Consider the following 70,591-nt stretch of genomic DNA (forward strand, 5'->3'; position numbering starts at 1 on the left):
TCAGCGGTGGGTGAGGCACGCGGTGGCTCGCCAGACGGCCACCACCCAAGTTGCGGCAATCGAGCCCGACGAATCTCTCTACGGCCTGTTCGATCTGTCGACTGGCTCCGTAGAGACTGCATCCGAGTGCGATAGCAGTGATCCAGCGGCGGAAATCCTGATGGTCGACGGGCCCCGCAGTCCCCCTGGCTTCGCCCGTGATGGTGGGGCAGGCGACGGAGGCGACCCCGCATGAGACCACGAAGAGTACCAGCCCGAGCCACTCGACTCTCTGCAAAGAGAGGAACTTCGCCGCAGGAACGTGGATGTCCTGCGTACTCCCATCGCAGGAGAAACCCCCGAGACTCGCGCCTTGGAGGAGGCTCGTTTAGCCAATTTGGCCGAACGCACTCGACTGGAGAATCTTCAGCGAGCACTCGACGAGCATGTGCGGCAATGAGTTCCCGACACCAGTCGACGTCAACTTTTCCCGCCGACTCAGGTATATCGAACCCCAATCCAGAATTTAGCAGCTGCGACCCGTATAGCAGAGTCCATCCAGCCCTCTCAGTCGGAAGCTGGCAGAGGCTTGATGCAGATCAGGGATCTGCTCCGGGCAGCAGGAGATCAGAATTCGGCCGTGTCGCAGTCGCGCAACAGAATTCACAGTCGATCCGTCGCTGCAAATACGGTTCAGTCGGCTCACAGCCCCAGATCGCCTCCGCGGCGTGAAGGGCGCGAGAATCGGCGAGACCAATATGGTGACCGACTCGACCGAGATGATAGGCGTCGAGTGCCCAATTCCCCTCCGAGGGGTGGGTCTTACGCTCCTCGGCAGCAAGGTGACAGGCGCCAGCTCAGTGCGGGGCGAAGAGTTCCAGTCGACCCCAGAGAACCAGGCTTTGACGCGCGATCCATTATCGTGCAAGGTTTAGTCGACCGGAACAGAGCCCATCGAGGTGGACTCGACAGAGATGCGCCCATAAGCAGTCGAGTGCATGTTTCTGGTCCTGAATGTTTCAGCAGAGCTATCAGAGCCGCAGTTATCCCTCCCAATTTCAGGTTGGCAACAGGAGTCAGCAAGTTCACTGGTGAGTCTAAGCCTGAGACTTGGCTTGAAGACTACCGAGTGGCGGTTCAGATTGGTGGTGGGAACGACGAGGTGGCCATGAAGCATTTGCCCCTCATGCTGGAAGGTTCTGCCAGGGCATGGTTGACTCAATTACCTCCTAGCAGCATTTACACTTGGGAAGATCTGTCCCGAGTGTTCATCAGAACGTTTGAAGGAACTTGCAAGCGACCGGCTGGATTGACGGAGCTGCAAGTCTGCGTGCAGAAGAACAATGAGACTCTCAGGGAGTATATTCAGAGATGGATCACTTTGCACCATACTGTGGAGAATGTGTCTGATCATCAGGCAGTCTGCGCCTTTAAGGATGGTGTCAAGAATAGAGAATTGAGTTTGAAATTTGGTCGAACCGGTGACATGACCTTGAGTCGGATGATGGAGATTGCTACCAAGTACGCCAACGGCGAAGAAGAAGACCGACTCCGAAGCGGCAAGCACAAGCCGAGTCAGTCGGAAAAGGGGAAACACCAGTCGGAAACAGAAGCGGAAGGCTGAACCGGCAGCTCCTGGAGAGGCTCTGGCCGTGACTCAGGGAAAGTTTAAAGGGAAACCAAAAGGATCCTGGAACCCTAAGAAGGTAAAGGATAAGGAAGGGAATGACGTGATGGATATGCCGTGTCACATCCACACGAAGAAAGACGAAGAAGGGAATATCATCTACCCGAAGCATACCACTCGCCAATGTCGACTCCTGATCCAGCAGTTTCAGGGAAAACAGTCTAAGGACAAGGAGAAGGAGTCGGACAAGCCCGCAGACAAGGAGGACAGTGAGGAAGGATATCCACATATCAACTCCACTCTGATGATCTTTGCAGATGTGGAAAGCAAGAGTCGATTGAAAGTCATTAACCGAGAGGTGAACATGGTCGCCCCAGCAAAAGCAAATTATCTGAGATGGTCCCAAACACCCATCACATTCGACCAATCTGATCACCCGACTCATATTGCCACCCCTGGGAGGCAAGCTTTGGTGGTCGATCCAGTTGTCGAAGGCACTCGACTGACAAAAGTGCTGATGGACGGTGGTAGTGGGCTGAATTTGTTGTATGCAGACACGCTGAAAGGAATGGGCATTCCGATGTCCCGACTGAGCACCAGTAACATGAGCTTTCATGGAGTTATACCAGGGAAGAAAGCCGAGTCACTCGGCCAAATAGCTCTAGACGTGGTGTTTGGTGATTCGAAACATTTTCGCAAAGAGAAGTTGACGTTTGAGGTCGTGGATTTTCAGAGTGCATATCATGCCATTTTGGGGAGACCAGCTTATGCACGGTTCATGGCTCGACCATGTTACGTGTACCTCAAATTGAAGATGCCCGGCCCCAAAGGAGTGATCACTGTCACCGGTGATCGGAAAAAGGCAGAAGAGTGCTTTCAGAAGGGCTCAAAGATTGCCGATTCCCAGGTGACAGCGGTCGAGTTCGAAGAATACAAGCAAAACGCAGATCCGAGTGATTTGCTGCGATCCAAGAAACCCGCCACAGAATCTGCATTTCAGTCGTCCGGTGAGACAAAGCCTGTTCACATTCACCCGACCGACCCCGATGCAGCTCCGACCCACATCTCCACAACACTCGACCCGAAATAGGAAGAAACGCTCATCCAGTTCCTCCGTGAGAACTGGGACATTTTTGCATGGAAGCCCGCTGACATGCCAGGTGTTCCCAGGGGACTGGCTGAGCATCGCCTAAGAGTCGACTCATCTGCAAAACCAGTCAAAGAGCATCTTCGGCGGTCCGCCGTCCAGAAGAGAAAAGCCATTGGTGAGGAAGTGGCTCGACTGTTGGCGGCAGGATTTATCCGAGAGATATACCACTCCGAGTGGCTCGCTAATGTTGTCATGGTTCCTAAGAAGGACAAATCGCTCCGAATGTGCATTGATTTCAAGCACATCAACCGGGCCTGCCCGAAAGATCATTTTCCTCTCCCTCGCATAGATCAAATTGTTGACTCGACCGCGGGATGCGAGAGACTGTCTTTTCTAGACGCCTACTCCGGGTACCACCAGATCCGTCTGTACGGACCCGACGAGGTAAAAACAGCTTTCATCACTCCATTCGGGTGCTTCTGCTATATCACCATGCCATTCGGCCTCAAGAATGCCGGAGCCACATTTATGCGAATGATTCAGAAGTGTCTTCTCACTCAAATCAGTCGGAATGTGGAAGCGTATATGGATGATATCGTCGTCAAGTCACGAAAAGGTTCCGACCTGCTCGCTGACCTCGCCGAAACATTTGCCAACCTCAGAAGGTATGATATCAAGCTCAATCCATCAAAGTGCACATTTGGAGTTCCTGGTGGCAAGTTACTCGGTTTTCTCGTTTCCGAGCGAGGAATCGACGCTAATCCAGAGAAGATCGGCACTATTCTCCGAATGAAACGCCCTGTGCGAGTGCACGATGTCCAGAAGCTTACTGGATGCTTGGCCGCATTAAGTCGATTCATCTCACGACTCGGTGAAAAGGCATTGCCTCTTTACCGACTGATGAAGAAGGCAGACAAGTTCGAGTGGACTCCAGAAGCTGATGCAGCGTTTGCCGAGCTAAAAGCTCTGCTCTCCACCCAGCCGGTGCTTGCTGCTCCAATCAGCAAAGAGCCTCTGTTGCTCTATATCGCAGCCACAGGACAGGTCGTCAGTACTGTGCTTACGGTCGAGCGGGAAGAAGAAGGAAAAGCTCTCAAAGTTCAGCGCCCAGTGTATTATTTGTCTGAAGTCTTGACTCCATCCAAGCAGAGATATCCTCATTATCAGAAGCTTGTGTATGGAATATACATGACCACAAAGAAGGTTGCTCATTATTTCTCTGATCATTCCATCACAGTCGTCAGCGACGCTCCACTATCAGAGATTTTGCACAACAGAGATGCAACTGGTCGAGTGGCTAAATGGGCGATTGAACTTCTTCCCCTTGATATCAAGTTTGAGGCAAAGAAAGCCATTAAGTCCCAGGCAATAGCAGATTTCCTCGCCGAGTGGATTGAACAGCAGCAGCCGACTGAAGTTCACTCGGAGCATTGGACCATGTTCTTTGATGGCTCTAAGATGTTGAATGGTTCCGGTGCTGGGGTTGTCCTGGTTTCCCCCAGAGGAGATAAGCTCAGATATGTGCTCCAGATTCACTTTGATTCCTCCAACAATGAGGCAGAATATGAGGCCCTCTTATACGGATTGCGCATGGCCATTTCACTCGGCGTCCGTCGCCTGATGGTCTATGGCGACTCGGATTTAGTGGTCAACCAAGTGATGAAGGAGTGGGACGTGAGAAGCCCAGCCATGACTGGATACTGCAGTGCAGTGAGGAAGCTGGAAAAGAAGTTCGAGGGGTTGGAGCTCCATCATATACCCCGACTGAAAAATCAAGCAGCTGATGATCTAGCAAAGATAGGTTCCAAGAGAGAAGCCATTCCGAGTGGTGTGTTCTTGGAGCATATACACACTCCGTCAGTCAAAGAAGATCCTTTCACCGAAGAAGCTCCACAGCCCAAGAGTGCCACAGATCCGACTGAGGTTGAAGTCCCAGCAGTGGTCGACTTGGTCATGGAGGTCTTGGTGGTCATTCCCGACTGGACAGTTCCATATATCGCGTATATCCTGAGAAAAGAGCTCCCGGAGGATGAGGAAGAGGCTCGACAGATCGTCCGTCGATCTAAGGCCTTTACCGTAATCAAAGGACAATTATACAGAGAAAGCGCGACTGGAGTTGGTCAGAAGTGCATAACACCAGAAGAAGGTCGAATCATCCTCAATGATATCCACTCGGGAACCTGTGGTCATCATGCGTCCTCTCGGACCATCGTGGCCAAAGCATACCGAGCCGGATTTTACTGGCCAAAGGCGAATGAGATGGCAAAGGAAATAGTGGATAAGTGCGAGGGATGTCAGTTCTACTCGAATATGTCGCACAAGCCTGCATCGGCTCTGAAGACCATCCCACTCGTCTGGCCTTTCGCAGTATGGGGGTTGGACATGGTCGGTCCTTTGAGAACAGGGCGAAGTGGCTTCACGCATGTACTGGTGGCAGTCGACAAATTCACCAAGTGGATTGAGGCTAAACCAATCAAGAGCCTTGACGCCGGTGCTGCTGTTAGCTTCATCAGGGAACTAATATTCAGATATGGAGTCCCGCACAGCATCATTACGGATAATGGGTCGAACTTTGACTCGGAGGAATTCAGAGATTTCTGTAACTCTCAAGGCACGCGAGTCGACTACGCTTCAGTCGCTCATCCGCAGTCGAATGGACAAGCAGAGCGAGCCAATGGCCTGATTCTCAAGGGATTGAAACCCCGACTGATGCGTGATCTCAAGCATGCAGCTGGAGCTTGGGTCGACGAACTTCCCTCGGTGCTTTGGGGACTGCGGACCACACCTAATCGGTCGACCGGAAGAACCCCATTCTTCTTGGTCTACGGAGCTGAAGCAGTCTTGCCGAGTGATCTTCTCCACAATGCTCCTCGAGTTGAAATCTACAACGAAGCAGAAGCTGAACAAGCGCGGCAGGACGCAGTCGACCTTTTAGAGGAAGAAAGGGAGATGGCTCTGATCCGGTCGACCATCTACCAACAAGATTTGCGTCGTTTCCACGCCAGAAATGTGAGGGGTCGAGCCTTCCAGGAAGGAGATTTAGTTCTCCGAGTGGATCAGAAGAAACAACACAAGCTTGCTCCTTCTTGGGAAGGACCCTTCATCGTCACCAAAGTTCTCCACAACGGGGCGTACCGTCTTTACAACGTCGAGCATAATATCGACGAGCCCCGAGCTTGGAACGCGGAACTACTCCGCCCATTTTACACTTAAATTTAATCACTCGGATGAGTTGCGATAAAGTACTTCTGTAGTCCATGGACCTCAAAATAATAGTGTCATAGTTCCTCCATAATTTTTGTCACTTTTTATTTTGTCCAATAAAATTTCCCCTCAGTGGGTGACTTAGCCGCGAATCCGTTTCGCCTAAGTTTGTAAAAATCCTCCGAGTGGTGAGTCAGACTCCCACTCGGAGGCTTAGCTGCGAATCCGTTTCGCCTAAGAGTAAATAAAATCCTACCGAGTGGTGAGTCAGACTCCCACTCGGAGGCTTAGCTGCGAATCCGTTTCGCCTAAGAGTAAATAAAATCCTACTGAGTGGTAAGCCAGACTTCCACTCGGGGGCTTAGCTGCAGCCCAATGCTCGCCTAAGATATAGAAATCCTACCGAGTGAAGAGCAAACCTCTCACTCGGGGGCTTAGCTGCAGCCCAGTGCTCGCCTAAGTTGTTAAAATCCTACCGAGTGAAGAGCAAACCTCTCACTCGGGGGCTTAGCTGTAGCCCAGTGCTCGCCTAAGTTATCAAAAATCCTACCGAGTGAAGAGCAAACCTCTCACTCGGGGGCTTAGCTGCAGCCCAGTGCTCGCCTAAGTTATCAACAATCCTACCGAGTGAAGAGCAAACCTCTCACTCGGGGGCTTAGCTGCAGCCCAGTGCTCGCCTAAGTTATCAAAAATCCTACCGAGTGAAGAGCAAACCTCTCACTCGGGGGCTTAGCTGCAGCCCAGTGCTCGCCTAAGTTGTCAAAAATCCTACCGAGTGAAGAGCAAACCTCTCACTCGGAGGCTTAGCTGCAGTCCAAGTACTCGCCTAAGTTATCAAAATCCTACCGAGTGAAGAGCAAACCTCTCACTCGGGGCTTAGCTGCAGCCCAGTGCTCGCCTAAGTTGTCAAAAATCCTACCGAGTGAAGAGCAAACCTCTCACTCGGGGGCTTAGCTGCAGCCCAGCGCTCGCCTAAGTTATCAGAAATCCTACCGAGTGAAGAGCAAACCTCTCACTCGGGGGCTTAGCTGCAGTCCAAGTACTCGCCTAAGTTATCAAAATTCCTACCGAGTGAAGAGCAAACCTCTCACTCGGGGGCTTAGCTGCAGCCCAGCGCTCGCCTAAGTGGACTAAGGAATAAGTCGATTGCAGTAAGCGCCCCGCTTTGAACCTGCAAAAGACATTTCGAGCCAAAAGCAATCATATTCAAACACCAAATTCAAGTTCGGATCGATACCTAAAGGAACCGAAAGTGCTCAGGCGCTAAGCCCGTTAAGGTTTATCGGTTACAACTCCACTCGGCATACCGAGGCAAATTTAAAGCATCGAGTTTAGAAGAAGTTTTTTACCCCTCCTGTGGAGGGCTGGAAGGTGCAACAAACTCATCAAGATCAATTCCATCTGCGATCCGAGTGGCAGCCGCAAGGAAAGTTTCCATAAAGGACCTGAAGTCGTGTTTCTTGGTGTTGGCCACCCGGAGGGCCGCCAGCTTGTCTTCTCGCGCATCTTTGCAGTGGACTCGGGCCAGACACAGAGCAACATCTGCACCGCACCGAGCCGAGGACTTTTTCCACTCCTGCACTCGACCAGGGATCGTGTTCAAGCGAGCCATCAGCGACTCGAGGTCGTTCTGAAGTGTCTCCCCGGGCCAGAGCGTCGAGTCGATGCGAGATGTGGCGACCTTCAGCCTTGCAAGATAGTCCACGACAGCTGCAACACGGGACTCCAGTCGGAAAACATTCATGGCAACTTCGTCATCCATCGGAGAATTGACGGGGTCAAGGTTTGGTTCCAGCCGGCTAGTTTCTTCTTCAAAGTTTTGACAAAATTCTGCAAGGACGATCACCGAGTCAAGGCGATGGTCGAATGGAAAAACCATGGTTGGAAATGATCGCCGAGCATAGAGATTTACCTTCAAGCATAAGAAACAGCTTCTTGGCAAGACCATTCAGGAAGGCCTCCAGATCTTTTTTCTTCCCAAGAGCAGCTTTCAGATTGGCATTTTCTTGCTCAAGCTTGGCGACTGAAGCTAACTTCTCGTCAACAAGCTTGATCTTCTCAGCTAGTTCAAGGTCCTTCTTCCGTTCGGCCTCCCTCACCTTACCTGCAAGTTACAGCAAGATCAGATTTTGAAACAAATAAAGGGAAAAAGCAGTCGTCAAGGTCTCACCAAACATACCTTCGGTCTCCTCCTTTGCCTTCGTCAGATTCTCCTGAACCAGCTTCAAATTCAGCTCGAGCTGAATGTGCTTGTTTTCCAGCTCAGAGTAGCGAGCCACAAGATCACAGGAGTTCTGCGAAGAACCAATCGACTAAAATGTCAAATATAATTCACTTCCGAGTGAAAAAGGAAAAATCATGCGTTTCTAAGACTACAGCCGAATACGAGCATTCGACCGTAGTCTCGGGGACTACACCCAGTGGGTGCACTCAGCGTGCCCCCACTAATCGACCAGTCGAAGACAGAGTCGACCAGTCGACCGGTTTACGAAATCCAGTCGCCTTAGTCGAATGACGGAAAGACTGAAATTATAAAGCCTAAGGCCGACTGCCCGCAGTCGACCTTAGCCTTGGGGACTACACCCAGTGGGTGCACTCAGCGTGCCCCCACTAATCCTATTTGAAGACAGAGTCGACCAGTCGACCTAAAAAAAAGAGATATCTTCTTTAAGACTGTAATCGACTCCCAGCAGTCGACCACAGTCTCGGGGACTACACCCAGTGGGTGCACTCAGCGTGCCCCCACTAATCGACCAGTCGAAGACAGAGTCGACCAGTCGACCGGTTTGCGAAATCCATTCGACATAGTCGAATGACGGAAAGACTGAAATTATAAAGCCTAAGGCCGACTGCCCGCAGTCGACCTTAGCCTTGGGGACTACACCCAGCGGGTGCACTCAGCGTGCCCCCGCTAACACGGAGTTTAACTCGACACACCCAGTGGGTGACTACTATAAATTCTAGAAAGAAAAGTTTCTGATAGCATATTCTAACAGAACAAATGGTGGTCGACTGACCTGAACATTCCTTTGAAGGGCGGAACTGGCGTCGTAAGCTGCCTGGCTCGCATCCCGGATGGTCTTCAACTGCTCCATCATGATCCCTGCCTGGCGTATCACCTCCTTCGCGGCGCCAGCTTGGTCCTCTGGGACGTGGTGCGTCGTGAAGAGGGAGGGCTGCGGAGCACTCGTCAGCGGATCTGCGAAGGACACAATGTGTCGAGTGGTGTTCTCCTCCTCCGCGACCAGAGTCTCAGGCACCGTCACATCCTGGGGCACCCTGCTGGCAGACGCTTTCCTTCTCATTCTGTGCTTTAGTGGTTCCTCGTCTTCATCATCATCAGGGAGAGTGATAACAACATTGGATGGAGCTACAGAAAAGAATCAGAATTAGAGATCATGAGTCAGTCGACTAGAAACGGTGTTAAGAGTATAATACCAGGTTTTGAGGTTGCCGCGTCCTCCATCGCATGGTCGTCAGCCCGGGCTGAGGTCTCAGAAGTAGCAGCACTGCAACTCCAAAGAGTCAGTCGACTAACTCCAGCGCCAACCGGAGATAAAGTTCACACAAAACAAGAAGGCGTAAGCAATATGATTACCCTGATATGGTGGGGATGGACACCTTCATCTTCGGCAGGTGCTTGGTCGGCTTCGACGGGGCCGCCCTGGGCTGCTTCGGCGCCTTTTCAGTCGACGCCGGAGAGGTGGTCCGGGGGCGCTTGGTCGACTGAGTAACAGTCGCGACCCCCTCGCCGCGTTCAGTCGCAGGGTCATGGACAAGTTTCGACCGCCTTTCCGAGCGCGGTGGTGCGACCTCCTCCTCCTCCTCCTCTTCCCCGTCCTCATCGTCATCATCATCATCGTCATCGTCATCATCATCGGCCTCGGCGGCGTCCGAGTCCCATTCCTCCTCCTGGCTCTCGCCCCCGCTCGCTTCTCCCTCCTCAGTCGGAGCCTGCGCTCCGTTGGGCATCGAGTACAGTTCAGTGAGGGTCTGAGGGACAACAAGACAAAGATCAGTCGACCGATCAGCAGAGAAAGCCGAAATAAAATATGATGAGAATACAACGGGAAGTGGGGCAGACATGCCTTGTTTGGGTCACTGTGGCAGTCGAGTGGAGGAATCCTTCTGGCCCCGCGAGGGTTGTCCTTGTTCCCAGTAACAGCGGCCATCCACCTTTCCAGAGTGGCATCGTCGACTGCTTCTGGATTGACCCGAGTCACATCCCCAGTCCCACAGTACAACCACATGCAGTGGCTCCGGAACTGAAGAGGCTGGATTCGGCGCCTAAGGAAAACTTCCAGGAGATCCATGCCCGTCACTCCCTCCCGAACCAACTGAACTATGCGCTCCATCAACATCTTCACGTCAGCTTTCTCCTCCGGAATCAGCTTCAGAGAGGAGGGCTTGTTCACTCGGTCCATGGTAAATGGAGGGAGTCCACTCGACTGCCCCGGTGTCGACTCATCCTGGCAGTAGAACCAGGTCGACTGCCAGCCTCTGACTGACTCGGGAAATGTCATGGCTGGGAAGGTGCTCTTGTTTCTCACCTGGATCCCCAGACCTCCACACATTTGGACCACTCGGCTTCTTTCGTCGCCTGGACTCGCCTTCTTCACAGTTTGAGAGCGACATGTGAATATGTGCTTGAACAAGCCCCAGTGCGGTCGACAGCCCAGAAAACTCTCGCACATGGACACAAACGCGGCAAGATAGGAATAGAATTCGGGGTGAAGTGGTGGAGCTGCGCTCCAAAAAAGTTCAAGAAACCACGGAAGAAAATGCTCGGCGGCAAAGAGAATCCGCGGTCGACATGGGTAGCCAGAAGCACGCACTCACCCTCTTCCGGCTGGGGCTGCCACTCTTTCCCCGGAAGCCTCGCAGCTCCATGGGGGATCAGGCCCTCGTTGGCCATGTCGAGGAGATCCTTCTCCGTGATGGTCGACTGGATCCAATCTCCCTGGACCCAGCCTTTCGGCAGGCGGGATCTGGACGAAGACCCACCGCGGCTGGTGGATCTCCCCTTCGCCTTCTCCGTCGCCGACGCCTTCTTCGCGCGCTCCAGCGCCGCCGTCTTCTCCTTGACCATGGCTTCCGGCGGGGCGCGTGAGGAGAAGTGGTGCGGAGGCGAGAGCGAGCGCGTTGGGCGGAGACGAAGGGGGCAGAGAGAGAGAATGCTGAGGCACTGTTCAAAAAACCCTCGCCGGACGCATTTATAAGATCCCTTCCGAGTGGATGACAGGTGGACCCGATAGATCTAATCATATCCTGGAACTGTTACGCGGGCGGGATACGTGGCGAAGAAAGCGGCGCGGGGATCGAGGCGTCTATGTCCCGTCCCATCCGAACGCCACGGTCCGCCCCGCTTCGCGCGTTTCCCCAAATTTCGCATCCCGCGGAATCCGCGAACGGCAGATCAGTCTGTCAGGCGCGGGATTTCCTGCGATCCGTCGCTCGGAAATCGATGAAGCACGAAAGATCACTCGACGAAAGAAAAGAATGGATCGAGTCGACTGAAGACAAGTTGCTCACTATCAACAAAGAGATTCTCTGGTTCAGAACAACGCACGACCGGTGTGCAAAGGTTAATCGGAAACAGCATCAACTCCTCCGTCACTCAAAGCCTCAATCCATTCGGGGGCTAATGATGGAGTCATGTACCTAGGGTAGGGTCACAGACCTGATCTAAGTACCCTGCCCAAGGACACCCTTAGAAGAGGTCACCTTCCAGTCGACCAACGAGGGATTCACTCGACTGACTTGAAGGACTCGACCACGAAGACTCACTCGACTACCAGGAGGTCAAAAGGCACTCTGCACTGCAACGGCCTGTAGTTAAGTAGACTTTATGGTAGTTAAGACACTTTATGTGGACGTTACCAGTAACGCCCCGGACTAAATGCACCTTAAACCCTTCATTACGTGGGCTGGCTGGGGTCCTGGCGCACTCTATATAAGCCGCCCCCCTCCACAGGCAGAAGGGTTCGGCATCCTGTAACTCATATACACATAATCCACTCGACCGCCTCCGGGCTCCGAGACGTAGGGCTTTTACTTCCTCCGAGAAGGGCCTGAACTCGTACATCTCTTGTGTTTACAACCTCTCCATAGCTAAGACTTTGCCTCTCCATACCTACCCCCCACTCTACTGTCAGACTTAGAACCACGACAACGACTGAGGTGCCAGTATTTTTGCTCGAGCGGAGCCCAATTTCTCATTGCCCCGAAATGAAGGATTCCCCTTTTTCTTGGGCAGTTTTCGATGTGTCTAATCGGAAATGAAGTGGCCATTTTTTTTTGAAGTAGCTTGTGAGCGATTTTTGAAGTAGCTGCTGTCATGTTCCAAGCACCTCTGTTTTTTTGTAAAGCTGATAAACAGATCTGATTGTTTTCACCAACTGAACCCAGCTCTAACCAAAGTGTGCGCACACACAGAGCAACCTAACTTGTGCATGGAAAATTTTCAACGAGGCTCCTTTTGACAAAAAGAAGAAGCAGGGAACGGAAGGATTTCTCATCTTTTCATGTCTGTTACTTCAGACGTTTTCCATATGAAATTCAGTTAGTCTAGTACTTTTCTGCTTCTTCAGATGTAAAGCCAAGTAATTTGTAGTTCTTTAGTCCGAAGTTCTGCTGGAGATGTACATGAATGCATATTCATTTTTTGTACGCTTCTTTTTAGCAAATAAATTGTATTTGGACACTAAATTTGTTAACAACACATGAACTAGTGATTACAGTATAGGCGGGGTATTGATATCTGACACCATGAACACTACTTGTTTGTTGTGTTTGTGCAAAAAATGCCCTTTTTAGAGAATGAACCAGGCAGGAGAACCGTTGTAGCTGCTTACTCATTGACGCACTAGAAAATCCAGCCGCTCACTCTGGCTGGCTTTGAGGCACTACTAGATTAGAGGGGGATTGGGGTCGTTTTTTGTTTGTATCAAGTGTAAGTTAATAGTTTCAACCATATAATCGCCTCCAGGATTTTTTAGACATCTTTTTCGTGTCATTTTTTTCTTCAAGCACTGGGTATGTAGGGGGGCGCCCTTTTTTTGCGTGTGATTTTTTATCTTCAGATCTTCTGCTGAAACCTTTTTTTGAATCAGTAGGATGCTGATACCATTTTTTCTCTGGGAAAACAAGAGGATGATTATGGAACCTATCATTTAGCTGTAGCATGTTTTCTTTTTTTTTATATTTTTTATTTTTTGTTGAAACCCTATGAATCAGTAGCATGTTTAATATTTTTATTTTTCTCTGGAATCAAATGATAAATGATTTACTGAACTTATCTATTTAGGAGTGGCATGTTTATTTTGTTTTTGTATCAACTTTTTGATTAGTAGTTTCAAGCAGAGAATCGCTCCCAGAGTACTTCTGCGGCACTGATTAGAACTAGTAATAAAGCCTAGTAGCTATAATAGTGATTAGTATCTTTTTTGTTTATATACTAGAAGTAGTACTAGTAGCACCACCATTTTTCTATGTAGGTACATTTTAGTTTCAGAGGTTAAACTCATGACCATCACAGGAGTATTCTCTGATCTGTCGAGTAGCAAAAAATGAAATATCTTAGCCTAGATTAGCATCGTTTTCTGAATTAATTTAGTCACAAAAACGTATTAAAAAGCAAGATTTTTGTCATTTTTGGGGGGCAGTTTTTAATTTCAGGAACCTGAACGGACCCTGTGTGAAGCTATTCGAAACTATTTTTTGTTTGTAATTCCTTTTTTTAGAAGAGTGTAATAGTAACCACATGTACAGCAATACTTTCGTTTCTTCTCTTTTCCCGAAACTTGAACCACTAGTCTTTTTACAGCAGAAGTACCTTTTGTTTTGGTTGTACCATCGGGTAAGCATGGTTTTTGGGCTTTTTCGCAGTCAATAAAGCTATATGAATACATTGTGAATATATATATGTTTCTGAGGTCAAAGAATGACACTGTAAAGTGTTTTTAGTGAGTTATCCATTCTAATTTATTTTTATTTTATTTTTTGCTTTTCTTTTTTTGGATGTGTACAAGGGGTTTGTGGAGTTTGTTTCAACCATTGCAAGTATGAGACTGAGGGAAGCGGTTTCAACATGTTTGCATGGGAGGAGTTCAAGAATGCAGGGGTAACTCACTCCTAACCTTTTATACTAATGTCATCACAATTTTGTCATAACTTTTTGCCTTGACATCACTCCTAACTTTTTTGGTTTTTTTGTTCAAATCAGGTTGTGCCCTGCAATGAAAGGGCCCGTTTCAACAATGTGACAGGAGAGAAGGTGACGTTTGTGGCAAACCAACAGGCATACACTGTAAAGTGTTACAAGGGTCACAGAAAGAGCGCTATGTATGGGAGAGGTTGGAGGAAGTTCTATGAAGACAACAAGCTGGGCAAGGGTCAGATGGTGGTGTTCTTCATGTTCATGGATCAACCTTCGCCTATGGCATCTATTTTGTGGTTCTAAGTGGGCAACGGCTCCGTAGATGAACAACCTATGGAGGAGGGTGATCCCATTGAAGCTTCAGACTCAGATAATGAGGATGGAGGAGGTTCAAGTGATGATGGTGAAGGCATTGTTCGCACTAGGGGGCTTCTGCTTAATGAGAGAGAGGATTTTCAGCTACAAGTGCTGCTACCTTTCAGTGATGATTTCATCGGGTTTGCTTTTGTTCACCGCCTCACAAGGACAAACATTTGCTTGGGCATGATGGTATGTATCTCTTTTTCTTCCTTTTTTCTTTTTTTGTATGGTATGCTACAGGCATATATATGTGAACACATAATGCAAATATGATTCCTTGAAAGAGAAGGGGCAGGGTAATATGGATTCTGAAACCAAAAATTGCATAAGTAAAAAATATAAGATTTTTTTAGGAGTTTTTAGTATCTGCAAGCATGTTTTGAACATGTATTCATGTTCAGTTTTTTTTCTAGTACACTCTTTTCAAAGCAAAAAAAATGTGAATTGTTTTTAGCTGTTTTTTAAATTATTCAAAGACCAAAGAAAGATTTGATTGTTTTTGATATAAACACTCATTTTTTTGTGTCTGTTTGTGTTTTTTTGATAGAAAATACCCAAGAAAGTTGCTGCTGCCACGCTGTTTGAAGAACAGGGGGTTGTTGGTATTTCTGTGGATGGTGGGAGATTCAAAAAAGTCTCATACAAAACTGCTGATGATGGCCGCATTGTGTTTGACAGCAAGAAGTGGAAAGACTTCGCAGCTAGCAGAGGACTCAAAGTCAACACAACTGTTCTTATTGGCTTCAAGAGCAGCGAGAGGGATGATGTCCATGTCCTGGTTATCTTGAAGAAGCTTGGCTAGGCACCAGCCACAACAACTGATGACAAGCAGAGCTGCGTCTATAATACTCATCTTTTGGGTATTTCTATATATTTTTTGTGTTGAAGTCTGTATGACGAACCTTTTTTTCATTTTTATGCCATGCTGAACCTGTCAGTGTAGTTTCCGTTTTCTTATGTGTCCACCGAACAATGCGGCTTGAATAACATATGATGGGAACCCTTTTCTACATTATATTCAAGTTTTCACCTAAGTTTTTTTTGTTGATTTTCTCAGTAACCATACATATACTTTTTAATTTATGTGTACATGCTTTTTTTTTCTAAATGTCAAAATGTGTGCTTCTGTGTTCGTTTCAAGGACACCAGACTTCCTCTATACATGTCATTTTTTTCCATGCTATCCAACCAGCTTATGTGTTTTTAATTGAACTTTATTGATTTTTTAAGCCTGTGCGCGATCTATTTTTGCTTGCATGTCTTTTTTCTAAAATGATTACTAGGGGACTTTTTGTCTTGTCGAAGGTGGGCGGCGTAGAGACAAGGGAGCCCATTTTTTTGTCGCAACTAGGGGGGTGGGAGACCTTTGTTTTGTTGGAGGGGGCGGCGTCAAAAGACATGCCCCCCAATTTACATGTTCTGCACTAGGGCACGTAAAACTTTCATGTCTTTTCTACATTGCTCGCAACTAGGGGGAGGGGACATTTGTTTTCTTGGTCGCAACGCGGGGAGGAGGGGGGGGGGCACCTTTTTGTTTTGTCGGAGGGGTTGCTTTCTTGTTTTCTGATCCCAACTCGGGGAGGGGGGTACCTTTTGTTTTGTCGGAGGGGGCGGCGTCAAGAGACACGGGCGCTAGTTGCATGTCCCACAATAGGCATGCAACTGCATGTCTTCTATCTTGGTCGGAACTAGGAGGCTTTTTGTCTTGTTGGTGGGCACAGCGTCGAGAGACATGGGGGGGGGGGGGCAGTTGCATGTCCCACAGTAGGCACGCAACTGCATGTCTTTATAGCTTGGTCGCAACTAGGAGGGCCTTTTGTTTTTGTCGGAGGGGGCGGTGTGGAGAGACATGGGGGCTAGTTGCATGTGCCACACTAGGCACGCAACTGCATGTCTTCTAGCCTGATCGCAACTCGACTTCCATTTTGTTGGTTGCCGGAAGGGCGGCTTCTAGTTTTTTTGGTCCCAACTCGGGGGAGGGGGGGGTTACCTTTTTGTTTTGTCGAATGGGGCGGCGATGAGAGACATGGGCCTAGTTGCATGTCCCACACCAGGCACGGAACTGCATGTCTTCTAGTTTGCTCGCAACTAGAGGGATTTTTTCTTGTCAGAAGGGCGCGGCATCGAGAGACATGGGGGGCCCAGTTGCATGTCCACACCAGGAACACAACTGCATGTCTTCTAGCTTTTGGTCGCAACTAGGAGGGGCTTTGTTTTGTCGGAGGGGGCGGTGTCAAGAGACATGGGGGGCTAGTTGCATGTGCCATACTAGGCACGCAACTGCATGTCTTCCAGCTTGGTCGCAACTCGACTTCCATTTTGTTGGTTGCCGGAAGGGCGGCTTCTAGTTTTTTGGTCCCAACTCGGGGAGCGGGGGGGGGTACCTTTTTGTTTTGTCGAATGGAGTGGCGTCGAGAGACATGGGGCCTAGTTGCATGTCCCACACCAGGCACGCAACTGCATGGCTTCTAGTTTGCTCGCAACTAGAGGGATTTTTTCTTGTCACAAGGGCGCGACGTCGAGAGACCCCAGTTACATGTCCCACACTAGGCACACGACTGCATGTCTTCTAGCTTGGTCGCAACTTGACTTTTTTCCATTTTTTTGTGCTTTTGTCGAAGGGGCGGCTTCTAGTTTTTAGGTCGCAACTCGAGGGGGTGGGGGTACCTTTTGTTTTGTCGAACGGGGGCGGCGTCGAGAGACAAGGGGGGCCAGTTGCACGTACCACACTAGTCATGCAACTGCATGTCTTCTAGCTTTTGGTCGCAACTAGGAGGGGCTTTTTTGTCGGAGGGGCCGACGCCAAGAGATACGGGGGGCTAGTTGCATGTCCCACAATAGGCACGCAACTTCATGTCTTCTAGCTTGGTCAGAACTAGGAAGGCCTTTTGTCTTGTCGGTGGGCACGGCGGCGAGAAACATGGGGGCCTAGTTGCATGTCCCACACATAGGCACGCAACTGCATGTCTTATAGCTTGGTCACAACTTGACTTCTCCCATTTTGTTGTGCTTTTGTCGGAGAGGCGGCTTCTAGTTTTTAGGTCGCAACTCGAGGGGCGGGGGTACCTTTTGTTTTGTCAAATGGGGCGGTGTCGAGAGACATGGGGCCTAGTTGCATGTCCCACACCAGGCACGCAACTGCATGTATTCTAGCTTGGCTGCAACTTGACTTCCAGTTTGTTGGTTTGCCGGAGGGGCAGCTTCTAGTTTTCTGGTCCCAACTCGGGGAGGGGGGGGTACCATTTTTGTTTTGTCGAATGTGGTGGCATTGAGAGACATGGGGCCTAGTTGCATGTCCCACACCAGGCACGCAACTGCATGTCTTTCTAGTTTTTGTTCGCAACTAGAGGGATTTTTTGTCAGAATGGCGCGGCGTCGAGAGACATGGGGCCCCAGTTGCATGTCCCACACCAGGCACGCAATTGCATGTCTTCTAACTGGGCTGCAACCTGACTTCCATTTTTGTTGGTTACCGGAGGGGCGCCTTCTAGTTTTCTGGTCCCAATTCGGGGAGGGGGGAGGTACCTTTGTTTTGTCAAATGGGATGGCGTCAACAGACATGGGGCCCAGTTGCATGTCCCACACCAGGCATGCAACTACATGTCTTCTAGCTTGGTCGCAACTAGAGGGATTTTTTCTTGTCAAAAGGGCGCGACGTCGAAGAGACATGGGGCCCGATTTGCATCTCCCACACTAGGACACGCAACTGTATGTCTTCTAGCTTGGTCGCAACTTTGACTTTTCCAATTTTTTTGTGCTTTGTCGGAGGGGTGGCTTCTAGTTTTTATGTTGCAGCTCGGGGGGGGGGGTGAGGGTACCTTTTGTTTTATCGAATGGGGCGGGCGTCGAGAGACATGGGGCCCAGTTGCATGTCCCACACCAGGCACGCAACAACATGTCTTCTAGGTTGTTCACAACTAGGAGGGGTTTTGTTTTGTCGGAGGGGGAGGTGTCGAGAGACATGGGGGCTAGTTGCATGTGCCACAATAGCACATGTCGAATGGAGCATGTGTGTGTAGCCGAAGGAATTTTGTGGATCAAATCAAATCTACTGTTGAAGAATCCCTCCCTAATCTGTGATGTCCTTTGTTGTTGACATAGTAGAGTAGTACTGCATGTCTTTCTGGGTTGGTTGCAACTCGACCTTTTCCATTTTTTTGTGCTTTTGTCTGAGGGGCGGCTTCAAGTTTTTAGGTCGCAACTCGGTGAGTGGGGGTACCTTTTGTTTTGTCGAATGGGGCGGCGCCGAGAGACATGGGGAACCAGTTGCATGTACCACCCCCAGGCATGCAACTGTATGTCTTCTAGTTTTGTTCACAACTAGGAAGGGGCTTTGTTTTGTCGGAGGGGCGGCGTCGAGAGACACGGGGGCTAGTTGCATGTGCTACACTAGGCATGCAATTGCATGTCTTCTAGCTTGGTCGCAACTCGACTCCCATTTTGTTGGTTGCCGAAGGGGCGACTTCTAGTTTTCTGGTCCCAACTCGGGGAGGGGGGCGTACCTTTTTGTTTTGTCGAATGGGGCGACGTCGAGAGACATGGGGCCTAGTTGCATGTCCCACACCAGGCACGCAATTGCATGTCTTCTAGTTTATTCGCAACTAGAGGGATTTTTTCTTGTCAGAAGGGCACGACGTCGAGAGACATGGGGGACCCAGTTGCATGTCCCACACTAGGCACACAACTGCATGTCTTATAGCTTGGTCGCAACTTGACTTTTCTCATTTTTTGTGCTTTTGTCGGAGGGGCGGCTTCTAGTTTTTAGGTCGCAACTCGAGGAGCGAGGGTACCTTTTGTTTTGTCGAATGGGGCGGCGTCGAGAGACATGGGCCCAGTTGCATGTCCCACACCAGGCATGCAACTGCATGTATTCTAGCTTGGCTGCAACTTGACTTCCAGTTTGTTGGTTTGTCGGAGGGGCGACTTCTAGTTTTCTAGTCCCAGCTCGGGGGAGGGGGGGTACCTTTTTGTTTTGTCGAATGGGGTGGCATCGAGAGAACTTCGGGCCAGTTGCATGTCCCACACCAGGCACGCAACTGCACGTCTTCTCTAGTTTTGTTCGTAACTAGAGGTTTTTTTCTTGTCAGAAGGGCGCGGCGTCGAGAGACACGGGGGCCCCAGTTGCATGTCCCACACTAGTCATGCAACTGCATGTCTTCTAGTTGGGTCACAACTTTACTTTTCCCATTTTTTGTGCTTTTTTCGGAGGGGAGGCTACTAGTTTTTATGTCGCAACCGGGGGGGGGGGGTACCTTTTTGTGTTTGTCGAATGAGGCGGCATCGAGAGACATCGGGCCCAGTTGCATGTCCCACACCAGGCACGGAACTGCATGTCTTCTAGTTTGTTTGCAACTAGGGAGGAGCTTTGTTTTGTCGGAGGGGGGCGGCATCGAGAGACATGGGGGCCTAGTTGTATGTCCCACACTAGGCACGCAACTGCATCTCTTCCAGCTTGGTCACAACTTGACTTCCATTTTTTTGTTGGCTGCCCGAGGGGCGGCTTCTAGTTTTCTGGTCCCAGCTCAAGGAGGGGGGCACCTTTTTGTTTTGTCGAATGGGGCAACGTCAAGAGACATGGGGCCTAGTTGCATGTCCCACAGCAGGCACGCAACTGCACGTCTTCTAGTTTGTTCGCAACTAGAGGGATTTTTTCTTATCAGAAGGGCATGGCGTCGAGAGACACGGGGGGGGGGGGGGGCAGTTGCATGTCCCACACTAGGCACGCAACTGCATGTCTTCTAGCTTGGTCGCAACTTGACTTCCATTTTGTTGGTTTCCCGAGGGGCGACTTCTAGTTTTCTGAATGGGGCGGTGTCGAGAGACACGGGGCCTAGTTGCATGTCCCACACCAGGCACGCAACTGCATGTCTTCTAGTTTGTTCGCAACTAGAGTGATTTTTTCTTGTCAGAAGGGCGCGGCGTCGAGAGACACGGGGGGCCCCAGTTGCATGTCCCACACTAGGCACGCAACTGCATGTCTTCTAGCTTGGTCGCAACTTGACTTCCATTTTGTTGGTTGCCCAAGGGGCGGCTTCTAGTTTTTTGAATGGGGCGGCGTCGAGAGACACGGGGCCTAGTTGCATGTCCCACACCAGGCATGCAACTGCATGTCTTCTAGTTTGTTCGCAACTAGAGGGATTTTTTCTTGTCAGAAGGGCGCGGCCTCGAGAGACATGGGGGCCCCAGTTGCATGTCCCACACTAGGCACGCAACTGCATGTCTTCTAGCTTGGTCGCAACTTGACTTTTCTATTTTTTTTCTTTTCGGAGGGGCGGCTTCTAGTTTTAGTTCGCAACTCAGGGGGGTGGGGGTACCTTTTTTGTCAAATGGGGCGTCATCGAGAGACTTCGGGCCCAGTTGCATGTCCCACACCAGGCACGCAACTGCATGTCTTTCAAGCTTGGTCGCAACTTGACTCCCATTTTTTGTTGGTTTGTCCTTTGTCGGAGGAGCGGATTCTAGTTTTCTAGTCCAAGCTCGGGGGGGGGGGGGGTACCTTTTTGTTTTGTCAAATGGGGCGGCATCGAGAGACTTCGGGCCCAGTTGCATGTCCCACACCAGGCACGCAACTGCACGTCTTCTAGTTTTGTTCGCAACTAGAGGGATTTTTTCTTGTCAGAAGGGCGCGGCATCGAGAGACACGTGGGCCCCAATTGCATGTCCCACACTAGGCATGCAATTGCACGTCTTCTAGCTTGGTCGCAACTTTTGGCTTTTCCATTTTTTGTGCTTTGTCGGAGGGGCGGCTTCTAGTTTTAGGTTCCAACTCGGGGGGTGGGGGGTACCTTTTGTTTTGTCGAATGGGGCGGCATCGAGAGACTTCGGGCCCAGTTGCACGTCCCACACCAGGCACGCAATTGCATGTCTTCTAGTTTGTTCGCAACTAGAGGGGTTTTTTCTGGTAAGAAGGGCGAGGCATCGAGAGACATGGGGGGGGGGGCAGTTGCATGTCCCACACTAGGCTCGCAACTGCATGTCTTCTAGCTTGGTCGCAACTTTACTTTCCATTTTTTTGTGCTTTGTCGGAGGGGCGGCTTCTAGTTTTTAGGTCGCAACCCGGGGGGTGGGGGTATCTTTTGCTTTGTCGAATGAGGTGGCATTGAGAGACATCGGGCCCAGTTGCATGTCCCACACCAAGCACGCAATTGCACGTCTTCTGGTTTGTTCGCAACTAGGAGGAGCTTTGTTTTGTCGGAGGGGGCGGGATCAAGAGACATGGGGGGCTAGTTGCATGTCCCATACTAGGCACGCAACTGCATGTCTTCTAGCTTGGTCACAACTTGACTTCCATTTTTTGTTGGTTGCCCGAGGGGCGGCTTCTAGTTTTCTGGTCCCAGCTCAGGGAGGGGGGGGGTACCTTTTTGTTTCGTCGAATGGGGCAACACCGAGAGACATGGGGCCTAGTTGCATGTCCCACACCAAGCACGCAACTGCACGTCTTCTAGTTTGTTCGCAACTAGAGGGATTTTTTCTTGTCAGAAGGGTTGTGGCGTCGAGAGACACGGGTGGCCCTAGTTGCACGCCCCACACCAGGCACACAATTGCATGTCTTCTAGTTTGTTCGCAACAAGAGAGGATTTTTTCTTGTCAGAAGGGCGCAGCGTCGAGAGACATGGGTCCCCAATTGCATGTCCCACACCAGGCACGCAACTGCACTTCTTCTAGCTTGGTCGCAACTAGAGGAATTTTTCCTTGTCAGAAGGGCGCGGCGTCGAGAGACATGAGGGCCCCAGTTGCATGTCCCACACTAAGCACGCAACTGCATGTCTTCTAGCTTGGTCGCAACTGCATTGCATGTCCAAATAAACTCATGCAACCCACATGTCTTCCTAGCATGGTCGTAACTTAGCGTCTTCCAACTTAGTTGCAACTAGGGGTCTTTGTTTTCTTAGATAGGGCGACAAAGAAAGAGAGGAGGTCCAGTTGCATGTCCCACACCAGGACATGAAACTGCTTTATCTTCTAACTTGGTCGGAGGTGGGGCTTTGTTTTGTCGGAGGTTGCGACTTCGAGAAGAAACTACATGTCTTTTTCTACAAACATTTTTTCGCAACTAGAACTTTTTTGCTTGGTCAAAAGGGGGAAACTCCCCCCATGAAATGCCTTCACCCTCGCTATGTGTTTTTTTCTTATATATTTTTTGAAATCATATACTTTTTTTGTCCTTTTTTCTTTTTTGCATTTTTTTGTTTTTCCCAAGGATTTAAGTAAATTTTTAATCCGTTAGTAGAGTTCATTTTCTCAAAAAGGAGCATATTAAAATTGTAACGCCCGGATAATCATGCTACAGTGATCTCACGTTAATGGTGACACGTCACCTCTGTCACTGTAATTAATCTCGGGTTAATTCAAAACCGTTTCAAATTTAAATCCTAAATAGGTCAAACGACAAAAGTTTTCAAATATTAAAATAAAATGTTCGGGCTATGTCTAGTATTGCATCGGTAATTATGGTGAAGTAAACACCTTTTTATAAAATGCCTAAATACTTTTAGATGAATTAAACAGGAAAGAAATAATAAAAGAAAATACAAAAGGGGAAAACAAAAAAAAGAGAAAAGAAAGAGAAAGCCCCCCCCTCCCTGGGCCGTGGCCCAACTAGGCCAACCCACCTAGCCCAGCCGGCCCACCCCCGGCTATAACCCCCCACTACCAGAAACCCTACCCCCATCCTCCCACTCTCCCCACGATCCCCTTCCCCCCCCCACGAAAATATCCCCCTCTCCCCGACTAGATCGGGATCGAGCGAGGAGGACCTCGCCGCCGCCCGGATCGCCGTCGCCGACCATCACCTTGCCGGCGCCCCCTCCCCCACCGGCCTGCCTCCCCCTCACTGCATCGTCCCCGTCAACCGCCCCACCCCCCGTTGCCATTTCCCTACGGCCCCAGTGAGCGCCTCCCTCTCCTCGTCTCTTCCTCACCGCGCCGCCCCGCTCCTCCCTGTCGCCGCTACCCCCGCCATGGCGTCCTCGCCGGCGACAACCGCACCCTGCTAGCCCGCGCTCAGCGCTCCGATGCCCCGCCTGCGTGCCCCTGCTCCGCCTCGCCGCCTGCTTCCCCTGCTGCCGCCCGCACGCGCTGCCCCTCCCCACCGCTCCCCTCGCCGCCTCCGCCGCGCTTGTCGCCGTCCCCTGCCCGGCGCCACTCCGGCCTCCTCACGGCCTGTCGTGTCGCTGCTCCGGCCGCGGCCACGAGCCACGCGCCGGCCCCTCCTTCTTCCTCCCCTCTCGCTGGCCGCATCGGGCGCCGACGCCCGCGCCTTCCCGGTCCGGCGCCGTGGACGCTGCCGCGCCGCCGGCCACGCCCTGCCATGGCCCGCCTCCCCTCTCGCCTGCAGCCGGCGCCCAGCCCGCCTCACCGGCGCTAGTGCGCGCGCCTGCGGCGGCCGCCCGAGTTCGCCCGTTAACGGGTGGCGCCCGCGGCCTGCACCCAGCGCCCGCAAGGCCTCCCCTGGGCCAATGACGTGTGCGGCCTAGCCCCCACAGAACGTTTCTGTTAAAAAAAGATATATATATATATATATTAATAATATTAATATTAAATTAATTAATTAATTTAATTAACTATGATTAAATTAACTAATTATGTATAATTAACCTAATGACTAATTAACCTAGTGAACTACTGATAATTAACTAAACAGTGAAAGACAGGTGGGTCCCACTGGACCCACACAGTAGGTTGACCAGGTCAACGGTCAACGTTGACTGCTGACGTCATGCTGACGTCAGCATACACTATTCTGGATAATTAGAGTTAAATAATTAAATAAATTCTAAAAATGATTAAATCTTTTAAAATTTATATAAAATAAACCGTAGCTCAGATGGAAAAACCTTGTACATGAAAGTTGCTCAGAACGACGAGACGAATTCGGATACGCAGCCCGTTTATCCACCACACATTCCTAGCATAGTGAACACGCAACTTTCCCCCTCTGGTTCACCGATCCGAAAACGCGAAACACCGGGGATACTTTCCCGGATGTCATCCCCCTTCACCGGTATCACCTACTACCGCGTTAGGGCACCTCTGACGCCGTTACTTGTCATGTCATGCATCACTATGCATATGCTTGCATTATATTTATTGTTTCTTCCCCCTCTTCTCTCGCTAGACACCGAGACCGACGCCGCTGCTACCCCGTACGACTACGGTGTTGACGATCCCTCTCTCTTGCCAGAGCAACCAGGCAAGCCCCCCCTTGATCACCAGATATCGCCTACTCTCCTCTATACTGCTTGCATTAGAGTAGTGTAGCATGTTGCTGCTTTCCGTTAATCCTATTCTGATGCATAGCCTGTCCTTGCTACTACTGTTGTTACCTTACTTGCAATCCTACATGCTTAGTATAGGTTGCTAGTAATCCATTAGTGGCCATACATTCTTGTCCGTCTGCCATGCTATACTATCGGGCCGTGATCACTCGGGAGTTGATCACGGGTATATAACTATACTTTATACATGATACATGTGATGACTAAAGTCGGGTCGGCTTGTGGAGCACCCGCGAGTGATTCACGGATTGGGGGCTGAAAGGACCTTTGTCCCAACGGCCCTCTATGTGGATCTTTGTGGCGAAGCGACAGGGCAGGTTGAGACCACCTAGGAGAGAGGTGGGCCTGGCCCTGGACGGCGTTCGCGGTTATTTCAAAATAACGCGCTTAACGAGATCTTGGTATTTGATCTGAGTCTGGCTACTGGCCTATACGCACTAACCATCTACGCGGGGACAGTTATGGGCACTCGACATCGTGGTACCAGCCGAAGCCTTCGTGACGTCAGCAACGGAGCGGCGCGCGCTAGATTGGACTGGAACGCCACTAGGCTAGGTCTGCTTCCGGCCGCCCACGCAACGTGCAGGTGTGCTAAGGGCGATGGGCCCAGACCCCTGGGCGCTTAGGTTTAGACCGGCGTGCTGACCTCTCTGTTGGTCTAGGTGGGGCTGCGACGTGTTGATCTTCCGAGGCCGGGCATGACCCAAGAAAGTGTGTCCGGCCAAATGGGATCGAGCGTGTTGGGTTATGTGGTGCACCCCTGCAGGGAAGTTAATCTATTCGAATAGCCTTGATCTTCGGTAACAGGACGACTTGGAGTTGTACCTTGACCTTATGACAACTAGAACCGGATGCTTAATAAAACACACCCTTCCAAGTGCCAGAGACAACCGGTGATCGCTCTCTCACAGGGCGACGAGGGGAGGATCATCGGTTAGGATTATACTATGCGATGCTACTTGGAGGACTTCAGTCTAATCTCTTCTACATGCTGCAAGACGGAGGCTGCCAGAAGCGTAGTCTTTGAAAGGACTAGCTATCCCCCCTTATTCCGGCTTTCTGCAGTTCAGTCCACATATGATACCCTTATTCCATTTGATACCAATGCATACATATGTAGTATAGCTCCTTGCTTACGAGTACTTTGGATGAGTACTCACGGTTGCTTTCCCCCTCTTTCCCCCCTATCCCTTCTACCTGGTTGTCGCAACCAGATGTTGGAGCCCAGGAGCCAGACGCCACCTTCGACGACGACTCCTACTACACCGGAGGTGCCTACTACTACGTGATGCCCGCTGACGACGACCAGGAGTAGTTTAGGAGGATCCCAGGCAGGAGGCCTGCGCCTCTTTCGATCTGTATCCCAGTTTGTGCTAGCCATCTTATGGCAACATGTTTAACTTATGTCTGTACTCAGATATTGTTGCTTCCGCTGCCTCGTCTATGATCAAGCTCTTGTATTCGAGCTCTCGAGGCCCCTGGCTTGTAATATGATGCTTGTATGACTTATTTTATTTGTAGAGTTGTGTTGTGATATCTTCCCGTGAGTCCCTGATCTCGATCATACACGTTTGCGTGTATGATTAGTGTACGATTAAATCGGGGGCGTCACAAAAATAGAGAAGAGTTACTTATTCAGATCCTCGGTCATTTTTTATTCTGTTAGTGTATATCTATCTTACATTTTTGTGCATCGGAAGATTTCTGTAAGTGATTCATTTGTTTCTCACTTACTCGAGTCTTGGTTGCATTGCATCTCATCGTGCGAGTAGTCTAATATTTGTTTTTTTTCCTTTTTTCATTCTCTGGAATGTGGACCCAGGATCAACATCTCTTCTAGAGACCACCCAACGACACTGTTTGAATCGAGAGACAAAGACACACACAGAGAGAGAAAACGGGAGAGGAAGGAAGCCGCATCACGGGGGCGGTCACATCCAAGGTTCCCGCGGCGGAAGTCGCCGGCGACGAGATGCTCGTGGATGCCCGTGGCGAGATGCCTGGCGGCGCCCCTCCAGAGTCCTCGCTCCCCACTGATGAGGTGAGCTACGGTCCCTTTTCCCCTCTCTCCCCTCCATCCCCCAAATCCCGCCCCTGTTGCGTGTACGCGAGGCATAATCGAGCTGCGGATGTCCATTTTCTGCAGTCTAGGGTTCATAATTTGTTGAGAATCACGATTCCGAGAGGGGATTGCAAGTCTAGAAGAGGGATTTGTTGAGAATCACTGTCTTTTGTGTTTTTCGTGTGCTTTTTTTTTCTGCGCAAATCACGAACATGAGGCTGTGAATTAGTGTTGTCGGCTTGAGCTTGTGCTTCTCTGCGGTCGGAGCGATTCTAGTTTGTTGGATTTGTTGTGTGTAGCCACCGCAATAGGGAGGATTCGCCAGTGCCTACGCTGTTGGGCACCGGGATGGGGGAACTGTCGTGGTCCGCCGTGAGAGTGGTGGACACCGGTGGTGTTTGTCCGACAAGAAGGGGCGGCAGGGGTAGTGTGGTCGTGTTCTTCTTGGTTGTCCGGCACCGCCCCGGCCAGCGCCGCGCCCGGCCAGCGGGATGGGGAACTTTTGGTAGGACTAAATTTTTCTGTGCTTCATGAGAGCGCTAGTCTATTTTATGTTCACTGTCAGTACTCATATCCGTGCTTGTGAATTTACAAGTATCCAAGTTCACTGTTAGTAGGCATGTCTGAATTACTTAAGACTTAAACAACTTGTTTGTAAGTGGTCAATCCTCCTGTAGTACTCCCGTGAAAGTGATCTGGACCTCTTAGTTTTTCGACCACTATAGTTGATGGATTTTTAGCTATCTCTCTGTGTCTCTTGAAGAGGGTGCGGAGGCTTACACAACACACAAACAATCTTTGTGTGCCTCATGTTATCACACTATTATATGTTTTTCATGTTTTCTTTCAGAAAGAACGGTGTTCAGAGCCAGCTAACTGAACCGTGCTATCTCCTGTTCCCGGAGTTTCTTCAGAGCAACCTATGGATGTTTCAGACTTAATCAGACCTAAGTTAGCTAGCAACTTGCAGATGCCCTCATCCTAGCATGAACAAGAGTACATAGACATGGGTGATTTCGACAATTAACTTTGATGTATTAATTAGCTAGTTAAGAAACTTCATGTAGTAGCTAGTTAAAACTTCAGCAAACAGTACATAGCCACGGCAATGCAGCTAGTTAACTTCCTATGCTAGCTAGTTAATTTCCTGTATCATCTAGAAATTAGAAGAAGAAAAATATGACTATGTACAGAAAAATCTGGGAGTGTTTCCTTCTTACCAGTTAATTAATGCATTTGTAGTTTTTCGACCACTATAGTTAATCTGCGATTTTTGCTGCTGATCATCATGACTAATTAATGCATCTCCTAATCTTTTTCAACGACAATTTTTCCACATTTTTAATTTTCCAAAAGCTACTCTACTTTTTAGCTTCCTCTCTCCAACTCATGGAATGTGTTGGATCTGTAGTGCATTTTTTTGTATGAACTACCCAAACCGAGTATTGATGTTTTACATTTCCATAAGAAAATCTGGGAGTGTTTACCTTTACCAGTTTTTTACCAGTAGCAATATGTGAATGGATCAACCATCCTCACTTTTGTACCATAGTTTTATGTCAGGCTTTTTGGAATGAATCTCAAATTTGTGAATGGATTATCTCAGATTAGTTTTGTTTGTCCACTAGGGGATATATGGTGTGAATATAGATTCTGGGATGGAGTTTGTGGAGATGACGATTTTTTGGGCATGTTTTTTGTTGCTTTTAGTCGTACTTTGGTTGTCTCTAATGTATTGTTCAATTATTTTTTTGCCTGCTTGCAACAAGTATTTTTGCCAAATGCATGTTTGAATTTTTTTCCTGAGGCATTTGGCATACTGAGATAGTTGATTTTTTTGTTTTGAGCCAATGTGGTGTTCTACATCAAGCTGGGCCAGTGTCGTGTTATAGATAGTACTGTTTCTAGGCATTTCTAGCCAGACTCCATTCCCTCACACAAATCTGAGCTGAGCTAGTACTTGCAACGGAGGGATACATGGGTGGGCGGCAGCAGCCAATGTGGGGTCTGCATGCGTGCATGCTTCGCGTGGCGCGACAAGCATTTGTGGTTTGTGATCGGATGTCCACACCGCGAACCAGGCTGTGACTTTGACCACCTGCTAGTTTTCCTTCTTCTTTTTCCTCACACACGAAAAAAGAAACCTGCTACTTTTATTAAGTATTGTTTTTTGCTTTACTGCATCTCACTCAGCAGCACCTTTCTCAAGCCTGCAGTACTAACCGAATCAATCATAATCGCTGTGCTTTTCACTTTCCCTTATCTGAATTTAGACTTCAAGACCATAATCCTTGTCTCTGATGCATAACTTTTTTGAATGATTTTGGTGCAGTATTTTTTTCTTTAGCTAACTGCATAGTAAAGTTTTTGAGAGGGAATCAAGTGATCATTTATCTTTGTCTTTTTGTGTTTGTGTTAAATCCACCTTTTCTTTTTAGCTAACTGCCTCTCTTTTTTATGAGCAGTGTCTGATGGATGCCCGCAAGCAGACTGAAGACGAGATCGAAAGTAAAACCGAGGCCTCCTTGAAAGAAGGGTTAGGTCAACAGCTTAAAACTGTATGCACTCGATCTGTTTTATCTGTGTTTTGATTTTTAACCCTTTTTTTGTACATTTTGTTATGAATCTCAACATTTTATTTTTTTTCATACAAGATCATATGAAGAAGAGTAGAGATTTAACAAGAGATTGCTTGAACAGTGTGGTATGTTAAATGCAATCACCCATTTTTGTATGCTTTTTTACAATGTCCAGTGCTTGGTTTTTCGTTAAGCATTAGCAAACAAGGGAAGTTACCCTGCAACATATGTTTGTTGTTTTTGCTGTTTATCTTTTTTTGGCCTAGAGTATGTTTGCAAAAGATACATGTTACTATGCAACACTAATGTATCATATGCATTCTTTTTGTGAACACAGCCACACCCAGGTACAAATATTGAAGATGAAGAAGGGAAGCCTGGGAATGATAGGAATGAAGAAGGGAGACATCAGTGTGTGGAAGATACTGATTTAGATGAGAGAGGCTATGATGTCGAGATCACCGACACTGAAGCATCAGACGATTTGCTGTATGAAGAAGTTCTGACGGTGGTGTGTAACTCTTTATATACAAATATGCACTTTTTCTTTTTCCAAGGTTATTAGTTCATATATGAAGTTTTTAACTAGGCAACACATGTTGAAAGAGAGGCTATGATTATTTTCTTTTTTGATGTTTAAACAAATATATAGCTAATGAATGATTTGTGTTGCCTCTTTTTTCTTTGCTCCACCCTAATGATTTTTTTCTTTTTTTTTTGCTTTTTGCTAGCTGACTAAAAGTGCTCAAAGGAAAGAACATCGGAAAGCTGTTTTGGAATGAAAAAAGAAGGTACGCCACCGCTCTTTTCTTTTTTTCTTCAGTTGCGGTTCCATTCTTTTTATAGTTGTGTAGCTCAAAAAAATTTCACACACCTTCTCTTACCTTCTATATTTTTTATTTTTGTAGCAGAGAGCAAGGATTGACCCAAACACAATCAAAGCCACAATTGATGAGATTGCGACCAAAGCTTACAACCGGTGTAGCATGCCATACTTCTCCGAGATTGTCAGTTTCATGTGTAAGAGCCACCACAGGGTCCAGCTTGTTAGGAACAGCGGTTTCGGATATCTGTTGGAGCTGGTTGACTATACTGTACCCAGGGGGTTTGTGCAGTGGATCCCTGACAATGTTGACACAAAAGCAGAAGCAATTGTTTTCAACAAGAAGAGCATTCCATGAATGCTCAGTCAGTGGAGTTTGTGTTGGGGATTCCTTCAAGGGAAACAATCATAAACACTAAAGAAGAAGAGGCTGGCAAACAAGCTTTTCTTGCGCTTTTTGGGTTGACAGAAGTCCCAACAATCAAATTCTTTGGCAATAAGCTGATGAACGAAGATATGTCTGACGACCAGATCATCCGTTGTTTCCTGGTTGTGGCATTATCAACATTCTTCTGCCCGACATCAAGCACTAAACCAAGCACCAAATATATGGGAGCTCTAGTTAATGTGGAGCAACTCAAGCAACTAAATTGGTGCATGTTTGTTCACGATTGGGAGTTGATGTATATAAAGAAATACCAAAAGGAAAAGCTGAAGCAGAACCGAACAATGATGACTCTAGGAGGATGTATATACCACCTAGCAGTATGTCACTCTTTTTTTTCAAATACAATATGTTCTTTTTATGTGATTAAGCCATTTTTGTGTTTGTTTATCTTTGTTGGTGTAGTCCTATATCATCTAATCTAATGTTTTCCCTATTTTTTGTTTTTTTGCAGGTCTGTTGCCTTGATTTTACTGATTTTCGCTCAATTCAAATCCCATCTTTGATGCCCAGGATATGTGTTTGGAAGGGAGATATGGTCAAGCATTTAAGTGACATGACCATTGGAAGAGATGGAAAGTATGGATGTCTGACAGTAAGTTCTTTCACCCTCCTTTTCTTTTTCACATCCAAAAGCATGACATCCTTTGTGTAACATTTTCTAATTTTTAAATTTCTTACACTTTTTTATTTCTATATGCATTTTTGTAGATAAAAGAAGTATCAGAAACCTGCTATAAGGATGGAACTTTTGAGTGGGCAAGTACGATTAAGAATTCAAATTTCAGGAAAGCGATAAACAATGTTGCAGGGAATTCTTTGTCTGACAAGGTTTGTGACCCCATGCTTTTTTCATTGAAGCAAACCCTTTTTTATGCGGTTTCTATATGTACAGCCTATGCCTTTTTTTACGAGTTTTCACTTTTTTGTGATGCATCATGTATTTTTTTGGACCAGGTCAAAGAGGATATCTTCCTCGCTTACGAAAACCATATGAAGAATGAAGACCTAAATACTTGCATCAAAGCTAAAGGGCTTCTTCTAGACACGATCCGCATCATAACCAATGCCTCTGGTGAATCAGGTGATACAGTTAAAGTGGGCTCAACAGGAACTGAATTGAATGCAAGCCAACAATCTAACAACTCAGGAGACACTGTCAAACTACAATCGACTGAACTTCAAGAGGAAAATGACAGAGGTGTGTCACCATTTTTTTGCTGTAATCCTTCAGTAGTAGTTCCTTTTCTAATGTGTGCCTACAAGTCAGTCTATAAGTCAGCATTTTTACAAAGGTGTCACACCTCCCGTCTGGTGCCCCTTTTTTCTCCTCCCCATGCAGGGCATCTGGTGCAAAGGAAAAGAAGGAAAACGAATGTTCTATCAACTAGCCAACAGTCTGCTGGTTCTTCTGTATCAAAAACAAATGCTGGAAAAGGGAGCACAAATGAAGCTGATGGGTTTTGTAGCAGCCCTCCTAAAGTCCATGAAATAGGCAAGCTGAAGGTGCGCACTGCAACACAAATGCTAATAGGCCACACATTTTTCCTTTTTCTTTTTGCGTCTAACCATGTACCCTTAAACAGTCTGACTCTGAAGCACAATGTCAAAGAGAGCATTCCTCAAAGGACCCCATGACGGAAATGTGTGCTCCAGCGACATCAACTTTCGCTCCAGGAAACCATGTAGATGGAGGTACAACTTTTTGGTTTTTTGTAACTTTTTAATGTTCTTTTCTTTTTCTTGTTCTCTTGAACTTACATTCCTAACTCCATTTTTTTCATTTTGAACCACATCAATTTTGATACAATACAAAAGGAGGAGGATAGATGCCCAATCAAGCAGCGAACCACATGATCCCTGTTCAATCAAGCACAAGAAGCCTTTGGAAGCTCTTTTGAAGGTACAGAATGTGCTTTTTTTCTTTTTCGTAATGCAAGTTGATTTTCAAAAAGATTCGTCTAACATAGTTTTTTTGCTTTTGTGTTTTGCATTCTTTTCCTGCAACAGGGTGACAAAAAATCCCCTCAAAACAGAGTGAAGAAAAGGATGAAGCCCACACTCTAGATAATCAACAAGAGAAAAGCAGCAGCCTCAACTACATGCTTATTGGAGAAGCAAAAGAGTAACATGTTCAAAATGTAGTAGAGAGTGCCAAGGAGGACATCCCAACAGAGCTCATTCAGTCCAAAATAGTTTTCACGGAATCAAAGCAAACAACATTTTCTGGTTTTCAAAACACATCAATTCAGGAATTGGTACACAAAATTTATTTTTCTTCATGTCAGCAGTGGCATTCATAGACATGCTTTCCACTATCTAGTTGTCAATCTTTTTGTCTTCTTCTATGTGTTTTAACTGTGTCTTTTTTCTTGTTTTTTGTTTGTTCACTTGAAAACACACTTGAAAAAGGACCCACAGAGGAAAACTTTTAGGGGGCGCCCGGATAACCTGAGCATAGACATTAATGTAAAAGCGCAACCAGAGAGTGGTAAGCATGTCTTTTTTTATGCTCTCTATTTTATAAAAACTGAAGCATAGACATTAATGTACGGGCACAATCAGAGGTCTCCTTTCTTGTGTGTGTGTGTGTGTGACTGAAATGCTTTATTTGTTTTCAGGGACACATACAGATGAGGTTTTTGCAAGAGGCCATAAAATCATTAGCGACTTTCTAGACAAGGCAAGATAAAAATACTTCTTCGCCAATGATAGCACCCCCTCATTCAGGATCGCTGAAGATGTGGATGAATGTGGAAATATAATCAAAGAACATGAATTGTGGAGGCCTGTATGGATGAAGGATGAGTGTTACAATAAAAAGATAGAGGCTAGTTTTTCAATATCTTTTTTTCATCCACAAGTGGTTTCTCCTATCAACATAAATGCCATATTTTCAGTGCACATAGCGTTTTTTCTTTTTCTCATAAACAGGCAACGAAGTTGAAGATCGCCAGAAACTTCAAGGAAGTAGAGCCAGAAGAACTTGACATTTGTGTGCAAGGGAATACAAACTTGAAGGTATTCTACCCCCATCTATTCAAATCATTGCTATAAACGCTGTCTATTTTTTTGACTTCTTTTTTGGTCTCTCTCTGTGTTTTTGGTACTTGGTTTTTGTGACGAGCAACACAGAAATAGGGGAGCGGTAGTTCAAACTACGAGCTAAGCATTCAGTGCGCCCAAAGGGAAGTACAGAGAAGTTTGATGTGTGAGACGCCACACCCCCCAAAACCAGTTGAGGAGATTGTTGATTTGGTCAGTTTCGCAAAAAACTTTCTTCTCTTGTAGTAGTTTATCACAAATAGGCTTTTTTCTCCCAAGCTTTTCCAGGGTTGACTTTTTCCTTCCTTTTTTTATTCACCCTATGTGGCGCAGACAACACCTGAAGTTCAAATGTCAACTGGGTGGAATCACAGGCAAACTTGCTACTCACCATGCAAAAATAATAACGAGTACACAGCCGAGACTCCCCCACTCAAAATGAAGAAGGTAGTCCTGAAATAGCAGATTTCTTATCAAATACAAGCATTTATTCTTTTCTTGTACTAAAACAATCCTTTTCATATGCACTTTTTTGTGTGTTTGGTTCTTTTTTATGTTCCCCCCAGGACTACTCCATGGTTCCAATAATAGGAAAAAGGTTATTTCCAGAGGAGGAAAGCTGTCAACAAGAATCCAGCGGCAGCAAAAGGAATCCAGTACAACTAATGGAAGAAAAAACTATAAACAGCCGTTTTTTTAATTTTTTAAGTGCTCTCTGTTTGTTAATCGTTCTTTTCTTTTTTCTGAATTTCTTTTTTTGTGCCATATGTATAGTCAGGATAACTCAAAATTCATGGAGGAAACATGTTTAGGCAAGAGCGCAGCACATTGGTCAACAGAACTGATGATTTTTACAACACAAATCTCTCGTTAGGAAGGCCAAGCAGTTTCCGTGGAAAAGAAAATGTACCACCAAAGAGGATTGTCCAACCAAGCAGGTACCGTAGCTCACTATACGGCTGCAGTGAGAGGGGCCAAATAATGCCACATGAGAGAAAGATGTATGAGAACATAACATCCTTGGCCAATGTTGAAGGATCGTGAGTTTTTTCTTAGATGCACTTTTTTCTTTTTTGCAAAATGTTTTTTTGCCTTATACTCACTGTAAAGACTTTTTTGTGCGTAAGCCTAACCTGCAAGCTGACATGTTTTCCTTTTGTTCTATATGTACAGCAAACCTGCAGTTTTGATTGACAAAACCATCGCCACATTTGGACAGTTGGGTAACTCGAAGAAAATAGGTGGCCGGGTCCAGGCCTATGTCATAAATGTGTACTGCAGGCACCTATTTAATGAAAATCATCCTAGGAACTCACTCAAGCACTATTTCTTCCACACTGCATCTGTAAGAAAATGAAACCCCACATTTTTTCTCTCTGTTTGTTTTTGATGCTTTTCCCTTGTTTTTATTTTTTCTGTCATTGTACTTACCTACCTTTCAAAATTTTCATCATTCAACAACTTTAAAAGGAATATTTCCTGGGCAAATGGAAAAATGATGAGGCAAGAATTTGGTGGAGGAAGAAACTGATTAGAAGTTTCATTGGAGCTGGAAAAGCACATAATCTTTTGATGTCAGACAAGGTTTTTTGTCAAACTTCCTCTTTTCATTTTTCCACAACACAAGTTCAGCTATAATTTAGTTTAGTGTTTTTTTCCTTCTTTCATACACACTAACCTGTTATCTATATTTTTCCCTTTTCTGCATCAACTCCAAAATGGATGTACACAAGTTGTACTTTCCAACACTACACGAGGAATATTACTTTCTGTTCGTCGTCGACATCAAGGGTCGCACATTTTATTTTTTGGATTCTTTCTATGATGAGAATAGCTCATATCATATGAACATAAAAAAGAAGATTGTAAGTGCAAGGGTTTTTAATACTGTTTTTTTGTGATAATTATATTGTCTGCAAGTTTTCCTGCAAACATTAGTAAATGTTTATTTTTTATATTTGAGGCAGATCTCAAGCTTTATATGCACTTGGTACGAAGCTCGGCTCCAGCCAATGGATTTCAGTGCATTCCCTACTGTTTACCCTAAAGTCCCTCAACAAGATAACGAGTACGAAACCAAACATCTACACTTTTATTTTTCCTGACTCCTTTTGCTTTGTTGTAACTTTTTTTATACATTTTTGTTCACAAACACATGTACCTTTTTTGTGTGTATGTCCTTTTCAGTATTGATTGTGGCATTTTCACTATGAAACTAATGGGATGGTGCCCAAGGAATCCAACCCCTATAGTTTTTTCACCAAAAAATGTCCCAGATGCAAGGATCCGATATGCTGTTGATCTCATGTTCAGCCACTACAACACTTTGGATGACGAGAAGAAGCGTGTCAAGGAGTTCCGCCTATAGGTTAACCCCATATGCTTTTTCAGGTTTTTTCAGATTCCTTTGCTTTATGTTTGTGACAGGATTTTATTAAGTTTCCCCCTATGTTTTTATCCTCCCTTGCAGACATGAAAAAGTGCTGACAGCTCCTAAAAGACACCACTCACAATGACAAGAGGAGCTATATCAAGAGTCATATTAGCAAAATCAAAGGAAAGATGAGATGTATCAAACACATAGTTAGCAATTGTTAAACATTTTCGAGATGTTTTTCTATTTTTTGTATGAACAGAGAATGTACACCTTTCTTGTTGCTGTACGCATATATATGCCCCCTCTGTTATTTTTGTTTGGTTGGGAAACATGTGCTCCCGAAGGTACTTCTACCCTAGTTTGGTCTTTTTCACTCGGTAATGTGGTGAAACACAAGAACTATAACAGTGTTTTGCTCATGTGTTTATGTTTGCACATTTTCCAAAATTTTGCTTAAATGAATTTTCATGTTTCCCGTGTGGGCATCAATACTTTTTTTTGTGTTTTCCATCTGATGGAGAGGGCCAAGGAGATGACGACACAAAGGTCACCCTCTCTTTTTATATCTTTTTTGTACTCATTTTAATGCACAACAGTCATCTTTAAGTTTCTAGATCTCTATATTTTTAGGTTCAGATCCAACCTAAAATCTTTTTGCTCATCTTTTGAGTTTTTCCTATATACTCCTGCACTCATTTTTTGCTTACAAACATATTAAAGTATGAAGTCATCTTTCAGAATCCCAGCTAGGGTAGCAAGTTTTGTTCATACAGTTTTACTGCATTTTGTCATTTTACTAATAAAGATCATACAACAGGCACCAAAAACTTATGAACTTAAGGAGGAGAAACAATGCCCATTTTGGATTTTTCTCATAATGCAAGGAAACACTCATAAAGATCAAGACCAACAGCAACAAGGTAATTTATCCACATTGTTTCCCATCATTTGCGCAGCAACAGTGTTTTCAGTTCATAAGCAAAAAAAGAGGAAGAGAAACATGCAACAATTTTCATCTTCTCTCCTTATAATGTACTTATTGTTAAAGAACTTTCAACTCTTTTCTTTCTTCAAGATGCATCAGTAGTATCTTTTCGTGTGCTCCGCTTCTCGCCTGTTTTTTGCTTCCCTCCTGTTTGTTTCTTTCTAGTCATCCCCTTTGAGGCACTAGGCACACTAGTAGTATCCTTCTGTGCACTCCGTTTGTCACCTGCTTTTGGCCCCCCTCCTGTTTGTTTCTTCCTACTACTATCCTTTGAAGCACCAGGGACTCCTGTGACAACAAGATTTTTTTCTTAGTTCTTTAGGTATAAACAAATGACAGGAGCAGAGTGATGAGATTTTAAGTAGTAGTCCTTTTAAAGTGCGTGGATTGAGGCAAACTTGTTGGTTGCTTGCCGACTGTAGTCTTCTCGTGAAATTGGCACCTGGAGATGTGTTTGTTTGTGCACGAAGCAAAAACATGGTCATGCTGACCACAATGACTGCAACCAATTTGTTGTTTTGCTTGTATTTTCTCCAAAAATGTCTTGTAACGCTCTTGTGGACGCCCCTTCGAAGCAATAACATCAGGATCCTTTAGAATTTCCCCGTACCCATCAGGGTGCGGCGTGACCATAGTAGGGGCTGGAGCTCTCTCAACATGCCTGTCTTGCATTTTTTGCTGTTCCTCTGCCAAAGTCATCTCATCTAGCTTTGCCTCAATCCTCACACTTTCACCAACCACATACATATATTTTTCATTGGATGATGCAGCATCGGAAGCCATTTCATCCAGTCTGCTAGACAACAACATGTATCTAAGGTGATGGTCCCCTGCTGTTAGCTCCTCAGGGACGCCGTACCTGAGTTTTCTAATGTCTTTTCTTTGCTTGGGTCTCCATCTGTCAATGTAGTACTTCTCAGGTAGCACCGGCAAGTTGAGGTGTGTTAATACCCTAAGTATGTGGCTGCACACAATGCCATCTTTTTCAAACTTTCCACAAATGCAAGCAAAATCCTCTCTGTGCATATCAACAATGACAACATATCTCCGGATTCTAAAATCTTTCTCAGCGAGCATCCGTGTCTTGTACACCTCGTACCTTGTGTTTTTCTCAACCTCCTCCACATGCAACTGGCTTGCAAACTTTATAACTTTCTGAAATCTATAAAATATCGCTCTGTTGTACTTCTCTACAGCCTGCAATTCCAGTTCAGTGCCCAGCCAGTAGGTTGGCTTTGTTGTTCTGGTAATAGAGTCTTGTTCCTTCTCATTCTCCTGCATCGCTTTCAATATCCGCTCATACTCACGCAAAAAGGTAATCACACTGAATGTTGAGCCTACATTTTCCTTGAATATGACATTTGTCCCTTCACTCCGGGCAGTCGAGTGGATGAAAGGGAAGAAGCTTTTCTTGAAATAGACTGGGACAAACAACTTCCTGTACTTCCACATGTACCTGAAGTACTTGACATTCTCTACTCCATACTTCTGCGTCATCGGTGGCCACAACGTCTCAAACTCTGCCTCTGTCAGGCAGCTATGCATGATGTCGCTGAAGTCAGCATACAAGTCTGGTTGTGTTGAAAAGGTTCTCACACATCTTTCCCGAACCTTTTTAATTACATGGAAGAGACAACACCTATGAACAACACCCTTGAAAACAGCATGAACCGCGGTCTTTATTGCCACATCTTGGTCAGTAATGACCGTGAGAGGAGCTTTTCGACGCATGCAGTCCAGAAATGTGTCGAAAAGCCATTCAAATGTGTCCACCGTCTCGTTGTGCACTATAGCACAAGAAAACAAGCAGTTGAGCTCGTGTCTAGTGATGCCAACAAACGGTGCAAACGGCATATTGTAACGATTTTTCTTGTATGTCGTGTCGAAACTCAAACAATCACCATACAACTCATACATTTTTCTTGAGTAGCCATCCGCCCAGAATATGCACAACACCTTGTTGATGTCCTCGTCAGCAACTTTGAATGCATAGTAGAAATTTGGATCTTCCTTTTGTTTGTTCCTAAAGTACTCAAGGACCTGCAACATATCTCCCTTGCCATTCTCTCTGTTTATTGCCGTCCTCACATTGCTAACATATTTCTTAGTGTATGGTGCTTCACCCCCTCGCAGGTAAGAAAGAATGGCCATAATCTTCCTAGTGGGCATCTGTACAGAGTTAACTGTCCTGATAAACAATTTCTCTTCCTCTGTCATCTTCTTGTGCGATCTGAGATACTTGCTCTCGTCTGGAGGGCTAAGGGTGTGGTTGTGCTCCAGGTCAACAACCGTGACAACCCATTTGTCTCCTTTTAGTGTTGCAATCATTTTAGCCTGGCACCCAGTTATTTGTATGAAGTTTTTCCTCTTCCTTTTTGCCTTCTCAGGCGGGGGAATCCCTGTTTTTTCTTGCTTCTTGAGATGCCTCTGTTTTTTTCCTTTCTTCAAGCACATCCTCACCAACAACTTTACCCGAGCAGTTGCACCTGTAAGTGTAATGGGACATTGCCTTTCCACCATGTTTAGTTGCATGGTAGTTGCCTGCTTTCTTGATTGCAAACCCACAAATGGCTGCATACTCATTGTATAATGCATGGGCAGCATCACAAGAATCAAAGACCATGCCCACATATGGCACATGGTGGCTCTGTACTTCTTGGCTGCAAGTCTGAGCCTGAGCCGCACAGACACTGTCACTTTCTATGAACATGAGTATGTCCTCCTGCGATAGGTGTTCAACATTTTCTTGTTGCACTGGCCCACCTTCCTGTTGATCATCACAATCACAGACATTCTTGTTTTTTCCATGTGCGTCTTCTTGTTTACCATTGTCTGAAACATCATCGAAGCTCATGCCATCCGTGAAACTAGGGCCATGGCTGGAGCCAGCAGCTGCTGAATCATCACCCAAACCACCATCAAGACTCATGTCCTCAGGGAAACTGGGTCCATGGCTTGAACCAGCAGCAACTTCATCATCCAAATCATCATCCAAGTCATCCTCACCTTCATCAAAGTCAAAATCACCATCATCGCTGTCTTGTTCTTTGTATCTAGGTTAGTAGCTGCAACCTTGGCGCGTTTCAGCTGTGTTTCCATCCCAGCTCTAGCTAGGGAAACCTTCTGCCCCCACATCTACATTTCCCGCTTGCTGCCTCCCTGTTGGCTCTCCCCCCTCATATTGTCCTTGCAAATGCCCATACCACTCAGTTATCATGTATGCGTCATTCTGTATCAGCAACAACAAGAATAAGAGAGTAAGCATATTTTTTTTGTTATTTTTCTGTCACACATGGGGGAAAGGGCAGTCGGATATGTACATATGTAAATGAAATCATACCTCACAAAACCCCCTGCCACCAGAATCTTGTTGTTGACCAGAATGTTGATATCCACCAATACCAGCCTGTGACCACAAACATGTTATATAGTTTATATTTTATTTGTTGACATTTTTCAACATTTTTTTGTTTCCACTATACATGTCAAAGTCAACAATATAAAGGCACTTATAGTACCTCTTGATCAGCAACCATCAACAATTGTGTGTAGCTCATGTAACCACTTCCAAGAAAATTCATTTCCTACATCATTTCACCTTTTTGCATGTTAGAATTTCGTAATAGTATAAGTTACTTTCTTTTCTCTTTTTATCTTCTTTTTAGAGTTATAAGTGTTTGCAACATAGCAGAAGAACAAGTTTTTTCATGAAAAGCACATGACTTGAAGAGGGCACAAGCTATCTTTTTTTTTCATGAAAGCACATACATGCGTTGCAAATGGACTTGAAGATGTTTGAAATGGCAGTCGCGTCCTAGCTTGTTTCTGCTGCACATAGAGAGTAATGATCTAAGTTCTTTTCTTTTTTTGAGGCCACACCAAAAAAAGATGTATTTTTTCTTTCACAATCTAATGGTGTTGTTCTTTAAAAAAACATAGATCATACATGAACCGATGTTACTGGATCAACCGGGACTGGTATACGACTGATTGGAGTTCCTTGTGCCATAGTTTCACCCGGCACCTACAAAAATGAAGAGGAATCATTAATTGTGAGGTATACGTTTTCTATCTTCTGTAGTCAGCAAACAAGATGTTACATATACTGTACATTTCCATTTTTCTGTATAGATCCAGAGGGGGCAGGGGCATGTATGCTTTTATATGCTTTTCCTTATACAACCCACTATAGCAGATCTTGAAAACAAGTTCAGTTTTCACTGTATTTGTACTGGAGTAATCATGGGACACTACTTGTTCATGGGAGGGGGCATGTATAAGAAGTTGCTGAATTTTTACACCTAGGTAATTTTGTTTTTTTGCCCTGAAACATGAAATCAAAACAGCTCATATACATGTTTCTGTAGGGAGCTGTACAACATCAATTCCCATGACATATGTTTTTCTTTTTTTTTGTCTCATACAAAGAACCATGTTCATTAGTTTATCATATTCAAAAAGTGTCAACAACAACAGCAAATTTTCAACTTCTCTGTCCAAAACAAGCATACAACCTTTTCTCTGTCCACAAACAAGCGTACTACATGTTTATTTTTCAGTGTGTCCTGAACTGTATGTGTGTTGGACATACACAAAAATAGTAGCAGCATGGAAATTATTATCCTTTATGTCATCAAACCACTGAATACCCATGCTTCTAACATACTACATGTTTGTAATATACTACACTTTTATTCTTCATTTTTTTCTTCAGAGAAACTTTGAACAACATGTGAGACAAAGATGGAGTTTTCCTCCCATGAAGTTATCTCAGAGACAAACCTGCGTGCCCATCAGGAAATTTCCATACTGCTCCAAAATTGCTACAGAAAAACAAAGGGAGAAGAAGAAATCAAAAGGTTTTCAGATCCAAAAAGAAGAAGGGAACAAGATCATGAGAATTGAAAAAGAAAGGAGCTGCAGATGGATCCATGGACGCACAAACTCACCCTGGTGAGTTTATTTCCCATTATACCTATTCTTATCTTCATCATCTGCTTCTTTCATGTCCAAGAACAGCCGCCACCTACACTAGGGTTGGGTAGGGGAGGCAGGGACGGGGAGGAAGGAGGGGAAAGATGGGAGGGGTGAGGACTGGTGTGTTCTCTCAGGGTGGGAGGGTGGGGGTTCAGGGTTTTGACAGAGGAGCAAAAGTTTTCCTGTATTTTAGCTACACATGGGCTTTCTGCTTTTTTGTTTGTGTGTTTGGTGCGTCCAGGGATGGTGTCGGTGTCAAAACCGGCGGATCTCGGGTAGGGGGTCCCGAACTGTGCGTCTAGGCCGGATAGTAACAGGAGGCAAGGGACACGATGTTTTACCCAGGTTCGGGCCCTCTTGATGGAGGTAAAACCCTACATCCTCCTTGATTAATATTGATAATATGGGTAGTACAAGAGTAGATCTACCACGAGATCGAGGAGGCTAAACCCTAAAAGCTAGCCTATGGTATGATTGTTGTATGATGAAGTTGTCCTACGGACTAAAACCCTCTGGTTTATATAGACACCGGAGAGGGTTAGGGTTACACAAAGTTGGTTACAATGGTAGGAGATCTTGAATATCCGCATCGCCAAGCTTGCCTTCCACGCCAAGGAAAGTCCCATCCCGACACAGGACGAAGTCTTCAATCGTGTATCTTTATAGTCCTGGAGTCCGGCTGAAGGTATAGTCCGGCTACCCGAACACCCCCTAATCCAGGACTCCCTCAGTAGCCCCTGAACCAGGCTTTAATGACGACGAGTCCGGCGCGTAGATTGTCTTCGGCATTGCAAGGTGGGTTCCTCCTCCAAATTCTTCATAAAAGTTTGTAAACACCAAGAGTAGTGTCCGGCTCTGCAAAATAAGTTTCCACGTATTGCCACAGAGAGAATAATATTAACACAAATCTAATCTGCTGACATATTCCGCAGCGTGACATCACACTACGGCCAAGCCTTTATTCGAATCGTTTTCACTTTTCCACCTCAGCGTGTTTTGCGAGGCAGTTTCCTTAGCACGTCTTGTCAAAGCAGAGATCGTGTCCCCCATTTACGGGATTCTCATCAATACGGACGTGGGTAACCCAACCGCGCCATTTATCACGGCGCTTGGGAGGCAAGCGAGTTTTACTAGGCTGGTGGGGACGCATAGTCGCATCCGCTCATATAAGGGGATAAGGATCCACCTTTTTACCTATGCCTTCTTCCTCCTTTGCCTATCCATCTTCTGCGCACCCGAGCTCCAGCGCCTAAGCCCGCACTTCCTACCTCAACCTTCTCCAACAATGTCCGGAGCGGGAGGCAAGTGGATGGTCTCCTCCATTACGAAGGGCCATGTCAAAAGGCTAAGGAAGGCCGGATACCTGTCCAAAAACATCACGCACCGGCTTCCTGAGGAGGGGCAGCTTCTCCCCACCCCAAGGCCCCATGAGAGGGTAGTATTTCTTCCCCACTTCCTCCGCGGACTGGGTTTTCCTCTCCACCCATTTGTCCGCGGGCTCATGTTCTACTATGGCCTAGATTTCCACGATCTGGCCCCGAACTTCATCCTCAATATCTCGGTGTTTATCGTCGTGTGCGAGGCTTTCCTCTGCATCCGCCCCCATTTCGGCCTCTGGCTCAAGACCTTCAACGTCAAGCCAAAGGTGGTGCGCGGCAACCAGGCGGAGTGCGGAGGTGCCATGGCGGGCAAAATAGCCAACGTCCTATGGCTCGAGGGCTCCTTTGTGGAGACCTTGAAGGGGTGGCAATCAGGGTGGTTTTACATCACCGAGCCACGCGATCTGAAGTGTATCGCAACCCCTGAATTCCGATCCGGACCCCCTACGCGGCTCACGTCCTGGAAGGAGACGGGCTTGTCGTGGGGCGACGAAGAAGAGGTGACCGGACTGCAAAAATGCATCCAGTCCCTGGTGAACAAGCAGCTCAAGCTTGTCAACGTAGTCCAGGTCATGCTCGTCCGCCGGATCCTTCCGTGTCAAGAACGGGACTTCAATTTGTGGGAGTTCAACCCGGCGCAGCAGCAAACTCTGAGCAGGCTCTTCGACACGACGTACGAAGATGTTTGGAAGGGGCTAACCAAAGGCGCCGAGGCTCCCACATCCGCCTCCAAAGACCGCGGATTCAGCTCGCAGCGCCCTGCTGGCGAGGTAAAATATTTTCATCTTTTACAGGATGTTACGTTTTCTTCATAGTTTGACTCTATGCGGGATCTAAACTCCCTCACCCTTGACAGGATTGGCAGGCAAAGTCCGGACTGATTAACTATCTGGCTCCCTTGCCCGAAGACCCAGCCCCTGCTCTCCTAGTGAAGCTGCTGGTTCCGGCACCTTATGTGGTGCCGGAGAAGAAGGCCAAGAAGAAGAAGTCCACAGGGACTCGAAAGAGTTCCTGGCATATGGTGGTGTCGGACTCGTCGTCCAATGAATCCGAGACGCACTCCTCCCGTGAAGACGAGGAGGAGGAAGAAGAGACCTCTCCCCCTCCAGCGGGGGGAGGAAAGAAGAGGAAGGCCGCCCTAGTAGGGGAGGCCGAAGGGCCCAAGAAGAGGAAAACCCCTCCGCCGGACTACGCCCCCGACGCCGACGAGGACGAAGAGGAGTGGCCGGATAGGGGAAAGCGTCAGGCGAAATCGTAAGTGTTCAGATACCAGAGTAACTCATGATATTCCTTTTGTTGCGCAGCTTTCCCTAATGTCGAATATAATCATGCAGCCCGCCCAAGGACGGGCCCGACGAGTCGTTGAGCGGCTCCCTGGATTCATCAGACGTGAATTCAGTTCCGCCCGCTGCCTCCCCCCTGTGCTGCGGATGACGCCAAAGTGGCGTCGTGACAAGCTCTGGGGCAAGAGGAGGTGGTCCAGGAGGAGCCGCGAGGCGACCTCCCGGACTCCAGGAGTAAAGGGGACAAGACCCCCCCAGGGATCCAAGCCCGGCTTTAAGCTGGACACCGCGCTGGAATCATCAACGGTTCCGGACCGCGGCAGGCGAACTCCTGCCAAGAGGAGCAAGCCTATTGAGCCGGCGTCCTCCTTCCAACCGGAGGCGCCGGACAATCTGCTGGAGGTGCTTAAGGGTGCCTCCATCGACGAGGAGCACCGTACCATCATGAGTACGGTGGTCCAGTAGGTTCGGTCTGCCAAAAGCGGACTTACTGAAGCTTGTGCTAGCCTTCTAACAGGCTTCGAGGTAAGTAGAAATATGTAAAAATATTACCGCATAGACAGTAGCCCCTGATGCTCTGTTTGGCGTTCGGAAAGAAAAGCCGAATAGAGGATCTATTAAATATCACAGGAGTCTAACTAAAAAGGAGTCAATATACATATGCAGGCTTCGCTGCTGGCCACCGCCGCACTGACTGCAGAGGTGGGTGCCCTGAAGCAGGGCCTCGAGCGGACCGAGCAAGAGCTCGGCCTTGCCAAACGGCAGCTCGAGGAGAAAGAAGGTAAGAGATACCTTATAGAAAAAATGCCTATAAGAAGATGCAATTGCAAAAAATGACAGGAGTATACTGCTTATTTTAGGGGCCACAACTGAGGTGGCGACCCTCAAGCAGGCGCTGTCTGAGGCCAAGAAGAGAGCGGCCACGGAGCACACCAAGCGGGAGAAATTTGAGGCGCAGGTCGGCAAGGTGGAGCAAGAGCTTCAGGCTCTCATGAAAAAACATGAGAGTTTGGAGCTCGACTCGAAGACGCGAGCGTCCGAGCTTGCTGCGGCCCTTAAAACTGCCAAATCTGCCAAGGCCGAAGCCCAGAAGGTCCTCCAGGAATTGGATGCGGTGAAAAAGATAGCGGCGGGTAAGGCATTCTCTATGCAAAGCAGACATATAAAAGTAAACTACTTGTTACTTACCCGAATCCGGAGCTCTCCAGGGGCATTCGCAGATCTTCCCCGCAGCGTATCCGATGCCGCCGCATTCTACCGAGCCGAGGAAGGCAGCTCAACGGAGAAGGTGTTCTGGTCTCAGTACGCTGAGGCCGGACACCCTGTGCCCTTGAGCGACCAGCTGAAGCAGCTGGTCGAGCTCCACAAGGCGGCCGAACAGGCCCTGAAGGGCTTCATAGTTCGGCTGTGGCCTGGAGAGGCCCTGCCTAGGAGCTACTTTGGACTGGTGCAGCGGCTGGTGGAGGCTTGTCCAAGGCTCGAGGTCATCAAGCGCTCCGTCTGCATCGAAGGTGCTCGTAGGGCCCTTGCCCGTGCAAAGGTGCACTGGGGTAAGCTGGACGATGAGAAGCTTGTGAGGGACGGGCCGCCGCCGGGGAAGGAGCATCGCAAACCCGAGAACTATTACAAGGATGTTCTGGCCGGTGCCCACCTTATGGCGGATGAATGCACCAAGGATGTAATTTTTGAATGAACTCGCTCGTGTTATCCTGTGCGCTAAAAACTTGTTCATATGCGCTAAGCAATGCTTGAATTTAAAATATTACTTTTTGTGCGGCCGTTTATAAAAAAATGAGAGATGTCCAGTCGTCGGCTTCTGCCCCCATGCCACTAGTGCTGGGGTGTTCGGGATAAACCTGAGCGCTCTTTTTCCCATGATTGGGTCCGTCGAGGGAGGCGCTCAGCACAACGAACAATGCAATCGGACTATAATGCTTGAACACTCTCACTTAGCCATAGAACTCTATAATTTTAAATTTTGGCGAAGCCCCTAGTATTCGGAAGACCGAGTTTGGGGCACTATCCACGCCTTGGCCGGACAAAGCCGGTTCCTCGCTCGAAGCGGCATAAGTCTTTAAGGACTCGAAAAACCTCTCGAACAACGACCGGTCTCTCGCCTCATCATGACAGTCAGTTTTAGCTTTCTCTACTGAGGTGCTCAGCCCAGCTCAACTGGGGCAGAATCGCAGTAGTTCTCCTAGTGCTACCTTAGCCGATATAGCGGAACGTAAGGCACCAAAATATAGGAGCCGGGCAAACCCAACTATTGACCCAAATCATGATTCGGAGCCGATGCATATAGTGCTATAAGTTCGGGGTGCCGCACTTGTGAAAGTGTATGGACTTCTCATGCCATATTGATGGGTACTGAAGCCCCTGGCGTATTTTTGCCGTACCACAGTGTACGGATGCAACATGTTATTGATAAACCTATATATAAAAAGAGGATAATGCAAAAAATAGACAAAAAGCTATGCATTGTTTATAGAAAGGCTGCTATGAAAGCGGAACGATACAAATAGTGCGATAAGCAAAAGAAATTGGACTATTTAACATGTCTTGGCCAGGGGCAGACCGCAGAATTGTATTAAAAAACAGGTATACTGCTCGCAATAGAGACCACCTGGGAGTTCCATAATGCGGCGTGGCTTGTCTGCTTTCCTGGATCTTGCATCGTTTGTGTGGCAGTTGAATTGCCGAACGGGTCATCCGAAGTATGGAGTCCTGAGAGTAAGAGAAAAAAGAAAAAGAGGAATCCGGCAGCCCCTGGTGTGGTTTAAGCCGTATTTCGGGCGTGCCGTGATAGTGTCCCTTCCCCTGTGCCCATGGTATTTCAAGAGCGTAGTTATATACGCGAAGCACTGGTTTCGCTATATCGCGAGGGCTAGGGTTGGGGCCGCATTGCTATGGTAGCTCAGAACGTGCCAAGCGGTCTTGTTGTAGGGTACTCTGGGCGCGCTTGACAGTGTCCGGCTTTTTGAAGGCCGAACTGGAGAACTGCCTAGAGAGGCTGCTTTGTACTTCTGCTGCGAGCGCTGCCGTGTGCTCCTCCATTCAGAGGGAGCGTTCGGTGTTCCCATTGACCGTGATTACTCCTCTAGGGCCTGGCATCTTGAGCTTGAGGTATGCATAGTGCGGTACCGCATTGAATTTTGCGAATGCGGTTCGCCGGAGTAGTGCGTGATAGCCACTACGGAACGGGACTATGTCGAAGATTAACTCCTCGCTTCGGAAGTTATCCGGAGATCCGAAGACCACTTCCAGTGTGACTGAGCCTGTACAGTTGGCTTCTACACCTGGTATGACGCCTTTAAAGGTCGTTTTGGTGGGCTTGATCCTCGAGGGATCTATGCCCATTTTTCGCACTGTATCCTGGTAAAGCAGGTTCAGGCTGCTGCCGCCGTCCATGAGGACTCTTGTGAGATGAAATCCGTCAATGATTGGGTCTAGAACCAATGCGGCGAAGCCGTCGTGATGGATGCTAGTGGGGTGGTCCCTTCGATCAAAGGTGATCGGGCAGGAGGACCATGGGTTGAACTTTGGGGCGACTGGCTCCATCGCATATACGTCCCGTAACGCACGCTTCCGCTCCCTCTTGGGGATGTGGGTTGCGTATATCATGTTCACCGTCCGCACTTGCGGGGGAAATCCCTTCTGTCCATCGTTGTTCGGCGGCCTGGGCTCCTCCTCGTTGTCGCTATATAGCCCCTTGTCTTTGTTTTCGGTTCTTAACTTGCCTGCCTGCTTGAACACCCAACAATCCCTGTTGGTGTGATTGGCTGGCTTTTCGGGGGTGCCATGTATCTGGCACAAGCGGTCGAGTATTCGGTCCAAACTGGACGGGCCCTGAGTATTTCTTTTGAATGGCTTTTTCCGTTGACCGGATTTGTAGCCTCGGAATCCGGCATTAACTGCCGTATCCTCGTTGCTGTCGCTGTTAACGCGGCGCTTTTGTTTGTTCCGACGCGACCTGTCGCTTTTGTCCTTGGTATTCGAATTACCAGGATTCTTGGTTAAATTGTTGCTGCGAGCTAGCCAGCTGTCTTCTCCCACGCAAAAGCGGGTCATGAGTGTCGTGAGGGCTGCCATAGATTTCGGCTTTTCCTGTCCCAGGTGCCGGGCAAGCCACTCGTCACAGATATTATGCTTGAAGGCCGCTAAGGCCTCTACGTCCGGACAGTCGACTATCTGGTTTTTCTTTGTTAGGAACTGTGTCCAGAATTGCCTGGCTGATTCCTCTGGCTGCTGAATTATGTGGCTTAGGTCATCAGCGTCCGGTGGTCGCACATAAGTGCCCTGGAAGTTGTCAAGGAATGCGGCTTCCAGGTCCTCCCAAGAACCGATTGAGTCTGCTGGCAAGCTGTTAAGCCAATGCCGGGCCGGTCCCTTAAGTTTGAGTGGGAGGTATTTGATGGCGTGTAGATCATCACCGCGGGCCATGTGGATATGAAGGAGATAATCCTCGATCCATACCGCAGGATCTGTTGTGCCATCGTACGATTCGATGTTTACGGGTTTGAAGCCCTCAGGGATTTTATGATCCATTACTTCATCTGTGAAGCATAGTGGGTGTGCGGCGCCTCCGTATTGGGCTATATCACGACGCAGCTCGAAGGAGCTTTGTCTGTTGAGTTCGGCCCGGCCGGATTTATTGCATCCGGAGTGACAATCACCGTCACGTGCCGTGGGGCACCTGCGTGATCCGTAGATCGATCTTGTTTGTCTTGCCTTGTCCTCCAGTATGTCGCGTAGGTCGGGCACATTTTCCCGTGCCTTAGTATGCTTGACGCGGCGTCGGGGCATGGCTTGTGTGGAGGGCCAAGAGGCCTCTCTGTCGCGGCCATGAGGTGGCCGGTCGGCCATGTCATGCGCTGGTGATGTAGGTGCTTCCTCCACTAGTCGGGGTAGCAACCTGCGCTTTGGGTAACTCTTGGAGGGGCGTTCGAGTTCATACTCTTCGGCCGCAAGGACTTCAGTCCATCTGTCAGCTAGCAAATCCTGATCAGCTCTAAGCTGTTGCTGCTTTTTCTTGAGGCTGCTTGCCGTGGCCATAAGCCTGCATTTAAAACGCTCTTGTTCGGCGAGATCCTCTGGCACGACAAACTCGTCGTCGTCGAGGCTTGCCTCGTCTTCGGAGGGAGGCGTATAATTATCGTCCTCAACCTCTTGGTCCGCCGCCCTCTCGTGAGGGCCGGCTTCTCTGTCCTCCTGTGCTGAATCTTGCTGGAGGGGGTGTTCTTCGGCGCTATCCGGAGTAGTATTATCTCCTGTGCCGGAATCACCGTTTTTGCTTTGGCGGGATTTAGAGCGGCGCCGCTGACGCCGGCGCTTGGGCTATTTCTTAGAGGTATCGTCCCCCGCTGTTCCCTCGCCATCTCCATCCTTTGGAGTGTCCACCATATATATGTCATTTGACAAGGTGGCCTTCCAGCGCCCTACAGGTGCTGGTTCTTGTTCATCTCCTGCATCGTCGTCCATGCCGTCGATGTCTTCATAGTCGAAGTCAAGCATGTCAGTTAAGTCGTCGACAGTGGCTACGAAGTGGGTGGTGGGTGGGTTTTGAATTTCTTCATCGTCCGTATCCCAACCTTGCTGACCGTAGTCCGGCCAGGGCTCTCCTGATAAAGAGAGAGACTTTAGAGAATTCAGGATGTCGCCGAAGGGCGAGTGCTGAAAGATGTCCGCAGCGGTGAACTCCATTATCGACTCCCAATCGGATTCGATCAGCAGGGGTGCGGGGTGCTCGGAGTTCGGAGAGGAATCCGGCTCCTCGGAGTCACGGGCCATGCAGAGTGCGGGGCTGGAGTTTGGCTCGATCGCCTTTGAGATCGCAGCCCCTGAGGCAGCGTCCAACCGTTGATCCTCGATCGGCACAGTAGGCTCCGAATCAATGGTCGGAACCGATGCATGTGCGGCCTCCAAGGCGCTGTTCGGCGGCAGAGCTATATCATGCCCATCGAGACAGTGCGGCGCGCTTGGCTGTGGCTCGAATCCGTCGAAGATCAAGTCCCCGCGGATGTTAGCCGTGTAGTTTAGGCTTCCAAACCCGACCTGATGGCCAGGGGTGTAGCTTTCGATCTGCTCAAGGTGGCCAAGCGAATTGGCCCGCAGTGCGAAGCCGCCGAAGATGAAGATCTGTCCGGGGAGAAAAGTCTCACCCTAGACTGCATCGTTGTTGATGAGTGAAGGAGCCATCGGGCCTAATAGCGACGACACAGAGGAACTCTCAATGAAAGCACCAATGTCGGTGTCAAAACCGGCGGATCTCGGGTAGGGGGTCCCGAACTGTGCGTCTAGGCCGGATGGTAATAGGAGGCAAGGGACACGATGTTTTACCCAGATTCGGGCCCTCTTGATGGAGGTAAAACCCTACGTCCTGCTTGATTAATATTGATAATATGGGTAGTACAAGAGTAGATCTACCACGAGATCGAGGAGGCTAAACCCTAAAAGCTAGCCTATGGTATGATTGTTGTATGATGAAGTTGTCCTATGGACTAAAACCCTCCGGTTTATATAGACACCGGAGAGGGTTAGGGCTACACAAAGTCGGTTACAATGGTAGGAGATCTTGAATATCCGCATCGCCAAGCCTTCCTTCCATGCCAAGGAAAGTCCCATCCGGACACGAGACGAAGTCTTCAATCTTGTATCTTCATAGTCCTGGAGTCCGGCTGAAGGTATAGTCCAGCTACCCGAACACCCCCTAATCCAGGACTCCCTCAGATGGGGACACAGGTACAACATGCCTGACAAACAGCAAAAACCCAGCAGAAAAGCCCATACAACAGTAGCAGCTTGTTGGTCCAGCCTCAACCACGACAAACAATGTGAGAAGCCCAGCCCAAAGTAACAAACAAACAAACAGGAGGAAAACAAAATAAGCCCAGGTGCTAAGCTGTTTCAACCCAGCAGAAACAGAGCTACTTAACAGGCCTAATCTGCATGCGATGACGTCAGCCGACTGAGACCTAGACACTCCCTTTAACCGTAGGAGCGCTTTGTCCTAGGCCTTTTATACGTAAACATCAGCCACTGTTGCATTGAAAATGTTCACTCACCTTCTCTTGCAAGATTTGACTCGAAAAGATGAGATACCGGACAGAGTGGCGTCGCGGGTGCTTCCTAGGCAAGGAGCCGTGCGCCGATTTCAAGTTTTCAGCGGGTCAATTTTGGTCTGAAATGCCACACTCATCCCTGTGTAAAGAGATATAAAAGCATTTAGATCACTATTTTAGGGAGTAAAATTTAAACAATGCTACATCTATGAAGTATTTTACATAGTATTACGTGATTAGCCACATGGTAACTTCTAATTGGATATAAAGGGAGGAAGGGGCCCACCCCTAAAAATCAAGGGGGAAGAGAGTTAGTTAGTTAGGAATTTTAAGTAAAGCCTTCGTAGCTGTTAGTAGATGTAGGATTTTCGGTAAAATTTTACTGCACCAAGCTGCCGCTGATCTGGGATTTTACGGAGAAATTCGCAGTGGCAAGCAATGGCAGCCGCACACACTTCATGGTTCAAAAATGGGCTGATCTTCTACATAGTTTTTAGCCCTTGAATACCACGAGCCCTTGTTTGTTAGATAAAAAGCATACACCATTAAACTTTTTCCCTGGCCCTCGCGTCGCTCCCTCCCCAGGGTGACATGGGCGTCAGCTCAGCCCCATCATCCGCACCCCTCATCCCCCACTCGTCCCCTCGCCTCGCCATTGTCGGTGGGCTCCGCTGGGCAAAGCTCGCGCGGATCCGGTGGCGGCGAGGCCTCTTCTCCCCATTGATTCCTCAGCAGCGGCGAGCGGCGGATGGCGGCCGACATGTGGAGCTTTGCGTTGGTTGTGGGAAGAGGGTGGGGCTCGATCTGGATCTGGCGCGCTGGTGCTCCGTTCTGGTTGCTGCTTCTTGCGATGCAGGTGGTGGTCACGGCGGTGTTGCGGTGGTGGTTGGCGGCTATGACCAGGGGGTGGTGCGTGTCTGGGCGCGGTGGATCGTGGGACCCCGCGACCAAAGTGAGATCAACCTCAGCTAGGATGGTGGTGGCTGGATGGGCAGTGGTCTGTGGCGGTAGGTGGTCGATGCAACTCCGGGAGTAATCCTTGTTCTGATCTTCGTCGGAGCCGACGACGGCGGCGCCCGCAGGTTCCTGACCTTTCTTGGAATAGTCATCTTGGAGGTGTGCTCCTCCTTCTCTGCTGGCTCAGCTGGATTGGGTGATGGAAGCGTCATCGCATCTTTCTCCTCCTTGGGGGCATCGTCTCAGAGCCGACTACTGGGAGACCAGTAAACACTAAAGAAATCAGGCACTTTGCCGTCAGCCATGGCTGACGGTAAAGGCATACCCGACGAATGACAAAGGCCTTGCCATCCGCCAGCAGATGGCAATAGGTCCGGCTGAATAAGCTACAGCAGCCGGCAGTGGATTGCCTCCCTCGCCGAAGGCGATAGAGTGAACAATGCACCTCCTCCCCTTCCCGGTGCGACGGGATACGGACGCCTCCTTCACCAGCTGTGAGGGGGGAGAGAGAGACAAGAGGCCAACACAGTCTTGTTTAGATTTGGTAAAGAGAGGGTGAGAGACTGTGAATATAGCAAACCCTAGCAAATGAACGCTGAGCCTCCAGCGTGTAACATATATGTAGCGCGGCGAGCGTGTGGAGGGTGCAAACCCTAGCGAACAAGTGCTGAGGCTCCCGCTTATATATATACTACTGTAGTACGGACTGAGCTCCGGTGCCTTCACTGCACCTGCTTTTGGCTGTATGACAGGTGAGCCAGCCACATTTTGGGCCCACCTATCATAAATCCAAAGGCAGGTGCACTAAGTCAATGAAGCTGCGTCCATATAGTACTCTCATGTATACGACTAATATATAGTGGAGTGGTTTTCTTATTCTCTCCATAACAATCGTTTTAAATTGTGTAAGTACGAAATGAAACTCTTTATTTAATGTACAGTGAAGAAAACTAGTACTACTTCCGATGAACTAATGATCCATGCCCACGCGTCCTGGTCGCACTTCCTGTCCTTCACGTGTGGTACACTACCCTCCCTTAAGTGAACAACCACACATGCGCCAAATTATCGGAAACGTGTGAGAGTGTGTACAAATAAAGAATTTTAATTTCAATTATCGGAAAGGTTTGAGATTATTACAAAGTTTGACTTCAGCCAAATCTAATATGCGGAGTAAATAAAAATGGAGGGCTACCACGTCCATCCGGGTTTTTAGTCCACACGATTTTTAAAATCAAAGTTAATAGCTGGACAAATAAAATTACAGGGGAGCTAGAGACAAAGTTGTGAGAAGGCTTAGAAATCAATACAAAACTTATGTTCTTAGTACCAACGTCGATCCTTCTTCGAGGAAACATTTGGTTCATAGCCAATTGTGTGATAAAATTGCACCAACGTGAAAGACAACTGCGTCTCCAACGCAACCAAGGTGAACTGACGAAGGATATCATCTTTGTGTGTAACAAGCAAAGAGCACTGATGGAAGACAACTTGTTTTTCATTGAAAATCGATCAGCTTCACCAGCCGACGCAACCATGAGGCGCAACCATGAGCATCGATAGGTCATTGTGGTGATGCATCATCCATTTGGCATCAAGTTTGGGTGAGGCACCTATGAAGTTCGACAAATCCTCACCATGGTCTGTTTCTTCTCAGTAATCAAGCTTGAGGAAGGAAGAACCACGTGGCAGAGGACAGTGAGGCGGAACAACAATGGCCATCCAATTTTGTGCAGTTCCACTAAAATTGAGGAAGACATGCCCGGGTATGGAGACACGCATCACTGTTTCCAAAAATATAAAAAAGGGTTAGCAACGACATCTCAATTGTCAATAAGAATTAATGAAAAGTACACCAACAAACAGAAGCATCATAATTATCTTGATGGGAACTAAAACAGGATACCCGAGAAAAAAAGCATTTCTTCATTTAACCAGTGATAGTACAACCACCATATGGACAATGACCGCACAACCACCATGTACTTTTTGTCAAAACAAGATGTATACCTCCACCGAGGCATAAATCAGGACAACTTTTCGAGTGGCATTTCCTCTATAATAGTACTAGTAGGTGATGTTGGACCAGCCGACGAACCCTAGCTACTATGCATGGGGAGCCGGGGAGTACTCGCATAGAAGAAAACCCACACGCAGCGACCTGGGGAGCTGGACCAGTACAAGAAGTTATACCTCAGGTGGGCGAGATGTCATTTAGGCGGGCGGGCGGGATCTGCCCACACAACGGCAGCGAACAAGGGCGTGGAGGATCTTCGTCCGCGCCAGTGCTGGCTCCGAGAGGACGGTGCGCATCGGCTTCCTCCGTCGCCGACGGTGACAACGTCAACGCTGCACCTCCTCACCTCCTGCAGCGGACGGTATTCGGCCGGATCTGTGACCACCGGTGAGGAGAGAGATAGAGTGGACACTGTCATCTTGTTTTGATATGGAGAGGGTGAGAGAGCAAGACGCGAGAAACTCTATCAAACAAGAGGCTATAATGGAGTAAAAAATCTCTCCATAGCAGTGGTTTTAAATAGAATACGCGCGTTCCCGGAAAGAAGAAACGAAAACTGGCAGACAATTTTTTAAGGGTCTGTCTAGGACACATCTAGATGTGACATAGTTATGTCACATCTAAGTTGATGTCCACTCTGTTTGTGGTCTATTTTTTTCCTAGTTTTTTTTGTTTCTTGTTTCTACATTATATACTTGTGGGAGCTTAGATGTGATATCCTTAAATAACATCTAGATGTGAATTAGACAAACTGATTTTCTAACGTACCAAGAAAGAAAACTCGATCAAAAACACGCCCCCGTTTCCAGGTCGCGAGAGTCATCGCGCACACACACATAGACATAGACATGCATATCCGTGTTTACGTAAAATTCCATTTCCATCTCCATCTCCAATCATATTTGTCCAACTGGCACATTATTTACGTTGTTAATTATATAGACAACAATATTAACGTACAACATCTCTTGTTTGCGCACGTCCGGACCGCTACCTCCTGACCAACCCGAACCCTCTTCATCACCCGTGCGTGCTTCCCGCCCGAAACGGTCAGTGCCGCATTCATGCCCAGCCAGAGCGGACGCAACCTCTCACTGGTGCCCCGGCATTGAAGCGGTGCGCCGACCGAGAGAGCGTCGCCCGTGCCGCTTCCGGGTGCACGCGGCTGCTCCGCATTCAATGGTCGCAATAGCCGGCTACAACATGCATGTACAAAGTTCTTGGGAGTCCGTGCTACAACTAGCTGTCCTCCCCCAACTCGTCAATCTCTTCCTGTAGTGCTAGTACTCCATGGCACGATCCATCGACAAGCAGGCGGGAAAGTTATCGTATACTCGGTTTGCGGTGAGTGGCATGCCCAGCGACCGTGTGCGGTCGAGCCGTGGATGAGGGTGAGACATGAACACGAATGACGTGATTTAAACATTGGTTTTGCTCGATGGCGCGATCCAACGAAACGAAACGTTGGTTTCTCTCTGTTTCCATTTTTTCTCCGGAAAAACAGAAACTTTCCACTCCATTTTCATTCCTATTCCAAGGTTGCCCCATTACAACATTCCATCAAATACAAAGGAAAACTAAAACGCATGCTGATGCATCTCAATGATTCACAGATCATAGCCAATATTTACTTCACAACTAAAGAAAAAAGTTGTGAGAGCGTGTACGAAAGAAAAACTACTGATGGGGTCACTATGACTTAAACCCTAAACCCTAAACATGATTTAATTTCCTGGCCAGGTAGAACCTGTCAAAGGAAAGACGGCTGGCACCCTCGGATCATACGATGCTTTTGTGCAGTTCCACTAAAATCGACCTGAGCATCCCTGATGGCAAAGATATTGAAGAAGTGTGATTAGAATAATAGTACTAGCACTAGTTCATGAGACATAAACTCATCACAAGTAGAAGCCGGTAGAAGTAGAGAAAGATCGACATGGAGATGGAGCTACGGCAGTGGAGCAAGCCGGCTCCAAAAGGAAGATGGACTACCTGGGACGTTGGGCTGTAGCTAGAAGGGCGGTTGGGACGCGGCATCGGCCCATACTGCGGTGACCCCCGATTGGGACGCACCGACTGTGGGTTTTCTCCCTCGCCGATGTCGACCACGTCTACGCAGAACATTGTTCCCTTCCCCCGGCTGCGGGATCAGGCCCGTCATTCCATGCTTATGAAGAGAGCAACCTAAGCAAGCAGGCTTGTAGCTTAGGCTCCCGCTAGTGTATATATAGTGGTTTTCTTTTTCTCTCCTTATCAACCATTTTATATTGCGTACGTGTCATTCAAGAGTGAAATGATGGTTGCTTCTTCCGACTAACTTACTGTGTGATTTGACTGCTCCTTAGTGGCCCCTACATGTACTCCCCCCTACGTGTATGCAACAGTCACACGTACACATGGACACAAAAATGTGCGTGACACCCTAATGCATGCATGTCCGAGCACACGACGGAACACACAAGGTCACGCTCAAGTGCTCAACCTACATGTGCATGCACACACATACTCAGTCAGGGTGAGCTAGTGACCGTATAAACACCGGAATATATATATATGGAGCGCAATGAGCGTATTATGAAGTCCACTGACCGTATTTTTACAAATATACAGTGACAAAAAGTATATTTATCTCGTTTGAAATTAAGCCATATTAACCGGAGAGGAGGCAGTATGGACTAGCATTACTTTGTTGTGTCCCGTCAACTTGCCGAACAAGGAGAAGGTTGCAGGACGGGAGAAGCTTGCGCGCAGTGGCTCGCAGGACAAGGAGAAACTTTTGACTAATGCAAGCTCTCCCTCGCTCATGGCGGTGGATGTGCAACATTAATTCGTTGTCAGATTGCCAGAAGCATACACTATACTACTAGTGCTATTATTGTTCGACTTCCCGAATAGGCGAACAACCAAGCGCAAAGTTTACTAGTACTACTACTATAGTCTATAAAGGTACGTACTATACTAGTACTAGGAATCGGATGGAGGAGCGTCTGCACTCTTATTATAATTTTAAAATGTGATAGAGCAATCTTCAACACATTTGGTTCTCTTCGAGGGTTCTGGCATGTCATAATGGAAGTTGATTGCATGGAACACTCGCCACAATTCTCACTTAATTCAGGCTCATATCCTGTTACAAATAGTAGCGCTCAGTAATATTTCCTCTTTTTTTGTTATTCAACATGTAAACAGGTCAGCAAACCTTGCGGCGCATCTTCGTGCGAACCGTGCTTGCTGCACTTTGAATGTGGCCAAGAGCTGGCTTGATGAAACACCTCGCTTCCTACTTCTTTTTTTGCGGGGTACCTCGCTTGCTAGTGACCAGTGTCTTGGCTGATCGTCCTAAGAATGCTTATATATGAATAAAGCTCTCTCATTTACCCGCAAAAAGATTAAGCCATATTAATCGGAAAGGAGGGAGTATGGACTAGCACTACTTTTTGGTGTGTCCCGTCAACTCGCAGAATGAGGAGAAGCCTGCAGGACAAGGTGAAGCTCGCTTACGCCTTTTGACTAATGCAACCTACCCTCGATGGACATTCATCAGTCCATTTGGTGTCAGATTGTTAGAGGCATACACTGTAGTACCCAACATGCGGAGTACCATCATTGTTCGACTTCACGAAGAGGCGAAGAGCCAAGCGCAGTAGTACGAGTAGTACTACTAATAGAACCACATGGTGGAGCCTCTGTACTCTTATTTTTTTATCTCTGATAAAGTACACGTTTATTCCGGAGAAGGGCGCAAAACGGCAGCCCAACATGTAATGAATGATATCGATCAACCAACCATGCTCGAATATATCTTGGCCTCCATGCGAGCCCGTTTGTGTGTTCTCGCTCCTCGTCTCTCTCAAGGAACTTCGGGTTGGCTCTTTGCCGTCAATTGAGATCGGTTTGCTCACACTCCTGTCCCACATGTCAGTGATATGCCAAGAGGAGGTGCGTTAACCGACTGGCCATATGCGTACTTGGTTTTGCACCTTCATACTACTCCTCCCTCCGTCATAGTTTACAGGGCGCGCTTCATTATGATGCATTTCTCTCAATGCATTTCCACCACCAGAGAGACTTTAGACGCGTTTGGTTTAATGCTCAATTAATTAGGGCGTGGTAACCGCAATCAAGTCCACAATTTTCTCTCCATGTACTGTACTACTACGAAGTGGAGTAAGTCATGCATGTGTGTACCCGGGGTGGAAGCATTGCATGCATGTGTGTACGCATTATTCCCTCTAGTAATAGGCGCCGTGCTATAACTACCAATGCTATTTTTCAGGCCGATCGCTAGTCACCTTGGTCCCACAGATTTTTTTCTTTTTTCTGAAGCGCGTTGTATAAACAGTGACGGATGGAGTAGTATGAGCGGATTCAAATAAGAGCATATTGATGGTTGCTTCTTCAGAGCAACTTACAGTGGGAAAGGTGGGGCTTATGATTTGACTGCTCATTACTCACTATTAATGCGGCGCAACGATCGGGCTGAGTCTCCCATGCGGTTGTGCACTACCCCCTCTGTTCTTAAATATACTCCGGAGTATTTGTCTTTCTAGAGATCTCAACGAGTGACTACTCTAAAATATTTGTCTTTTTAGAGATTTCAAATGGACTAGCACATACAAATGTATATAGACATATTTTAGAGTGTAGATTCACTCATTTTGCTCCGTATGTAGTCGCTTGTTGAAATCTCTAGAAAGATGAATAGAATATTTAGGAACAGAGGGAGTACACATACGAAGCAAAATGAGTGAATCTACACTCTAAAATATGCCCATTTGAAATTTGTAAAAAGACAAATATTTAGGAACGAAGGAGTATAATTTTGTGCATGGCACATGGACCCGGATGATGAAGAGGCTTCTGGCAGTGCTATCAAGCTTCCATCATTTGTTTACATAATTGACGTACTATACAAATAATTTTCCAGCGACATGAAATTGTACAATGGTGTGAGCTTTCAGCTTTTGTTTCGCGTGTCTTGCCATCGATGCTCTTTCGAAAACAATAAAAAACTAACTTCCTTGCTAATGCATGTTAATTATTAGAAGATCAGAGCTAATAATTACATCACAACTGAAAATAGAGTTGCGAGAAGGTGTTAAATTAAAATTGATCCATGCTTTCATTGGCAGCAATGTCCCCCCCAGCTCTGTCTAAATCAACAAGGCATGTTGGGAAAAAAGTAGCTGTCTAGAGCATGCAACATTCCGATCATTTTGTGCAGTTCCACTAAAATAGAGCTGAGCGTCCCTGTTCCAAAGATATTAAGTGTGATTACGATAATAGAGGACTGCTGATGAAACAATAAACACACAAATAGAAGCCGGTCACCTTTGCAGTCTCTCTTAAGACTAACTAGTTGGAGAAGATTAGGCTCGGAGTTGGATGAGGAGGATAGAGCAAAACCAATCTCCCTTTGTGCAATCGCACTGAAATGTAGAGACGTTGCCTGTGTGACATTTTAGTACAACTGCAAAAAACACTCTTAAGAAAAAAGGGATTTGTGCAGTTCACCAAAAGGTCGCAATAGCAACGAGGTGAAATGGATAGCCCTGTTTGCAAAAAAGAGGTAGAAAGGAAACAATTACTGGTGAATAACAGTTGATGACACATGCGACGACAAAAAAGAAGCATATTCCTTGTCCTAAGGGAAGATAACAACATGGTTGTGTTTGTCTAAAACGGTGTGAGGACGAGAATGCAATATGGAAAGTACGCCGGACGAGCTATGTTTTGGGCAAAGAACTATGGAAGATCCACATGCAGCGACGTGGGAAGACGGGCAGTGGAGCAAGGCCGGAGGGGATACCTGGAGGTCGTCGGGATGTAACTAGGTGAGCGGCGGCGGGCGGAATTTGCAAGCAGGTGGCGGAGGCCCTACCGCGCCGGAGCTTGGTCAGAGAGAACAACGTGTACTACAGATCGAGACGTGCTGCCTCGGCGCTGTCAAACGGAGAAACGATGCACTTCCTCCCTTTCCCCCGGCGGACAGGATGCGGCCGGATCAGTGACCAACGGTGAGAGAGAGAGAGGCCACCGCACTCCCTTTCCCCCGGTGGATGGGATGCGGCCGGATCAGTGACCAACGGTGAGAGAGAGAGAGAGAGGCCACTGCAACCTTGTGTGAGATACTCTGAAGAGCGACAAACCAGTCAGGCATGCTCCATTGTATATAGTGAGTGGACTACCTTTTTCTCCATAAAAATCGTTTTATATTCTGTGTACGTGCCATTGAGCGCTATAACTTTATTTAAAAATAACGCGGCAACACGTCAAGTCGAACTTTGTTTCGTGCACACGTGGTACACGACCTCCCTAGGTAAACAACCGCTACAGGCGTTCAAATTAGCACGTGGGCTGCCATTTTGTAAAGAAATGAGCTCCACCGTGTACCCACGCGGGTGTGGCTGGGCATGAAGCGTGAGTATGTGCACAGTGCACCTATTCTCTTCTTGTATACGTACACCACCTATGTGGGGTAGTGTGAGAGAGATACACACCTAGAGAGATATAGTGTGTGGGTTCTTGAGAGTTTTTTTGGGGGGGGGGCAATCAAAAAATGTAACATATGCAATGTGTGTGAAATAGAGTCCTGGATATAACATATATATATAGAGGGGGCGATCCACAAGAAGAGAGTGGAGGTATCATCGGCTTGAGGTGTCCATAGAATCGAAGAGAGGGATGATGTGTGTGTGTGTGTGCGCGCGATCGATAAAGAGTGCCATCGAATTTTTGTGTGCCCACGTCAAAGATATAGAGTGGCTGGCCTACTGGAACGTGAGATGGGACATGTGCAGTTTGTCTCTGTGGCATGGATACCTACTTGCAGCGCTCGACTATCGGTGTGTGGTGGGGGAAGAGGGAGGCCCAATTTACTATAGAGGTACAACGGTTGGTATATGTGTGGAGGAGGAGAGAGGCCTACCTCATGTATTAATGAGATCGATCCGCCTCATGTATTAAGGGAGATCGATCGGCATCCATGCATATGTGCATGAGAGGATAAGGTTGGGAGAGAGACAGAGCTACAGTGTTGGAGGGGGTGGTAGTGGAGTTGCTTCTAACAAATGGTGGGATAGGCTTGCTAGACAAACGGAGGGCACACCCGCAATATCAATAAGAGAGGAGATGGCTGCTAGTTGTCTGTGCACGTGCGTTTGAGAGACGGGTCAGGAGGCATGCACGAATGATGAGGGGGGACGATGTGGCTGTGGTAAGCAGACGTAACTACATAGGAAGATCAATCACCATTTGTTAGAGAAAGGAGAGACATAACTTGTGAGGTACATCGATCGATGGGGGGGGGGTAGTTAAAGTCGATCTAGGTATATGTTGGGAGATCGATCGGTATACATGCATGTGTGTGTTAGAAGCAAATGAGGCACGACGAGAAGGATAGAGAGAGAGGGATGCATGTAGGATGTGGTACGGGAGGCATACTATATCGAGGGGGGAGGAGTGTGCGAGTACGAGAACGATGAAAAGAGTGGTGGGAGTGAGGCATGGATGGTGACAAGAGAAGAGGGGAAGCTTGTGTTTGTGCTAGGCACACCTGGCTAGAGAGGCATATCGATCGATGTGTGCCGTAAAGGAGCTGGGGGGCCTACACACACCGTGGGTGAACGACCTAAAGTGAAAAGACGAATTTGCGCGATGGAGCTAGAGAATGCTGAGGGAGGGTGAGAGGGATGCGGGCGTGTGCATGCACAAGAGAAAGTTAGCGCTAGCTACAAAGATAAGAGGGTTGTGTGGGTGTAAAGACGAATAGAGATCATATATACTTCATTATAAAAAGTGAATTCGGATATTTGAAGAATTTATCATAGTGTTTCAAACCGACGCATGTGTGAATATATAACGGTGATACACATGGTGTGGTTATGAACATGTTATACTACATTTAATATATTTTATCTCTACTCTTATAAAAAAACGGAGTTGTTGATGATGGTGTGCCTGCCATCCTGCATTATAGGCCGTCCGATTTATATCTGGTGGATAGCAAGGAAACTATGATGGTTGAAGTTGGCAACAATCTTGATTGTAGATTCTTATTGAAATAGAGAAATGAATTCAAATTTAGTTCGAATTGCAGCGGTAGTATAGACATTTGGAATGCACTAAAATGTTGGTATGAGTAGGTTACATGCATTATACAGCAAGCAAAAAAATTTAATCGGACATAACATGGATTCATACTCCCTCCTTCCATCTATATAGGGCGTAATGAGATTTTTAAGACCGCCTTTGACTATTGACAAGATTAATAGTACATGACATGCAGAATGTGAAAATTATATCATTGAAAGAACCTTTCACAGACGAATTTAACGGTGTGCTTTGTGTAAGTTGCATGTCATATATCATTACACTAATATTTGGTCAAAGTTAGCATCGAAAAACGCATTATGCCCTATATAGATGGAAGGAGGGAGTAGCTTTGAATAACATTTGTATAGTAAAATGGGGCAAGACTCTCTCTTTGTGTGGTGTGAATAGTTTTAATGTTTTTGTTTTCTTTTTGGTTGAGGGAAGTGCGAATTGATTTGGCACGTACAAGTACAATATTACTACACGTTAGGCTTGTCCCTAAAATTCAACCCGCATCTTGTTATATCCCGAAAATTCAGATATCGTGCTCCCAAAACTGGCGCCTTCACAACCCGTGCCTTGCTATCCCGAAATTACAACGCGCGCGAAAACTCCCTCCAGCTGCCAAATCCCGACACGCGAAATCCCCCCTCTAACCCTGAGCCGAAAGGGCTGCTAGTTCAAATCGGTGGGGGGGGGGGTACTCTTGTAACACACCCTACATTTTGGACAAGCGAGTCCCTAAGTGATGCTTCACCCCTCCCATCGCCCCCTTTTCGCCATTCGAAATTTCAGGCTGCCATAACCTCTCCGCTCCAGCCGCGAAACCCCACCCTCCTCCGTCCGCCACGTCACCGCTAGCCAGCCGGAGCCTCTTCCCCGACGACGTCGTCCACCGCAACAGCTCGACGTCCCTTGTCCACCTCCCCGGATGGGGATCCGTCGTCCATCTCGCCGTCCCACCGGTTCAGCCGCCCCGTCCTCCACCTCCAAGGAGCTGCTCCGACGATTGCCTCGTCTATCGCGGCTGCTCCATCCCCACAGCGCCGCCTTAACCTGCTCCATCGGAACCGCATCATCCTCACCGACTCCTCGGACGAAGCCGAGGCCTACTCGGCGCCACCAAAGAGGTTGTACACTCATTGCATCGCACCTTCTCCTTAACTCGACCTCCTGGTGCCGACAGTGCTCCATCCCGCACCCCCATGGAGCGGCTACCTTGAAGCCGCCGCCGCGGGCGACATCTCCACGGCGGCTCTCCCCCAGTGCGAGGCCCCTTCGGTGGCGGCGTCCATACCAGCCAGATCTGCTGCTGCTGCTCCGGCTCTCGCTCGCTCGCGCTGCTGCTGCTGCTGCTGCTCCGGCTCTCGCTCGATCGCTCGCTCGCCCAGCTTCTGCTGCTGCTCTCCCCCTCGCTCGTGCTGCTGCTCTGCTCCGATTAAGCCACACTTCAGTCGACTGAATCGACTTTTGGGTCAGTCGATTTTCAGGGGTTGGGGGGGGCTCGCCGGAGTTAAGGAAGAACCACCCGCAGCGGGGACGGGGGCTCGCCGGAGAGGTACCCCACTATCTATCTTAGGGTTCAGGGTGGGGGGCGGGGGGCCTAGAGGGCTGGCCGGGGCGGCGGTGGCGAGTTGTTTCGGGGCGGCGAGGCGGCGCTGGGGCCGGCGGTTCGGCCGGTGGTGGCTGGCGGCTCAGGGGGGTGCAGGTTGAAGATGAACTGCAGGCCCTCCCTAAACTACATGTCAAGTGCCTCTCTGCTACCATTGCGTTCAGTTTCGACAGTAGCATTCAGATTCCACAGTAAATTTCAGTTTCGACAGTTAAGTTCAGAGTCAACAGTTTTTACCTCATCTGTTGTAGTCAGGTGGTTTTTGGTGATGTTAATTTTACATCCATTTTACATCATCTATTGGAGATGCTATTAGAATCCCACTTGAGATTGACGATGTCTGTCTTGTGCTGCTTCAGCCTTGACGTCTTACGGCTCACCGGAGCTGCTCCAACGACAGAACGATCCATCACAACAGAGCAGTGCCCTGGACGCCGTCTACAGATTCCTCAGATCTTCCTCCACACCTCCGACAGCCACCTCTGCCTCAACTGCTTCAGCGACCAACCCAATGATGCTGAGGTCGACACGGCTACGGCAAAGAGGTTGTACACTTGTTGCATCACTTATTACTATACATTCACGTCGATCCATTAGGGCTATTTTGGTTCAACGGAAAAACGTCGATCCACTGGTTGTTACCATCACTCTAAATTTCTGCATGCTCTCCTTACATAATCTCACCATATTTTTTCGTATGCATGTCAGATATTGTACACAGTCATGCTGAACATGTAGAGAAAAAGAGAAGAGTTTTGCGCGGCAATACAATGTCATGCAGACATCGCTCCATGGTGGGTTCAATGGCAAACCCTCCCCACCCCTCTCCAGATTGTAATCCAGAGGAAGATATCTGTTCTGAGGCGGATTCAGACGCCGCTGACCACTCCTATTTACCCCCCAAGGTGTTTGCTCTACCTTGGCATGATGATGTTAGTCATATCATGCATATGTTGCCTTGCAGTGCCTACTTTTGACATCATATATGTCATCTGCTTAGTTTAGACATGTTCTGTAATGCCACCTGTTTAGTTTCTATATCATATATGGGAATTATGCAGTCTCATGTCTTTTAGCCAGCCATAATATATGTGAAATGTGCAATGCCATCCTGTTTAACCAGGCATCATATATTTGAATGATATCTTGCCCATCCTTTTCTTCATTACATTTCCATTTGTCGACAATGTTTGTACATTAAACTACTCTTCCTGTGAATCAGCCATTTGGGTGGGAGATGGAAAAATCTGGAGTGAAAACAAGGCCTTCAGAGCAGACAGTGCTACCTGTCGAAGCAGATCTCTTGTTGGGTCCCGATAGCTCCTCAGAGATGGATTCAGAGACAGATGACCAGTCCTATTCCCCCACTGAGGTGTATGCTCTAACTTGGCACGGTTATACTGCTCATATCATGCATACGGTGTCTTGCATTGCATAGTTTAGACATCATATACACAATATTCAACACCATGTTCTTAGTTCAGACATCATATCGAATGCCCTCTGTTTAGCATATAAATCACATATGTGAATTAAATGATGCGATCCTGATTACTTAGATAACATGTAGGTGAATTATGTCATGCGATCCTGTTTAGTTATTCATCATATCTTTGAATTATGTTATGCTATGCTATCCAGTTTAGATAGACATCATATATGTGAAATTATGTCATGCTATCCGTTTTAGTTAAACAATATACATGTCAACTATTTCATGCCCTCTTTTTTCCACACTATCTATTGCATCTGTCTCTCATACAATGTCTGTACATTCAACTATGTTTCCTGTTTATCAGCCATTTGAATTGGAGCGGGTGATGCCAGTATCTAGCGGACTAAAAACACGGTCTTCAAATAAAACAGTGCTACCTCTTGGTGGAGATAGCACCCCGGTTGTACATGCACAAGAACCAGCCCTACCACACATAACCCAAACTCTCGCAGATTGTACCCCTACTGCGATGGACAGAGAACCAGCTTCACCCAATCTAACCCCAACCCCAGCCGATAGTAACCCAGTTCCTGTTGACACAGCACCATCTCCACCACAGAGCTCCCAAACAAGAGCAGTTAGTAAGGCAGCTCCAGTGCCCAAAGGGCCAGTACTATCACGGCGAACCCCAACTCCACCAGTTAGTACGCCTATTCCTGTGGAGGAAGCACAACCAGCTAGTCGTAGTTTAGCATCTATCGCATTTGATGTTGTTAAATCGTATGTGCGTATCTTCCCATCTTGGAAATATTATACTGAAGATGAAGGAAAATGCCAGTTGCAGGTGTTTGTCCAGGAGTTATGTGTAAGTAATGTTATTCATGGCAATTACTTTGCTTCGTCCCATACATCCTACCTCCATGATGGTTATAATACAGCAAATTTTCCCATTTTTCTCTATAGAGAAGGACCGATTTGGAAACTCAGGATGAGGTAACCTGTGCTAATACCTCTGCTATCTTCAAGAATGCTTGGTGGCAGTATCGGAATTACCTGAAGAAAACGTACTTCACCGGCAAAGAAACTCATCAAATTCCCTTACGTTCTCCTGAGACACATTTACTGGACGATGACTGGGAACGCCTTGTTCTGTACTGGTCCCGAACCAAGAATGTGGTAAGGTCTATGAGCTCATTTTCTATTTTTAAGTATTATATTCTTGCGTCTTACTGTACTCTGTTCATGTAGAACAAGTGCCTAAACCTGAAGAACAACTGTTCTAATTTAAGATTCCATTGCTATCATAGTTCAAAAAAGCGCTAGGCGTTAATTGTGCGTTTTGCCACCGCCTTGCGCTTTACTGACCAAAGCGCATGCTTATGCGCAGTTATGCACAGATTATGCGTAGTTATGCGCAATGCGTTTTGCCAACGCCTAGAGCCTAGGCGCGCTTAAGCGCTCGCTTAGGCGCGCCTTTTTTAACTATGATTGCTTTGCTCTTGTATCACTGTATTTACTCATACAAACTTATTTTTAAATTGAAGGATCCAATCGAAACTCCAATGGCACAGCAGGTATGTTCACGCATGTTTCTTTAACAGGTTTGCTCTTATCAATAGCTCTGTTGATTTCAATTTCAATTGTGTATACAGTTGACTTTCATATCATGCACATTACTAGCATCACAACAGAGCCAATAGTGTTGTTGTACATGTAGACCCGTGGTACCCATCTGAAATCTTGTTGTGCCGTGTAGTTTCCCACGCTTTGTATTCTTTCACTGCTGCTTTGTCTTGAACTGATATGATTTGAACCGTGTCTCTATTTTGATTTGGCAAGACAATGCAGTGACCATAGGACATAGATATATGTTTGTTTGATGCTTTTATTATGTACTAGTACTTGGCAATAGAAGACTTGGTAGTTTAATCCTGTCCACCTTACTAATGAACTGGTTCACCGAAATGAGTTTCATATACTAGTACATGCTAAACTTGTTATGTGTCTGCTTGTTTCTTCTTTTAGAATGCTGACAGAATATTGGGGAAGAGTGCCTTATTAAGCAATGGTAAAGGAAGTAATGCAGATAAGGTTCAGGATAGTGACACATCCTTGTTGGTCTCCAACAAAGCTGATAAAACAGCTAAGGAAGACTATCTTGAAGACAGCGAGACAACCCCAAAGTCCTGTCTTGGTTTAGTGTTCGAGTTACTGGCCACTACCGCTTGCACAAGCTATTCAAACTCACTGTCTGAATCAGTTCGGTTTCTTGAGTCTCAACTACAAGCTGAAAGACATCGATCAGCTGTGCTGCGACAAGAAGCGGAAGGACTGCGGAAGTCCCTGGAGCATTCAGATGCATACTTTCTGGTGCAACAGCAAGCGTTGGAGGATTTTAGCGCCAAACAGGACAAAGCTAATCAGCTTGCTAAGCTTATTGCCAGCATGGTGGATACCCAGGATAACGTTTCTTGAGCTCTTCTGAAGTTGTTTCAGTTATGCTCTTGTTTTGCTGCCGCGTTTATTTGCACTGGTGGCCAATTTTGACGGCCAGTGTATGTAATGTGCTGCTTTGTTCCCTATATTTGCACTGGTGGCGAACTTTGATGCCCAGTGGATGTAATATGTGTAATAGCGGTAATAGGCTAGCGTTAATTGCTTGCTTATTTATTTCCTTATTGTCTTGTTTAGTTGTTTGCTTGTAGTCACTGCAGTTCTTTTTCTGTTTTTTTCTAGTGGCCACAATAGCCTATTTTTGGTAACTAGGCCAAAATAATCATGGCAACACACGGACTGTTGTAACCATGGGCCTCCTGCAGGCCGTATGATCCATGGGCCTTCGTCCGGCCGTAGGATCCATCGGCCTTCTATACGGGCCTTAGGGTCCATGGGCCTTCTACGGGCCGTAGGGTCCATGGGCCTTCTACGGGCCGTACGATCCATGGGCCTTCTACGGGCCGTACTATCCATGGGCCTCATACGGGCCGTAGGATCCATGGGCCTTCTACGGGGCGTATCATCATTTCGCCAATCATGGGCCGTACTATTCGTGGACCATAACGGGCCGTTAATAGGCCGTATTTGATAACTCTATGAAAACAGCCCAACGGGTTTTTTTGACATGAAAACGGCCCAACGTATTAACGGTCCGCAAACGGGCCGACTGTAACGACGGGCTGAATTTGGCCCACAAGCAGAAAATGACAGTAACGGGCCGTATGTAACCGAATGCTGCAAATGAGCCCAAGAATCAATGGGCCCTGAGAAGGCCGAAAGATAACTTGGGCTGGAAACGGCCCAATGGAATAACGGGCCGTTAATGGGTATAAAGTGATACACTGTTCATTACGGGCCAGTTTCACCACGGGCCGTTAATGGGCCAAGAGTTACAAAGGTCCTCATATGGGCCGAAAGAAGTCATGGGCCACACATGGGCCGGAAGTTAAAACGGGCTGAATCATATTGGACGGCCCAGATGACGCTACTGGGCCTAATTCGGATAGGGCGTAACGGGCCCTGGGTTAGCGGGCTGTAAATGGGCTATATGCGAACAGGCCGTTAACAGGCTTTCCGTGGGCCGGCCCGCCACCTTTTGACCAAGTCAAACGGGCCGACCTTTTCACAGGAATGGGCCTCTGTTGGGCTGCGCCACGTGTCGCTGTATCATAGGCGCCTTCGGTCTAATGAGCGGATGACATCTGTCCCAACGGTGAGCCGACACATGTTTCCTCCAGCCAATGATGAATTTACACGTGGAAAATCCCCATTGGTCGGGGCTGTTAACGGGTTATCAGATGCAAAAGCCGACCCGATAGCTTAACGGTGTTCCGTTACGGTGGATGCCACGTGTCGGTCACCCTTGACGAAAGCACTTTTGTGACGCGCGATTTATCATCATGGAAGTTGGACACTTCCGTGATGATAATGTTGGTAATGTCATGGAACACTTCTACGACAGCACAGGTATGACTATCTTGATTCTGTCATAAAATCGTCATGGATGTACATGCATGACAAAAACGCGACCTACTGTGACAAACATGTATCATCACGGAAGTGTATTTTTTTGTAGTGTAGAGGGATAAACTCATGCAATATGATATAAACCCCATATTTTTATCCTCGATGGAAACAATACAATACATGTCATTTCCCCTACTGTCACTGGGATCGAGCACCACAAGATTGAACGCAAAGCTAAGCACTGCTCCCATTGCAAGAAAGATCAACCTAGTAGGCCAAACCAAACTGATAATTCAGAGAGACTTGCAAAGATAAACCAATCATACATAAAAGAATTAAGAGAAGAATCAAATATTGTTCATAGATAATCTGGATCATAAACCCACAATACATCGGATCTCGACAAACACACTGCAAAAGAAGATTATATCGAATAGATCTCCAAGAGAATCGAGGAGAACTTTGTATTGAGATCCAAAGAGAGAGAAGAAGCCATATAGCTACTAGCTATGGACCCAATGGTCTGAACTAAACTACTCACACATCACCGGAGAGGCCATGGAGTTGATGTAGAGGCCCTCCGTGATCGATGCCCCCTCCGGTGGAGCTCTGGAAAAGGCCCCAAGATGGGATCTCTCGGGTACATAAGGTTGCGGCGGTGGAATTAGGTTTTCGTGGTGCTCCTGGATGTTTGAGGGGTACGTTGACTTATATAGGAGGAAGAAGTAGGTTGGTGGAGCAATGAGGGGCCCACGAGGGTGGAGGGCGCGCCCAGGGGGTAGGCTCGGCCCCTACCTCGTGGCCT

The 70,591-nt window shown here is 47.4% G+C and overlaps 2 protein-coding genes across 9 annotated transcripts; both read left to right on the forward strand.

Annotated features, from left to right (window-relative positions):
• Window positions 1-26,547: 26,547 nt before the first annotated feature.
• LOC123061004 (uncharacterized) lies at window positions 26,548-33,422 on the forward strand. 4 transcript variants are annotated; one of them, XM_044483885.1, is made up of 15 exons: window positions 26,548-26,736; window positions 29,223-29,315; window positions 29,412-29,461; window positions 29,674-29,847; window positions 30,068-30,127; window positions 30,245-30,924; window positions 31,059-31,199; window positions 31,316-31,435; window positions 31,562-31,805; window positions 31,947-32,110; window positions 32,191-32,299; window positions 32,423-32,507; window positions 32,615-32,862; window positions 33,017-33,095; window positions 33,226-33,422. In XM_044483885.1, exons 6-12 carry the CDS (start codon window positions 30,514-30,516, stop codon window positions 32,431-32,433), a joined length of 1,200 nt encoding a protein of 399 aa, XP_044339820.1. In that variant the 5' UTR covers window positions 26,548-26,736; window positions 29,223-29,315; window positions 29,412-29,461; window positions 29,674-29,847; window positions 30,068-30,127; window positions 30,245-30,513; the 3' UTR covers window positions 32,434-32,507; window positions 32,615-32,862; window positions 33,017-33,095; window positions 33,226-33,422. The 4 variants fall into 4 exon arrangements, with proteins under 4 accessions (XP_044339820.1, XP_044339821.1, XP_044339822.1 ...); XM_044483886.1 differs by having other exon boundaries at window positions 30,248-30,924; XM_044483887.1 differs by lacking the exon at window positions 29,412-29,461.
• Window positions 33,423-33,532: 110 nt separating this feature from the next.
• Window positions 33,533-41,961, forward strand: LOC123061005 (putative ubiquitin-like-specific protease 1B). Of its 5 annotated transcripts, none has more exons than XR_006428426.1 (11): window positions 33,533-33,625; window positions 33,740-33,862; window positions 33,983-34,096; window positions 34,216-34,689; window positions 34,823-34,994; window positions 35,120-35,514; window positions 35,617-35,717; window positions 35,837-36,017; window positions 36,120-36,572; window positions 36,844-36,946; window positions 41,726-41,961. XR_006428426.1 is itself a non-coding variant. In XM_044483890.1 (11 exons), exons 5-10 carry the CDS (start codon window positions 34,454-34,456, stop codon window positions 36,015-36,017), a joined length of 936 nt encoding a protein of 311 aa, XP_044339825.1. In that variant the 5' UTR covers window positions 33,533-33,625; window positions 33,740-33,862; window positions 33,983-34,096; window positions 34,216-34,305; window positions 34,424-34,453; the 3' UTR covers window positions 36,120-36,373. The 5 variants fall into 5 exon arrangements, 4 of the variants coding, with proteins under 4 accessions (XP_044339825.1, XP_044339826.1, XP_044339827.1 ...); XM_044483890.1 differs by lacking the exons at window positions 36,844-36,946; window positions 41,726-41,961 and having other exon boundaries at window positions 34,216-34,305; window positions 34,424-34,689; window positions 35,120-35,233; window positions 35,383-35,514; window positions 36,120-36,373; XM_044483891.1 differs by lacking the exons at window positions 36,844-36,946; window positions 41,726-41,961 and having other exon boundaries at window positions 34,216-34,650; window positions 35,120-35,233; window positions 35,383-35,514; window positions 36,120-36,373.
• The last annotated feature ends 28,630 nt before the right edge of the window (window positions 41,962-70,591 follow it).

Source organism: Triticum aestivum, chromosome 3A, assembly GCF_018294505.1.
Source record: "Triticum aestivum cultivar Chinese Spring chromosome 3A, IWGSC CS RefSeq v2.1, whole genome shotgun sequence".
NCBI classification, from domain to species: Eukaryota; Viridiplantae; Streptophyta; class Magnoliopsida; order Poales; family Poaceae; genus Triticum; species Triticum aestivum.

Excerpts from the sequence above, each read along its gene's own strand:
- LOC123061004 (XM_044483885.1), top strand. The coding sequence starts at position 30,514 with ATGAATGCTCAGTCAGTGGAGTTTGTGTTGGGGATTCCTTCAAGGGAA. Across the intron at positions 31,200-31,315 it reads GAAAGTATGGATGTCTGACA|ATAAAAGAAGTATCAGAAAC; the intron begins GTAAGTTCTTTC and ends GCATTTTTGTAG. Across the intron at positions 32,111-32,190 it reads ATGAAATAGGCAAGCTGAAG|TCTGACTCTGAAGCACAATG; the intron begins GTGCGCACTGCA and ends ACCCTTAAACAG.
- LOC123061005 (XM_044483890.1), top strand. The coding sequence starts at position 34,454 with ATGTTTAGGCAAGAGCGCAGCACATTGGTCAACAGAACTGATGATTTT. Across the intron at positions 35,515-35,616 it reads TGAACATAAAAAAGAAGATT|ATCTCAAGCTTTATATGCAC; the intron begins GTAAGTGCAAGG and ends TATTTGAGGCAG. Across the intron at positions 35,718-35,836 it reads GTCCCTCAACAAGATAACGA|TATTGATTGTGGCATTTTCA; the intron begins GTACGAAACCAA and ends TGTCCTTTTCAG.